At 43.5% G+C, this 62039-nt stretch overlaps 2 protein-coding genes, 1 long non-coding RNA gene, 1 pseudogene and 5 gene segments (V, D, J or C); 8 read left to right on the forward strand and 1 right to left on the reverse strand.

Moving 5' to 3' along the window:
- Positions 1-2989: 2989 nt before the first annotated feature.
- LOC115543508 (immunoglobulin kappa constant-like) lies at positions 2990-4086 on the forward strand (the record flags this gene model as incomplete). The annotated part of the segment is given in 2 exon segments: positions 2990-3023; positions 3561-4086. Coding segments are annotated over 2 exon segments (354 nt in total), but the record flags the coding sequence as incomplete, so codon positions are not given.
- A 4428-nt stretch (positions 4087-8514) lies between these two features.
- LOC115543479 (immunoglobulin kappa light chain) lies at positions 8515-10792 on the forward strand. The gene is made up of 4 exons (XM_030355868.1): positions 8515-8698; positions 8892-9192; positions 9539-9573; positions 10263-10792. Exons 1-4 carry the CDS (start codon positions 8527-8529, stop codon positions 10586-10588), a joined length of 834 nt encoding a protein of 277 aa, XP_030211728.1. The 5' UTR covers positions 8515-8526; the 3' UTR covers positions 10589-10792.
- Positions 10793-13394: 2602 nt separating this feature from the next.
- On the forward strand, positions 13395-14462 carry LOC115543503 (immunoglobulin kappa constant-like; the record flags this gene model as incomplete). The annotated part of the segment is given in 2 exon segments: positions 13395-13425; positions 13937-14462. Coding segments are annotated over 2 exon segments (357 nt in total), but the record flags the coding sequence as incomplete, so codon positions are not given.
- Positions 14463-19816: 5354 nt separating this feature from the next.
- Positions 19817-20922, forward strand: LOC115543492 (immunoglobulin kappa constant-like; annotated as a pseudogene).
- Positions 20923-34937: 14015 nt separating this feature from the next.
- Positions 34938-35782, forward strand: LOC115543509 (immunoglobulin kappa constant-like; the record flags this gene model as incomplete). The annotated part of the segment is given in 2 exon segments: positions 34938-34971; positions 35508-35782. Coding segments are annotated over 2 exon segments (309 nt in total), but the record flags the coding sequence as incomplete, so codon positions are not given.
- Positions 35783-40465: 4683 nt separating this feature from the next.
- LOC115543478 (immunoglobulin kappa light chain) lies at positions 40466-42744 on the forward strand. Its single transcript, XM_030355867.1, has 4 exons — positions 40466-40650; positions 40844-41139; positions 41474-41525; positions 42215-42744. The coding sequence occupies exons 1-4, from the start codon at positions 40479-40481 to the stop codon at positions 42538-42540; spliced, it is 846 nt and encodes a 281-aa protein (XP_030211727.1). The 5' UTR covers positions 40466-40478; the 3' UTR covers positions 42541-42744.
- Positions 42745-45344: 2600 nt separating this feature from the next.
- On the forward strand, positions 45345-46415 carry LOC115543490 (immunoglobulin kappa constant-like; the record flags this gene model as incomplete). The annotated part of the segment is given in 2 exon segments: positions 45345-45378; positions 45890-46415. Coding segments are annotated over 2 exon segments (360 nt in total), but the record flags the coding sequence as incomplete, so codon positions are not given.
- Positions 46416-54868: 8453 nt separating this feature from the next.
- On the reverse strand, positions 54869-55190 carry LOC115543513 (uncharacterized). Its single transcript, XR_003976708.1, has 2 exons — positions 55149-55190; positions 54869-55049 (listed from the first exon to the last, which is right to left on the reverse strand). It is a non-coding gene; the product is annotated as an uncharacterized LOC115543513 (long non-coding RNA).
- Positions 55191-55908: 718 nt separating this feature from the next.
- LOC115543499 (immunoglobulin kappa constant-like) lies at positions 55909-56988 on the forward strand (the record flags this gene model as incomplete). The annotated part of the segment is given in 2 exon segments: positions 55909-55939; positions 56458-56988. Coding segments are annotated over 2 exon segments (357 nt in total), but the record flags the coding sequence as incomplete, so codon positions are not given.
- Between the last annotated feature and the right edge of the window lie 5051 nt (positions 56989-62039).

Consider the following 62039-nt stretch of genomic DNA (forward strand, 5'->3'; position numbering starts at 1 on the left):
TTGTTTTTGTTTTATTTTTGTCCTGTGGATGGCAGCAATGTGCCGCAAAGGCATACAGTCTGCCGGAAATTAAAGGAAGAAGAAGAAGAACAAATCTACACACTTGAATCTTCCATAATATCTAAACGGAATTTCGATATCATTTAAACTTTCTTCAGAGTCACAGTTTTAGTTTCATACTTTTACGATATATGCCTCGTTATTAAAGAACAGCAGTACATAACTGTGATAAAATGGGAAACCACACTTTGTTGATCAACTTAAATGGTATGATAGGTAGGTAGGACAAGTAAGGGGAGATTACAATGGAGAGAAAATGTCAAAAGAAGATACAATAAAATAATTTTCTTTGGCCAGCTCAACAAGAGTATTTTTTTTTTCTTAAACCAACGGTAGTAATATTGAGGTTGATGTGCTGGTGAGTGAGCTAGTCGCTGTCAGGTGGTGTGGCCAGGCGTCCAGTCATGATCACAGCAACTAAACCAAAGACGCAGTATGTGAGCAGTGAACTGTCGCGACTCAAATGATGTCCATTTTTAGCTGAGGTGCACCTGTGTCTCTTGAGTGGCAGAAAGTCAGTGGAAATATAGGGCTGAGGTATTCAAAGGAGTCTCTGGAGGTTCCAGTGAAAGCAGTACGTGTGCATGTCTCCATAATAGCTCAATGGCGCCATCTTGTGTCCAACCAACGCCATTGCAATAAAGACTGATTCCATGAACTCCACTATCTTCAGCTTTTATTAAATAAATGGCTGGCTTGACTTGATTCATAATAATAAGAAGAAGAAGAAAGTCCTTTCATAAGGACGCAAGCTGCTTTAACTGTAGGTGACAAAGAACAAAACAACGTGAAAGATTATATTTTGAAACAATCAAAAAGCTTGTGAAAACGCAGATGGATCCAGCGTTGAGGATCTCGAGTTCCACAGAGTGGGGGCAGCCACCCTAAAGGCTCTGTCCATAGCTGAAGTCCCCAGTCCCATAGCGTTCCATTGTCTAGGGGCAGCAGCAGAAAAGGCCCGATCACCCATGGTGCACAGCTTCGTATGTCGGGTTTGGAGGGTGTGAGTGGATCCTGAACGGAGTGTAAGTGAGGTTCTCGGGGGGGTGAGGAGTTCCTGAAGGTAGAGGGGGACAAGTCCGTGAAGGCACTGGTGGGTGAGGAGGGAGACCTTGTACTCAATACTGAGTGGGACAGGGAGCCAGTGCAGTGATTTCAGGATGGGGGTGATGTGGTCATGCTTGCGCACCATCATCAGGACCCTGGCAGCACTGTTTTGAATGTATTGGAGCCTCTGGATGCTCTTGCCAGGGATCCCAATGAGGAGTGCATTGCAGTAGTCCAACCTGGAGGAGACAAAGGCATGGACGAGCTTCTCTGCATCAGCCAGGGTGAGTGATTGGCGGAGTTTGGCGATGTTCCTGAGGTGGTATAATGCTGTCTTACAGAGGTGTTTGATGTGGGTGTCAAAATTAAGTTGTGGGTCCATTTTAACACCGAGGTTGGTGACGGATGTGGAAAGGGGGATGTTTTGGCCAGAGAAGGTGTGGTAGACAATATGTGGTAGTTGAGGTAGTAGTGGTATATTATACGTGGTAGTTGAGATAGTAGTTGTATGTAATACGTAGTAGTTAAGGTAGTAGTTGTATGTTTAATAATGCTGAGGAATCTAATGCTGGCTCTTGGTTGAGGCCCCTGGTTAGAGCCAGCTCTGGGCTCAGCGCTCTGTGTCAGAGTCTCTTCCCCCTCAGCAGCTGCAGCAGGTTCCTGCTGTAACAGCTCAGTGTCTACGCAGTGTGACTGAGGGAGGTTTTTGTACGGCTCTCAATCACTGTGTGAACACCCAGACACTGTTAGGATAGTGGGCACTCTGACAGTGATAAACTGCTGCATCTTCACGCTGGGCGGCGCTGATGGTCAGAGAGAAGTCAGTGCTGCTTCCACTGCCACTAAACCGAGCTGGTGTTGGTGATACAAGGGTACTTATATAGCTTATGATGAGCTTGGGGGCTTCTCCAGGTTTCTGTTGGTACCAATATATACCCTGTTGTACATCACTCCATCTGTAAACAGCTGGTTGTGTTTTACAGGTCAGAGTGACTGTGGATCCTGGAGTAAAGGACACTACTGGTGTCTGAGTCACAGTCACCTGACTGCTGGTTCCTATAGAAAACAAACCAACCAAACATTGAGTTATCCAATAGAAAACACAAACAAACAGAGAAGGATGGTCCACATTTTGACTGAGTGGAATGAACCAACCTGTTAAGGATCCACAGACCACTGTCCAGAAAAGGAGGGTGAGGTGATTCATGGTTGCCACGGTTTCTGGGGTGTTGAGTGACAGCTCCGAGTCCTGCAGTGTTGAACTCAGAGGACTTTAAACCCTCTCAGAACCCCAGTTTCAGCTGAGCATGCAAAGCTTCCTCTATATGGAAATGACCTGTTTCCACTCATCAGACTGGGGGTGAGAGTGACTGCAGACGTTCTGGGAGGACCGCTGTGTCTCTTCTAGATTCACACTATTGGAATACAAATTCAGATTTACTGGAAACTATTGGAATTTAAAATGCACAACACTATCTTGTTGAGGTCGATCTTGGTTTGTATGACATCCTTTGAATCTCTAATTTAGATTTATTATTACCTAAAACCAGAATAATAGATAAAAACATATTGTTCTGTTTATAATAAATGCATGAATATAACATTGGCTTGAAGGTTTTTTATTAAGTCAAATTAATAGACTTAATCAAAACAATAAACCGTTTGAAAGTGAGCCTTTAAAAATGAATGATGAATATATTTAATTAAATTACTATACATTCATACAATTAATATATATTAATTACAATATTTCCAATGAATCAAATATCGACTAATTCATCCGTTTTAGTAAAAAGCAAGTGTTAGTGTGTCAGTGAGATGAGTCTTTAATGTGCGGGAGGTTTTTGTACAACCTCTTAATGAGTTTGTATCACTGTGGGTCACTTTTGGTGGAGGCACCAAACTCATCGTTGACTGTAAGTACAAGGACACTTTTTTCTTTGCCTGGCATATTTGACTTTCTTTAAATTTAATTAGGCGTGATAATCTTCACATTCTTTACTTTTCGATAGTTTAAATTTCATGTAGTTTTTTCGGAAGATAAGCTGAGGAGGAAGTGTAAATATATTGTCGTACAGAGTTCTGTCTTTCAAATTACACTAAATATGTAACATATGTTCTGCAATATAAGGCATTTTATTAAAGACTTCATTATTGCTGTGGCATTATTCATTCATTTTTTATTGGCAAATTAGTCATAGTTAAGTTTGAAGAAATTCAAACTTGTTTAAAGTTGATTAATGATAAACCAATAAAATGCTAAATTTTGAAGTTCAATCATTTTAAATATAAACATGTTGTTACCGTTTTAATGAAGAGATTTTAAACACAATGGTTTCCTTCCTCTTTAATGTCACCAACTGCTGGTGAACAGAAAGCTGTCCCTTCCCTCTGTGCTCCTATGAGGCTGATGTTAACTGAGCCTGTTGTCCACTCCTCTCTCTCTCTTCCAGTGGGAGTGGTGCAGCCCACGCTGAGCGTCCTCCCTCCCTCCAGAGTGGAGCTGGAGCAGGGCAGTGCTATACTAGTGTGTGTGGCCAGTGGGGGCTTCCCCTCAGACTGGAAGCTTGGCTGGAAGGTGGGGGGCAGCAGCAGGTCTGGGGGGGTGTCAGATAGCCTGGGGATCCTGGGGAAAGATGGCCACTACAGCTGGAGCAGCACCTTGACCCTCCCTGCAGACCAGTGGAGGAAGGCGGGCTCAGTGAGCTGTGAGGCCAGTAAGAATGGCCAGACGCAGCCTGTCACTCAAACCCTGAGAGAGTGTTCAGAGTAGAGAGGCTCCAGCATGGAGGTACTGGAGGATACAGATCTCCTCTGACACGTCTGCTTTATGTGTTTCTGTCTCAGGTGGCAATGCAGCTTTAGATGATTTACATTAATATAACTCGTCTTTGATTCATTAACGTTATGCTTTCCGATTTTTACCCGTTGCTTGTGTTGGTCACATGTTGAACATTAAATAAAGATGTAAAGAACACATTTTTTCTTGTCATCATTTACTATCGTTTATCTTCTGTATTTTCGAATTAATGTGGCTTAAAGGACAATTCTGGTATTTTGATCATTGGGCCCCCTTTCTGGTTTGTTTAGGATGAAATAGAGTGGGTGACACCGAAATTTGAACTATTAGTCCTTTCTCGGGTATTTGGCTCATTTTGAATCGCTCCTGCCTGCTTCACAATGGTTGTCTGTGTGCATACACAAACCTGTCAACCCAGCAACCCTAAACGTTCGTTTTCAAAAATGTGCAAGTAACCGAGTGGTTAGTGGCATTCGTGAAGTTTAAAAAAGAATTATCGGCGCAATACATGGTTTCTGTCGTGTTTTATTGCACATTTATCGCCAGTTGATATCAGTTGGAAGACTCATTACTGCACGATGATATTACTCCGCCGAACCGGAAAGGTGGGCTGTTTACGTTGGTTTGAAGTCTTGTACCGTGGGCACCTCAGATTAGGGAAAATCACATAGAAAATCACTGAAAATGGATTATGAAAGGTGGCTTCTGGAGGACGCACTCGATTTTGAGTTAGACGGCAGAGGATATCGTTTTACCCAGAATTCACCCAGGAGGAGCTACGTGAGATGGAGGCGAGGGCTACGGAGGCGCCTGAAGCTCCGGATGAAGCGGTCCCCAGGATCACGGGCGGGTGGCGTGCCTGTGGGAAGTGCAGGCAGATGCCGACGGAAGTCGAAAGTAGGTGCTGCACGGAGTGGGACCTTGTGCGGAAGTTTATATGCGGTTGTGAGGTATCTGAAAAAATAGTTCCATTTAGCAACTAACACGGATGGAAACCATATATTGCGCCGATATTTTTTTTTAAACTTCACGAATGCCACTAACCACTCGGTTACTTGCACATTTTTTAAAACGAACGTTCAGGGTTGCTGGGTTGACGGGTTGGTGTATGCACACAGACAACCATTGTGAAGCAGGCAGGAGCGATTCAAAATGAGCCAAATACCCGAGAAAGGACTAATAGTTAAAATTTCGGTGTCACCCACTCTATTTCATCCTAAACAAACCAGAAAGGGGGCTTAATGTTCAAAATACCAGAATTGTCCTTTAATGTGCATATAAAACCTCTGCCATCTACATCAAACAAATTTCCCCACGTGGGGAGGCAATGATGTATATCTCTGAATGAACAAAGTGTTGGTTGTGTGGATGTTGTAAAGTGTGTTCAGTGTATTCAGTGGACCAGTGTCAGTCATAGAGCCACTGCTGCTGAAATGACCCATGTGTGTCAGACTGACTTTCTGTCGATTCATATAATAGTAGTTCAGAGAGATGTCCAGGTTTCTGCAGATACCAACTCAGCCACATGTAAAATTACGGCTCGAAAAACATTCAGTATCCCTCACCAAGACATAAGAACCCTAGAATGCTGAGTGAGGGAAACAGTAACATATTCATAATGTCTGTCTGAGTAAAAGACCAAACCGACATGGCTAAAATATGTGTTTCTTTAAACGTATTCTGTGAGCGGTGAACCGTAGCTATTCAAATGATGTCCAGTTTTAGCAGATGTGCACCTGTGTCTCTCGAGTGACAGAAAGTCAGTGGAAATGTAGGGCTGAAACTTTCAGAAGAGTCTCTGGAGATTCCAGGGAAAGCAGCATGTGTGCATGTCTCCATACCAGCTCAATGGCGCCTTCTGGTGTCAAACCAACGCTATGCAATAAAGACTGATTACATGAACTAAATTATCTTCAGGTTTTATGAAATATATAGCAGACTATATTCTATTCATAACAATACAAATAAAGTCGTTCCTTTCATCAGGACCCAAGCTGCTTTAAGTGTTGGGGACACAGAACAAGAAAATATGAAATATTATATTTTCAAGAAAAGATCATGTTCCAAAGTCCAGGCCCAGTAAGTGGGTCTTCAGGCAGCTTGTGAAAACGCAGATGGATCCAGCGTTGAGGATCTCCCGGGGAGCGAGTTCCACAGAGTGGGGGCAGCCACCCTAAAGGCTCTGTCCATAGCTGAAGTCCCTAACCCGGGGTGGGGGGTTGGGGGGGTAAAGCAGTCCGTGGTCTGAGGAACGGAGATTCTGGGAGGGGGAGTAGGGTCTGAGGAGCTGTGAGAGGAGCGGGGGCTAGAGGGACTGAGGAGGAGGAGGAGGAGGTGCTACAGGACCTTAATGGGAGCCGGTGGAGGTGGATGGGGGGGGGGGGGGGGGGGGATTGGTACACTGGAGCCGATCCAGGGCTCTGTGGGGACCCCCCAGTGGGACTTCATGATCCCCGTCCAGAGGGGAGGTGATGAAGGCGTGGATGAGGGTCTCTACCGCGGGGGCAGTGGGATTTGAGTTGTATGCAAAGTATTGTAGTTTAGGAAGTTCTTGTATGTAATATCTTGTAGTTGAGGTAGTAGTTGTGTGTGATACGTGGTAGTTGAGTTAGTAGTTGTATGTCATGTGTGGTAGTTTAGGTAGTAGTGGTATATTATACGTGGTAGTTGAGATAGTAGTTGTATGTAATACGTAGTAGTTAAGGTAGTACTTCTATGTTTAATAATGCTGAGGAATCTAATGCTGGTTCTTGGTTGAGGCCCCTGGTTAGAGCCAGCTCTGTGCTCAGCGCTCTGTGTCAGAGTCTCTTCCCCCTCAGCAGCTGCAGCAGGTTCCTGCTGTAACAGCTCAGTGTCTACGCAGTGTGACTGAGGGAGGTTTTTGTACGGCTCTCAATCACTGTGTGAACACCCGGACCCTGTTAGGAAAGTGGAAACTCTGACAGTGATAAACTGCTGCATCTTCACGCTGGGCGCCGTTGATGGTCAGAGAGAAATCAGTGCTTCTTCCACTGCCACTAAACCGAGCTGGTGTTGGTGATACAAGTTGGTTTATTAATTTTATGATGAGCTTGGGGGCTTCTCCAGGTTTCTGTTGGTACCAGTATAGTTCATCACCATCGTAAACCGCTGGGTTTGTTTTACAGGTCAGAGTGGCTGTGGATCCTGGAGTAAAGGACACTACTGGTGTCTGAGTCACAGTCACCTGACTGCTGGTTCCTGTAGAAAACAAACAAACCAAACATTGAGTTATCCAATAGAAAACACAAGCAAACAGAGAAGGGTGGTCCACATTTAGACTGAGTGGAATGAACCAACCTGTTAAGGATCCACAGACCACTGTCCAGAAAAGGAGGGTGAGGTGATTCATGGTTGCCACGGTTTCTGGGGTGTTGAGTGACAGCTCAGAGTCCTGCAGTGTTGAACTCAGAGGACTTTAAACCCTCTCAGAACCCCAGTTTCAGCTGAGCATGCAAAGCTTCCTCTATATGGAAATGACCTGTTTCCACTCATCAGACTGGGGGTGAGAGTGACTGCAGACGTTCTGGGAGGACCGCTGTATCTCTTCTACGTTCACACTTTTGGATTACTAATTTAGATTTACTGGAAACTATTGGAATTTATAATGTATGATACATACAATTTTTTATTCAATCTTGGTTTGTATTAAATCCTATAACTTTCTATTTTTTTCTAATCCCCTGCAATAAAGCAACATAGTGCGAAGCTCCACTTGATCCTTTAAAAAACAATGCACATTAATATCACAGTTATGAAGGCCTTGTGGTTGGTTGTGGTCTTAGTGAAGCAGCCTAACCCAACCCTAACCCTAACCCTAACCCTTACTATCACATATTACATATAATTACTACCTCAACTACCATGTATTACATACAACTACTACCTCAACTAACACGTATTACGTACACCTACTACCTCGACTACAACATAAAAATACTACCTCAACAACTACATTGCTTTAGCTACCACAATCAATTCTACTACTTCCTGCACCACAATATATTGCAAACAACTATCACCTAATATACAACATATTACACGCATCTACTACTTCAACTACCTAGCTTACATAACTAATGCCTCAAATTCACATTGCTTACGTACAATTACTCAAGACTTAAGACGTGTGGTTTCTTATCATTCTGTGTTATCACTGCTTTATAGACCTACAGAGTGGTAGGTTAGGTGGTCACTTGGGCAGACACTAGAAATGCACCTTATAGAACCTCACCTTTTATACAGTCTAGTACTCATTAGACTGAATTCTTGTTACAATGACTTCTCATCAAATAAAAGGATTTTAGTAATATACCACTCATCCCTTGAGATGAGTGGCTTGACATGAATATTAATGTTAAACAGTTGGAAGGAATTGATATAATCTTTTCATGAACGATCTCTGTTTCAAACTCTATGAATACGGTGAGAACCGCAGGATTTTATTTTTGCATATACATTTATTAATTTCACATTTCAATATGTTCTTATGAGTACACCATTTAGCAGAACATGAAGCGTTTCTAAATATATTCACTAACAAGATTTACATTTTTCTTTCAAAAGTGATGAACTCACTCAACCGCATGTCTCTCACTTTCATGTCTCTCAAAGTAGATGCTCGTCCGCCCATAGGCACCCTGTTTTGCATGACTTGGAGTATCTCTGAGGGCCAAGAGTTAAATATGCTCGCTGCCAGCCATCACAAACACACCCAGAGCAAGATGAGGTCGTCCACAGCCTTGCTAGCAGTGTTGGCGTTCCTTACTCATGGTGAGACTTATGGCTCCGTCACTCTGATCATGTTCTTATGACTTCACTCTGATCCCTCCTGGTTTGGGCTCTATTCGGTGTTTATCCTGCTGTATTTCCTCCCCTCTCTGCTCCTGATGTGCTCTAGGCTAACGTTACACTGAACACTGTCTTAAGTCGGTTCAAAAGGCTCATCCTCCACTTCTTATTTCAGAGTCGTCTGCCAGTAAATTTCTGACACAACCTGACAAATCCAAGACCGTCGGCCTGGAGGGGACTGTGTCTATCAGTGCCACGGGGAGCTCAGATATTGATAATACTCTCTACTGGTACATCCAGAAACCTGGAGAAGCTCCCAAACTGCTGACATCCAATGCAGTCACCCGCTATTCAGGGACCCCAGCTCGGTTCAGCGGCAGCATGTCTGGGACTAGCTACACTCTCACCATCTCTGGTGTCCAGAGGGAGGATGCAGCAGTTTATCACTGTCTGGGTTACCACGGTGGCGGTGTGTTCACACAGTGATTGAGAGCCGTACAAAAACCTCCCTCAGTCACACTGCGTAGACACTGAGCTGTTACAGCAGGAACCTGCTGCAGCTGCTGAGGGGGAAGAGACTCTGACACAGAGCGCAGAGCTGGCTCTAACCAGGGGTCTCTACCCTTGGTTGTAATAAACATATTTAATTAAATCAATGTCCTTGAAATCAATTAATAGATTTTAATAATATTTCTAGTGAATCAATTATCAACTCATTCATGGGTTTTAGTGAAAAACAAGTGTTTGTGCGTCGGTAAGATGAGTCTTTAATGTGCGGGAGGTTTTTGTACAGCCTCTTAATGAGTTTGTATCACTGTGGTACACTTTTGGTGGAGGCACCAAACTCATCATTGACTGTAAGTACAAGGAGACCTTTCTTGACATTTTGAAATTTTACATGAAATATTGAGCAATGTTCTAGAATAAATTAGCAATGATGATTTTAAAATGTTTTAATTTATTTATACTTTTCAGGTATTATTTTTTCTATAAATAAGTTGAGTACACAGTTGGAATATACTGTTTTAAAGAGTTTTGTATTTTGGCTTAAATTAACAAAATTTGTTAAATACATATGTTCGATTGCATTATGCGTTTTCAAAAATATTATTTTCATTATTTTTGACTATTGCTGCAACATATTTTATTTCTTAAAAAAATAAGTATTTTGTAAAATGGACAAAGTAGTTTAATTGAAGTTCAGTGGAACTTCTAAATGATCAGTAAATATTAGAAACATATTAAAATGTATTTATGTGCTTTGAGTAACTAATCCTGCTTTTCTCTCATATTTTGCATGTGCAATTAGCCACGCATGAAATGATTTAAAGAAAGAGAAATTAAGATTGATTCATTCCAACAAAAATAAACATATATATCTTTTTGTGTAAACTGGATTCCTAATGTAGTGAGATTAAACACAATGGTTCCCTTCCTCTTTAATGTCACCAACTGCTGGTGAACAGGAAGCTGTCCCTTCCCTCTGTGCTCCTATGAGGGCTGATGTTAACTGAGCCTGTTGTCCACTCCTCTCTCTCTCTTCCAGTGGGAGTGGTGCAGCCCACGCTGAGCGTCCTCCCTCCCTCCAGAGTGGAGCTGGAGCAGGGCAGTGCTACACTGCTGTGTGTGGCCAGTGGGGGCTTCCCCTCAGACTGGAAGCTTGGCTGGAAGGTCGGGGGCAGCAGCAGGTCTGGGGGGGTGTCAGATAGCCTGGGGGTCCTGGGGAAAGACGGCCACTACAGCTGGAGCAGCACCTTGACCCTCCCTGCAGACCAGTGGAGGAAGGCGGGCTCAGTGAGCTGTGAGGCCAGTAAGAATGGCCAGACGCAGCCTGTCACTCAAACCCTGAATCCTGGAGAGTGTTCAGAGTAGAGAGGCTCCAGCATGGAGGTACTGGAGGATACAGATCTCCTCTGACACGTCTGCTTTATGTCTCTCTGTCTCAGGTGGCACTGTAGCTTTAGATGATTTACATTAATATAAATCGTCTTTGATTCATTAACGTTATGCTTTCCGATTTTTACCCGTTGCTTGTGTTGGTCACATGTTGAACATTTAATAAAGATGTAAAGAACACATTTTTTCTTGTCATCATTTACTATCGTTTATCTTCTGTATTTTCGAATTAATGTGGCTTAATGAGCATATAAAACCTCTGCCATCTACATCAAACAAATTTCCCCACGGGGGGAGGCAATGATGTATATCTCTGAATGAGCAAAGTGTTGGTTGTGTGGATGTCGTTGTAAAGTGTGTTCAGTGTATTCAGTGGACCAGTGTCAGTCATAGAGCCACTGCTGCTGAAATGACCCGTGTGTGTCAGACTGAATTTCTGTCGATTCATATAATAGTAGTTCAGAGAGATGTCCAGGTTTCTGCAGATACCAACTCAGACACATGTAAAATTACGGCTCGAAAAACATTCAGTATCCCTCACCAAGACATAAGAACCCTAGAATGCTGAGTGAGGGAAACAGTAACATATTCATAATGTCTGTCTGAGTAAAAGACCAAACCGACATGGCTAAAATATGTGTTTCTTTAAACGTATTCTGTGAGCGGTGAACCGTAGCTATTCAAATGATGTCCAGTTTTAGCAGATGTGCACCTGTGTCTCTCGAGTGACAGAAAGTCAGTGGAAATGTAGGGCTGAAACTTTCAGAAGAGTCTCTGGAGATTCCAGGGAAAGCAGCATGTGTGCATGTCTCCATACAAGCTCACTGGCGCCCTCTAGTGTCAAACCAACGGTATGCAATAAAGACTGATTACATGAACTAAATTATCTTCAGGTTTTATGAAATATATAGCAGACTATATTCTATTCATAATAATACAAATAAAGTCGTTCCTTTCATCAGGACCCAAGCTGCTTTAAGTGTTGGGGACACAGAACAAGAAAATATGAAATATTATATTTTCAAACAATCAAACAATAAATAAATGAATCAATAAGAATAGATCATTTTCCAAAGTCCAGGCCCAGTAAGTGGGTCTTCAGGCAGCTTGTGAAAACGCAGATGGATCCAGCGTTGAGGATCTCCCGGTGAGCGAGTTACACAGAGTGGGGGCAGCCACCCTAAAGGCTCTGTCCATAGCTGAAGTCCCCAACCAGGACTCTGTCTTCTTACTGCTGAGTTGGAGGAGGTATGCAGACATGCAGAGTGACGGGGGGGGGTTGTATGGAGGTTGAGGTTGTAGTTGTATTCAATATGTTGACGTTTGAGGTGTATACAAAGTATTGAAGTTGAGGTAGTAGTTGTATGTATAATATTGTAGTTGAGGTAGTATTCGTGTGTGATACGTGGTAGTTGAGGTAGTACTTGTATGTTCAATAATGCTGAGGAATCTAATGCTGGCTCTTGGTTGAGGCCCCTGGTTAGAGCCAGCTCTGTGCTCAGCGCTCTGTGTCAGAGTCTCTTCCCCTTCAGCAGCTGCAGCAGGTTCCTGCTGTAACAGCTCAGTGTCTACGCAGTGTGACTGAGGGAGGTTTTTGTACGGCTCTCAATCACTGTGTGAACACATAGGGATCAATGTAGCTCTGACAGTGATAAACTGCTGCATCTTCACGCTGGGCGCCGTTGATGGTCAGAGAGAAGTCAGTGCTGCTTCCACTGCCACTAAACCGAGCTGGTGTTGGTGATACAAGTTGGTTTACATATTTCATGATGAGCTTGTGTTCTTCTCCAGGTTTCTGTTGGTACCAGAATAAGTAGTTATTGCCATGAACAGCTTTGTTTGTTTTACAGGTCAGAGTGACTGTGGACCCTGGAGTAAAGGACACTACTGGTGTCTGAGTCACAGTCACCTGACTGCTGGTTCCTGTAGAAAACAAACAAACCAAACATTGAGTTATCCAATAGAAAACACAAGCAAACAGAGAAGGGTGGTCCACATTTTGACTGAGTGGAATGAACCAACCTGTTAAGGATCCACAGACCACTGTCCAGAAAAGGAGGGTGAGGTGATTCATGGTTGCCACGGTTTCTGGGGTGTTGAGTGACAGCTCTGAGTCCTGCAGTGTTGAACTCAGAGGACTTTAAACCCTCTCAGAACCCCAGTTTCAGCTGAGCATGCAAAGCTTCCTCTATATGGAAATGACCTGTTTCCACTCATCAGACTGGGGGTGAGAGTGACTGCAAACATTCTGGGAGGACCGCTGTATCTCTTCTACACACACCATTGGAATACAAATTCAGATTTAATGGAAACTATTGGAATTTAAAATGCATAACATTTTATCTGGTTGATGCCAATCCTGGTTTGTATGAAATCCTTTAACTTTCTATTTGTTTGAAATAAATTGTCGTTACATTATTACCTGAACCCAGAATAATAGATACAAACATATTGTTCTGTACATAATAAATGCATGAATATAACATTGGCTTGAAGGTTTTTTATGAAGTCAAATTAATAGACATGTTTTAAAACAATAAACCTTTTGTAAAAGAGCCTTTAAAAATGTTCTGACAATAAATGAATGATGAATGTATTTCATTAAATTACTATACATTCATAAAATTACTATATATTAATTATAATATTTCCAATTAATCAAATATTGACTAATTCATCCATTTTAGTGAAAAGCCAGTGTTTGTGTGTCAGTAAGATGAGTCTTTAGTGTGCGGGAGGTTTTGTACAGCCTCTTAATGAGTTTGTATCACTGTGGTACACTTTTGGTGGAGGCACCAAACTCATCGTTGACTGTAAGTACAAGGACACTTGTCTTTGCCTGGCATATTTAACTTTCTCTAAATGTAATGGTGATAATCTTATCTTTTGGAATTTTCTATATTTTTAATTTCTTGTCGTTTTTTTAAAGATAAGCTGAGGACAAAGTGTAAATATATTGTGGTACAGAGTTCTGACTTTTAAAATACACTGCATATGTTAGATATGTTCTACAATATGATGTATTTCATGAAAGACCTCATTATTGCTGTGGCATTATTCATTTATTGAATTGGCAAATCAGTCATATTTAAGTTTGAAGAAATTCACACTTGTCGATTAATGTTAACCCAATTAAATGCTACATTTTGAAGTTCAATCATTTTAAATATAAACATGTTTTAATGAAGAGATTTTAAACACAAATGTTCCCTTCCTCTTTAATGTCACCAACTGCAGGTGAACAGGAAGCTGTCCCTTCCCTCTGTGCTCCTATGAGGCTGATGTTAACTGAGCCTGTTGTCCACTCCTCTCTCTCTCTTCCAGTGGGAGTGGTGCAGCCCACGCTGAGCGTCCTCCCTCCCTCCAGAGTGGAGCTGGAGCAGGGCAGTGCTACACTGCTGTGTGTGGCCAGTGGGGGCTTCCCCTCAGACTGGAAGCTTGGCTGGAAGGTGGGGTGCAGCAGCAGGTCTGGGGGGGTGTCAGATAGCCTGGTGGTCCTGGGGAAAGACGGCCACTACAGCTGGACCAGCACCTTGACCCTCCCTGCAGACCAGTGGAGGAAGGCGGGCTCAGTGAGCTGTGAGGCCAGTAAGAATGGCCAGACGCAGCCTGTCACTCAAACCCTGAATCCTGGAGAGTGTTCAGAGTAGAGAGGCTCCAGCATGGAGGTACTGGAGGATACAGATCTCCTCTGACACGTCTGCTCTATGTCTCTATCTGAGGTGACACTGCAGCTTTTGATGATTTACATTAATATAACTCGTGTTTGATTAATTGACATTATGCTCTCTGGCTTTTACCCCTTGATTTGTCACATGTTGAATCAAATAAAAATGAAAAAAATACAATATTTCTTGTTATATTTTCCAATCATGTCAAATCTGTTTCTCTTTCTACCAATGAGTATATCAAACATATGTCATCTTTATTAGACAAGTTTCATCACCATTGTGAATGAAGGCTTAAAGCTATGGTGTGTATCTCTGAATGAGCAAAGTGTTGGTTGTGTGGATGTTGTTGTAAAGTGTGTTCAGTGTATTCAGTGGACCAGTGTCAGTCATAGAGCCACTGCTGATGAAATGATGTGTGTCAGACTGACTTTATGTCACTTCATAAAATAGAAGTTCAGGGGGACGTCCAGGGTTCTGCAGGTACCAACTTAGAAACATGTAAAAGTACATCTCAAAAGACATTCAGTACCTCCCACCAAGGCATAGGAACCCTACCAGTGAGTGGTGGAAACAGTAACATATTTATAATGTCTGTCTATGAGTCAAAGACCAAACCGACATTGCTAAAAGATGTGTTTCATTAAACGTTTTCTGTGAGCACTGAGCAGTGAACTGTAGCTATTCAAATGATGTCCAGTTTTAGCTGATGTGCACCTGTGTCTCTCGAGTGACGGAAAGTCAGTGGAAATGTAGGGCTGAGGTTTTCAGAAGAGTCTCTGGAGACTCCAGCGAAAGCGTGTGTGCATGTCTCCATACAAGCTCAATGGCGCCCTCTTGTGTCTAACCAACGCCGTTTCAACAAAGAGTGATTCTATGAACTCATCTCTGTTCACCTCCATCTTTAATAGTAGCTTAGAGCCTCAGTAGTAGTTAGCATGTCGTTGGGTTAGCCTGGTAGCAGACGGAGGCTGGTGTTTCGCGGTTGTTCCTCATGGCTTCCTTAGCTGGAGGATGAGGGCTGTGAGGGTGGACCGAGGCTTGGCCATCTCCAGGAAAGGAGGCTGCAGAACAACAGCGTTGGTTACCGTCACAGAGAAAACAGACTCTTGTGTTTCCACCAGTGAACCGTAGCAAAGACATGTCTGGGAGATTTTGTAGTTCTAGCTTTTAAGCCATGTGAATCAATGGTTTAGTTGGACACACACACACACCAGTGGCGGCTGGTGGTTTTTAAAGTGAGGGAGGAAGGACTGCGCGCTTGGTTGCCATTGGCCTGCTTGCACTGTTGGTGTATGGTGGCATAATAATGTGAGACTCAAGTTGTTTCAGGGTGTTTGGTGAACTACAAAATAGCAGGGAGGGAGTTATGTGAACAAAATGTATACAAAGCCACCAGTGGCATCACTGTAATTTGAGAAGGAAAGGATGCAAAGCATATTAGTCAAATCAGGCCTACTATTGATTTGTAAAAGTAAATAAAAAAATCTGGGCCTATTATTGGGCCTATTTTTGCCCTCACTGACTGAAGTTATTTAGCTATGTTTATTTTCAGTTACAATTGCTTGTAATGCTACCAGTAAGTCATGCGTACCTAGCAAACCATGTAGCACTCACAACACTGACGTTGCCATTATTTCTGATGACCTTGATTTTGGGAAGTGGTCTACCTCTTTCTGAATGAATGGAATGGTTTTTGTAATAAGACGTTAACAATGTCCTCCGTTTCCAATGTTTCCATTGTGCATTTAGGATCTCGCTATCGCAGATTTCACTTGCTCTGCGTCTCTCAGACTGAGCACCGCGGCAATGCAGACCGGGTTTGTTATCGACAGCGTTGCCAGATTGGGCAGATTTCCCGCCCAATGATAATTTTTCCAGCCTAACATGGTTAAAAGTAGCCCAATTGGGTGGGAAATCGGACCAATCTGGCAACACTGCTCAACATCCAGGGATCCTGCTTATTGGTTCATAGCGCAGACGGATAGATTTTTGCGCGAATCAGACCCCTTAAGGTCCCACCCACTCAGAGGAGGATTTTCCTCCTCTCTCCCATTGAAACCCATGTTATCCACCGGCCGCCAGTACTTTCGAGAAAATGAATGGGAGTGGACGGCGGCGAAGGGAGGACGTTCCTCCCTGAAGTAATTGTCAATAGGCGATAGGGGGTGCTAATGTCCCTTTACCTAGGGAAACGAACATTATATATTCAAAGGCAATAAAGTAGTCATATTTAAGGGCATTAATTCATTACAATAGTCGGGGCAATCTACATTTTTTATTCTCAACAATTTTAGGGAGGATCTTCCTCCCTCTCCTCAATGGAGAAGCCTCCACTGACACACACACACACACACACACACACACACACACACACACACACACACACACACACACACACACACACACACACACACACACACACACACACACACACACACACACACACACAGAAACACAAATACAAACACAAACCCTGAATCCTGGAGAGTGTTCAGAGTAGAGAGGCTCCAGCATGGAGGTACTGGAGGATACAGATCTCCTCTGACACGTCTGCTTTATGTCTCTCTGTCTCAGGTGGCCCCGCAGCTTTGGATGATTTACATTAATATAACATGTCTTGGATTCATTATATTATGCTTTCAGATTTTTACCCGTTGCTTGTGCTGGTCACATGTTGAACATTTAATAAAGATTTCAAGAATAAATTATTTCTTGTCATCATTTACTATTGTTTATCTCTGTGTTTTCGAATTAATGTGGCTTCTAATGAGCATGTAATACCTCTGCCATCTTCATCAAACAAATTTCAACACCATTATGAATGAAGGCTTAAAGCTATAGTGTGTATCTCTGAATGAGCAAAGTGTTGGTTGTGTGGATTTCCTTGGAAAGTGTGTTCAGTGTATTCAGTGGACCAGTGTCAGTCATAGAGCCACTGCTGATGAAATGACCCATGTGTGTCAGACTGACTTTTCTGTCATTTCATATAATAATAGTTCAGAGAGATGTCCAGGTTTCTAGCATGCTGAGTGGGGGAAACAGTAGCATATTCATAATGTCTGGATATGAGTCAAAGAACAAAACGACGTCGAAAAGATGTGTTTCATTTAACGTATTCTGTGAGCAGTGAACTGTAGCTATTCAAATGATATCCATTTTTAGCTGATGTGCACCTGTGTCTGTTAAGTGGCAGAAAGTCAATGGAATTGAAGGGCTGAGGTTTTCAAAGGAGTCTCTGGAGATTCCAGTGAAAGCAGTATGCGTGCATTTCTCCATACTAGCTCAATGTCGCTCTCTAGTGTCCGACCAACGGCATTACAATAAAGGCTGATTCCATGAACTCCACAATCTTCAGGTTTTATTTAATAAATAGCTGGCTTCAATCCATTCATAATACTTATAATAAGAAAGTTGTTCCTTTCATCAGGACGCAAGCTGCTTTAAATGTGGGTGACAAAGAACAAAACAACGTCAAATATTATATTTTGAAACAATCAAAACAATAAATAAACAAATAAATAAGAAAAGATCATGTTCCAAAGTCCAGGCCCAGTAAGTGGGTCTTCAGGCAGCTTGTGAAAACGCAGATGGATCCAGTGTTGAGGATCTCCCGGGGAGCGAGTTCCACAGAGTGGGGGCAGCCACCCTAAAGGCTCTGTCCATAGCTGAAGTCCCTAACCCGGGGTGGGGGGGTGGGGGGGTAAAGCAGTCTGTGGTCTGAGGAACGGAGATTCAGGGAGGGGGAGTAGGGTCTGAGGAGCTGTGAGAGGAGCGGGGGCTAGAGGGACTGGGGGGGTGAGGAGGAGGAGGAGGAGGAGGAGGAGGAGGTGGAGGAGGAGGAGGAGGAGGAGGAGGAGGAGGGGGGTGAGGGGGGTGAGGAGGAGGAGGAGGTGGAGGAGGAGGAGGAGGGAGGAGGAGGGGGGGGAGGAGGAGGAGGAGGCGCTGCAGGACCTGACTGGGGGCCGGTGGAGGTGGATGGGGGGGGGGGGGGGGGGGGGGGGGGGAGGGTGGCAAGCAATTGGCAGGTATGCAGAGTGACTGGGGGGGTGATGTATTAAGTTGAAGTTCAGGTTGTAGTTGTATTCAATATGTTGAAAGTTTAGTTGTATGCAAAATATTGTATTTTATGAAGTACTTGTACGTAATATCTTGTAGTTGAGGTAGAAGTTTTATGTCATACGTGGTAGTTGAGGTAGTACTTGTATGTTTAATAATGCTGAGGAATCTAATGCTGGCTCTTGGTTGAGGCCCCTGGTTAGAGCCAGCTCTGTGCTCAGCGCTCTGTGTCAGAGGTCTCTTCCCCCTCAGCAGCTGCAGCAGGTTCCTGCTGTAACAGCTCAGTGTCTACGCAGTGTGACTGAGGGAGGTTTTGGTACGGCTCTCAATCACTGCGTGAACACATAGGGATTAATGTAACTCTGACAGTGATAAACTGCTGCATCTTCACGCTGGGCGCCGTTGATGGTCAGAGAGAAGTCAGTGCTGCTTCCACTGCCACTAAACCGAGCTGGTGTTGGTGATACAAGTTGGTTTATTAATTTTATGATGAGCTTGGGGGCTTCTCCAGGTTTCTGTGGGTACCAGTGTAGTTCATCACCACCGTAAACCGCTGTGTTTGTTTTACAGGTCAGAGTGACTGTGGATCCTGGAGTAAAGGACACTACTGGTGTCTGAGTCACAGTCACCTGACTGCTGGTTCCTGTAGAAAACAAACAAACCAAACATTGAGTTATCCAATAGAAAACACAAGCAAACAGAGAAGGGTGGTCCACATTTTGACTGAGTGGAATGAACCAACCTGTTAAGGATCCACAGACCACTGTCCAGAAAAGGAGGGTGAGGTGATTCATGGTTGCCACGGTTTCTGGGGTGTTGAGTGACAGCTCCGAGTCCTGCAGTGTTGAACTCAGAGGACTTTAACCCTCTCAGAACCCCCAGTTTCAGCTGAGCATGCAAAGCTTCCTCGATATGGAAATGACCTGTTTCCACTCATCAGACTGGGGGGTGAGAGTGACTGCAGACATTCTGGGAGGACCGCTGTATCTCTTCTACATTCACACTTTTGGAATCCAAATTCAGATTTACTGGAAACTATTGGAATTTTTAATGTATAACATTTTATCTGGTTGAGGTCGATCTGGTTTGTATGACATCCTTTGACTCTCTAATTTAGATTTATTATTACATAAAACCATAATAGATATAAAGACATTGTTCTGTTTAAAATAAATGCATAATTATAACATTGGCTTGAATGTTTTTTATTCAGTCAAATTATTAGACATGTGTTAAAACAATAAACCTTTTGTAATTTTGCGTTAAAAATGTTATGAAAATAAATGTAAATAAATATATTTCATTAAATCTATTTAAACAATTAATGTATATTGATTATAATAATACAGTGAAATAAATATCGACTAATTCATCCATTCTAGTGAGAAGCCATTATTGTGTGTTAGTGAGATGAGTCTTTAATGTGCGGGAGGTTTTTGTACAGCCTCTTAATGAGTTTGTATCACTGTGGTGGACTTTTGGTGGAGGCACCAAACTCATCGTTGACTGTAAGTACAAGGACACTTTTCTTTGCATGGCATATTTAACTTTCTTTAAATTATTATAAGCGTGATAATCTTAATACTTTATACTTTTCTATTGTTTTAAATTCTTTTTCGGATGATAAGATGAGTAAAAAGTGTAAATATATCGTCGTACAGGGTGCTGTCTTTTAAATTACACTTAATTTGTTGCATATGTTCTACAATATAATGTATTTTATGAAAAACCTCATTATTGCTATGTCATTGTTCATTTATTTAATTGTCAAATGAGTCACCTTTAAGTTTGAAGAAATTCAAACTGGGGTAAAGTCGATTAATGTTAACCCAATAAAATGCTAAATTTTGAAGTTCAATCATTTTAAATATAAACATGTTACAGTTTTTAATGAAGAGATTTTAAACCAAATGGTTTCCTTCCTCTTTAATGTCACCAACTGCTGGTGAACAGGAAGCTGTCCCTTCCCTCTGTGCTCCTATGAGGCTGATGTTAACTGAGCCTGTTGTCCACTCCTCTCCTCTCTCTTCCAGTGGGAGTGGTGCAGCCCACGCTGAGCGTCCTCCCTCCCTCCCTCCAGAGTGGAGCTGGAGCAGGGCAGTGCTACACTAGTGTGTACGGCCAGTGGGGGCTTCCCCTCAGACTGGAAAGCTTGGCTGGAAGGTGGGGGGCAGCAGCAGGTCTGGGGGGGTGTCAGATAGCCTGGGGGTCCTGGGGAAAGATGGCCACTACAGCTGGAGCAGCACCTTGACCCTCCCTGCAGACAGTGGAGGAAGGCGGGCTCAGTGAGCTGTGAGGCCAGTAAGAATGGCCAGACGCAGCCTGTCACTCAAACCCTGAATCCTGGAGAGTGTTCAGAGTAGAGAGGCTCCAGCATGGAGGTACTGGAGGATACAGATCTCCTCTGACACGTCTGCTTTATGTCTCTCTGTCTCAGGTGGCACCGCTACTTCTGTTGATTTACATTGATATAACACGCATTTGATTCATTAACATGATGCTCTTTAGATTTTACCCCTTGCTTGTGTTGGTCACATGTTGAACATTTAATAAAGATTTAAAGAATAAATTCATTAAATATCATTTATCTTCTGTATTTGAAATTGAATGCTGCTTCTATTGAGCATATAAAACCTCTGCTATCTTCATTAAAACAAATTTCACAACCATTATGAATGAAGGCTTAAAGCTATGGTGTGTATCTCTGAATGAGCAAAGTGTTGGCTGTGTGGATTTCCTTGGAAAGTGTGTTCAGTGTATTCAGTGGACCAGTGTCAGTCATAGAGCCACTGCTGCTGAAATGACCCATGTGTGTCAGACTGACTTTCTGTCGTTTCATATAATAGTAGTTCAGAGAGATGTCCAGGTTTCTGCAGATACCAACTTAGAATCGTTTAGAGGTACGTCTTAAAAGACATTCAGTTTCTCCCAACAAATATAAGAACCCTAGCATGTTGAGTGTGGAAACAGGAGCATGTTCATATTGTCTGTATATGAGTCAAAGAACAAACCGACGTCGAAAAGATGTGTGTTTCATTTAACGTATTCTGTGAGCAGTGAACTGTAGCTATTCAAATGATATCCATTTTTAGCTGATGTGCACCTTGTGTCTTTTGAGCGGCAGAAAGTCAGTGGAATTGTAGGGCGGAGGTTTTCAAAGGAGTCTCTGGAGATTCCAGTGAAAGCAGTATGTGATAATTTCTCCATACTAGCTCAATGTCGCTCTCTAGTGTCCGACCAACGCCATTACAATAAGGCTGATGTCCATGAACTCCCCTATCTTCAGGTATTATTTAATAAACAGCTGGCTTCAATCGATTCATAATACTGATAGTAACTTATAAGAAATTCGTTTCATCAGGACGCAAGATGCTTTAAATGCAGGTGACAAAGAACAAACAACGTTAAAGATTATTTTTTGAAACAATCAAAACAATAAATAAACGAATAAATAAGAAAAGATCATGTTCCAAAGTCCAGGCCCAGTAAGTGGGTCTTCAGGCAGCTTGTGAAAACGCAGATGGATCCAGTGTTGAGGATCTCCCGGGGAGGCGAGTTCCACAGAGTGGGGCAGCCACCTAAAGGCTCTGTCCATAGCTGAAGTCCCTAACCCGGGGTGGGGGGGTGGGCAGTCCGTGGTCTGAGGGACGGAGGATTCTGGGAGGGGGAGTAGGGTCTGAGGAGCTGTGAGAGGAGCGGGGGCTAGAGGGACTGGGGGGTGAGGAGGAGGAGGAGGAGGAGGAGGAGGAGGAGGAGGAGGTGGTGCGACAAGACCTTAATGGGAGCCGGTGGAGGTGGATGAGGGGGGGGGGGGGGGGTTTGGTACACTGGAGCCGATCCAGGGCTCTGGGGGACCCCCCAGTGAGGGACGGCCCCAGTCTGGACATGTTTCTGAGGGGGTCCAATGCCTATCTGTTGAAGGGACTCCATGTGGGGAACCAGTGATAGGGATGAGTCTGGGACCCCCCTAGTTGGGGACTGGAGAGAAGGGGCAGACGGAGCAGCCGTCCATGGAAGGACCAGATCCCCGACCTTCTGGGGCCTGGGGGGCCCCAACCAGGACTCTGTCTTCTTACTGCTGAGGTGGAGGAGGTTGGCAGACATGAAGAGTGACAGGGGGGGGGGGGGGGGACTGTAATATGTTGAAGTTGAGGTTGTATGTTAGGTGGAAGTTGAACAGATAGTTGTGTGTAATACGTGGTAGTTGATGTGGTTATTGTATGTAATATTTGGTAGTTGAGGCAGTAGTTGTGTATTAATAATGCTGAGGAATCTAATGCTGGCTCTTGGTTTGAGGCCCCTGGTTAGAGCCAGCCTCTGTGCTCAGCGCTCTGTGGTCAGAGTCTCTTCCCCCCTCAGCAGCTGCAGCAGGTTCCTGCTGTAACAGCTCAGTGGCTACGCAGTGTGACTGAGGGAGGTTTTTTGTACGGCTCTACAATCACTGTGTGAACACATTGCCACCTACGGTAACTCTGACAGTGATAAACTGCTGCATCTTCACGCTGGGCGCCGGTGATGGTCAGAGAGAAGTCAGTGCTGCTTCCACTGCCACTAAACCGAGCTGGTGTTGGTGATACAAGTTGGTTTGCATATTTATGAAGAGCTTGGGGGCTTCTCCAGGTTTCTGTTGATACCAGAACATACCCTCATCTCCATCACTCAATCTGTGAACCGCTGGGTTTGTTTTACAGGTCAGAGTGACTGTGGATCCTGGATTAAAGGACACTACTGGTGTCTGAGTCACAGTCACCTGACTGCGGGTTCCTGTAGGAAACAAACAAACAAACATTGAGTTATCCAATAGAAAACACAAGCAAACAGAGAAGGGTGGTCCACATTTTGACTGAGTGGAATGAACCAACCTGTTAAGGATCCACAGACCACTGTCCAGAAAAGGAGGGTGAGGTGATTCATGGTTGCCACGGTTCTGGGGTGTTGATTGACAGCTCCGAGTCCTGCCAGTGTTTGAACTCAGAGGACTTTAAACCCTCTCAGAACCCAGTTTCAGCTGAGCATGCAAAGCTGCCTCTATATGGAAATGACCTGTTTCCACTCATCAGACTGGGGTGAGAGTGACTGCAGACGTTCTGGGAGGGACCGCTGTATCTCTTCTATATTCACATTTTTGGAATACAAATTCAGATTTAATGGAAACTATTGGAATTTTAAATAAATAACATTTTATCTGGTTGAAGCCGATGTTGGTTTGTATGAAATCCTTTAACTTTCCATTTGTTTGAAAGAAATTGTCGTTACATTATACCTGAACCGAGAATAATAGATGAAAACATATGTTCTGTATATGATAAATGCATGGATATAACATTGGCTTGAAGGTTTTTTTATTAAGTAAAATTAATAGACTTGTTTTAAAACCATAAACCGTTTTGTAAGTGAGCCTTTAAAAATGTTATGAAAATAATTGAATGATGAATATATTTCATTAAATTACTATATGCATTCATACGATTACTATAATTTTAATTATGTTTCCAGTGAATCAAATGTCGACTTAATCGTCCATTCTAGTGAGAAGCCAGTGTTTGTGTGTCAGTGAGATGAGTCTTTAATGTGTCGGGAGGTTTTTGTACAGCCTCTTAATGAGTTTGTATCACTGTGGTACTCTTTTGGTGGAGGCACCAACTCATCGTTGACTGTAAGTACAAGGACACTTTTTCTTTGCCTGGCATATTTAACTTTCTCTAAATATAATTAAGCACGATAATCGTTATCTTTTGGAACTTTCTATATTTTTAATTTCTTGTCTTTTTTTTTTAAAATAAGCTGAGGACAAAGTGTAAATATATTGTGGTACAGAGTTCTGTCTTTTAAATCACACTGCATATGTTACATAGGTTCTACAATATAATATTCATGAAAGACCTCATTATTGCTGTGGCATTATTCATTTATTGAATTGGCAAATCAGTCACATTTAAGTTTGAAGAAATTCACATTTTTCGGATAATGTTAACCCAATAGAATGCTAAATTTTGAAGTTCAATTATTTTAAATATGAACATGTTATCGTTTTAATGAAGAGATTTTAAACACAATGGTTTCCTTCCTCTTTAATATCACCAACTGCTGGTGAACAGGAAGCTGTCCCTTCCCTCTGTGCTCCTATGAGGCTGATGTTAACTGAGCCTGTTGTCCACTCCTCTCTCTCTCTTCCAGTGGGAGTGGTGCAGCCCACGCTGAGCGTCCTCCCTCCCTCCAGAGTGGAGCTGGAGCAGGGCAGTGCTACACTAGTGTGTGTGGCCAGTGGGGGCTTCCCCTCAGACTGGAAGCTTGGCTGGAAGGTCGGGGGCAGCAGCAGGTCTGGGGGGGTGTCAGATAGCCTGGGGGTCCTGGGGAAAGATGGCACTACAGCTGGAGCAGCACCTGACCCTCCCTGCAGACCAGTGGAGGAAGGCGGCGCTCAGTGAGCTGTGAGGCCAGTAAGAATGGCCAGACGCAGCCTGTCACTCAAACCCTGAATCCTGACCAGTGTTCAGAGTAGAGAGGCTCCAGCATGGAGGTACTGGAGGATACAGATCTCCTCTGACACGTCTGCTTTATGTCTCTCTGTCTCAGGTGGCACTGCAGCTTTTGATGATTTACATTAATAATAACATGTCTGATTCATTAACGTTATTGCTTCAGATATTTACCCATTGCTTGTGTGGTCACATGTTGACACATTTAATAAAGATATAAGAATAAATTCTTCCTTGTCATCATTTACTATCGTTTATCTCCTGTATTTTCGCATTAATGTGGCTTCAATGAGCATATAAAACCTCTGCCATCTTCATCAACAAATTCCCCACGGGGGGAGGCTATGATGTATATCTCTGAATGAGCAAAGTGTTGGTTGTGTGGATGTTGTAAAGTGTGTTCACTGTATTCAGTGGAGCAGTGTCAGTCATAGAGCCACTGCTGCTGAAATGACCCACGTGTCAGACTGACTTTCTGTCATTTCATATAATAGTAGTTCCGAGAGATGTAAATTCAGTATCCTCCCAAGACATAGGAACCCTAGCAGGCTGAGTGGGGAAAACAGTAACATATTCATAATGTCTGTCTATGAGTCAAAGACCAAACCGACAAACGCTAAAATATGTTTTACTTTAAACGTATTCTGTGAGCAGTGAGCTTGAGCTATTCAAATGATGTCCAGTTTAGTTAAGCAGATGTGCACCTGTGTCTCTTTAGAGACAGAAAGTCAGAGTAAATGTAGGGCTGAGACTTTCAGAAGAGTTCTCTGGCGATTCCACTGAAACCAGTGTGTAGTGCATGTCTCCATACCTGCCCAATGGCGCCTCTCTAGTGTCCAACCAACGCAATTGCAATAAAGGCTGATTCAGATTCAGATTCAATACTTCATTGCCCTCCAACTCTGTACAAGTTGCTAGGGATTTTTTTTATGAGCTCCATGACAGTACATAGAATAGAATGGATACCATGTGACACGGCATTCCTCAACAGACCTATTTGTCCGATATGCAAACTGAAAGGGGTCTAGACAGACAGCTTTGGACAGATGATCACGTATGATTTTTCAAGATTTTCATTATGACAGATGTAAGAGCTACCGGTCTATAATCATTTACACCAGTGATGCTGGCTTCTTGGGCACAGGAATAATAACAGCTGACTTAAAACATGTGGGGACTCTGCATTCCCTAACCAGTTAAAAATGTCCTGTGAGTGCTGGGGTCAGTTCATCAGCACAACGTTTGATGGTAGTGGAGGATACGAGGTCAGGGCCTGCAGCTTTCCTGCCATTCAGCTTTTTTAGTAGTCGCCTAACCTCATCCTCCTGTAAGACAGAAGGCGTTGCTCGTGTTTTGATGCCCGTTGGTTGTATAAGGGCATCGTCCCGATCTTTATCAAAGCGGCAATAAAATTCATTGAGACTGTCAGGCAGCTTAGGGTCGTCACTGGCGCAGTGCAAGAGTAGTTCATGGAAACGCTGATTCCATGGACTCCACTCTGTTCACCTCTTTAACAATCATTAAAATATTCCCGTTGACCTTATGACCCTTAGTTCATAGATAAATCACATCAACCCACTTTTTAAATCTCCTTATTGAATGTGAGCTCTCTGACTGGACAGCATTTATTATTGTTCTGCGTATGGTTTGGTAACCTCGGTCAGAGTCTGGTGAACTGTTGGGTATGCTAACCCGGTTTATTATTTATATATTTGTTCGTGTCTTGTCGGGGGGAGTTGGCTTTGGCTGGGTATTCATCCCCCCCCTCCCTCCTCTCTCTGGTGTTGGGGGGGTGGAGTGTGTGTGGTCGATGGCTGGTTGAAGCAGCCTCACCTGGCCTGAGTCAGGCTGATTGGACTCTGGGGCTGAGACAGGCTCACACCTGTGGAGAATCAGTAATCAAAGCACACAGGGTAAACCAGCCGTCCCACCCCACACACACACACACACACCACAGTTGTAACTAAATCAATTTTCAACCGTTTATCTTCGTTCAAACCATTTAACAAATCCCCACTTGTATCTTCCATAATATCTAAACAGAATTTCGATATCATTTAAACTTTCTTCAGAGTCACAGTTTTTAGTTTCATACCGCTTCGTTTTCAGCTGTTTTTATTGAAGATGTCTTCCCATTCTGATACACCTACTTCATATGACATGAGAAGACACACACACACACTACACACATGCACATATAGTCATTAATTCCCGCTTTGCACCTCCATGCCACGCAATACAAAATACAGTTCATATTGGATTCTGAGCATTTGACAATGTAGTGTCATTTGTTTATTTTCATATATATTTGTGCTACCAAGCATGATTTACAAGGAAGGACATATATTTTAATTTCTTCTGTAATTCATCTGTATTCATATTCACATAAACTCATACTACAACATTTTAATGCAAACCAGTGTCGGGGAGCCTCTGTCCATCCTGACCGTACCACCTGGTCAGGCTGCCCCCCTGTCAAGAGGGCAGGGAGGGAGGGAGGAACGGACAGAGGGTCCCCCCACACCTCTTGGTATGACAGCTGCCCAAGGCCACAAACCAAGCCTACGTCTGACTGCAGGACGACGGGCATCAAGCTACACTGCTGCCATGGTCTCTCCTGACTCCGATGAACCTCACCACCACCACCACCACCACCAGCTACCAGTAAGTTGCCTTGTTTTGTGTTTCTCATTTGCCAGTTGAGGGGAACATATTTAATTTAGCATTACTGTTTGGTGCCCCTTCACTGCTTAGACACAGGATCTCTATAACCAGCTCTGCATTACGAGGTGCCGAGGTGCATGTGGGTCACCTGCTTGCCGCTATACAGATACGCCAACACAAGACACTTGTTCACCAGAGTCAGGAAGAAATGATCCCCTGCTGCTTTGGTTGTGCTGTCCCAGGTACCACCCTCCCCATCGGACTGATCAGACACACTGCAGCCCCTCAGCAATCACGTGGATTGCTATAAAGCTGCAGGGATGAAAGCAGACGCGGCCAGTAAGAAAGTAAAAGGCACGGGGGGACGCTAACAGCCCAGTGGGGACTAGTGCTCACCAGCGGCCAGGAGAAGGGAATGCAATGCGGATAGAGTAAAAACAGTCACTCCTTGCTTTCATGGTATATGTGGTGTGGGCAGCAAGAAATATAACCAAAAGGTCTGACGCTATTAAAATTGTGGTGGAGGCTGGCCGAAAGGTTTCTTGAGGTGGTAGAAATGGGCCCAGAGGAGTTGCATACATTCATGAGGCAGAAGCTTGAGGGGCAGGAGGGAGGGAGGGAGAGAGAAGGGAGGGGCAAAGGCAGGAGTGAGGGAAATGGTAAAGGAGGGGAAATGGACATGACTGAATATGAGGATACTTAATCTATTGATGTTTTATTTGATGCAATGGAACGCAAGGAGCCTGATCGCAAATGGCCAAGAGTTTAAAAGATTTGTGGATGTTTTTAATGGAGAGTATAAACCAGCTTTACTGTGTATTCAGGAAACTTGGCTCAAACCTTGTTTGGACTTTGTCGTGCCAGGGTATGAAAGTATTAGACAGGACCGAAGTGGGAAAGCAGGAGGAGGGTGTGCAACGTTTGTAAGGTTTGATGTGAAGTACCAGAGGGTGCAAATTAAGTCTTCTCTAGAGTGTGTGGTGGTAAAGGTGTGGGAAAATAACAAGTGGGTAAATATAGTTAACTTTTATAATCCCTGCTTGCCAGTCGACATAATCGATTTGGAGGAGATTATGGAACAGATAAGGCACCGATTATTTGGCTAGGTGACTTTAATGCACATAATCCTTTGTGGGGAAGCAGAATGAAAGATACAAATGGGAGCACAGTGGAGGATTTTATGGACAAACATGGGTTAGTATGTATGAATGATGGCAGGCCAACTAGGTTTGAAATTAAGACAGGGGTAGGTTCATGCACAGATTTAGCACTAGCATCCAGTGAACACGCAAGAGTAGGAGAATGGGACACTATGGACAGGTGCTCAATGGGTAGTGATCACTTTCCAATACTTTTGAAGTTTGGGAAAACTTTGCTAACTGATGATCAGACTAGACCAACATATTTTAACTATGGAAAGGCAGACTGGGAGAAGTTCTCTAGTAAATGTGATAGTGGCCTCGATACTGTGAATGGAGAGGATCGATAGATGAGAGGAACAATAGTTTATGTGCAATGATATTAAGTAGTGCATATGAGTGCATCCCTTTAAAGAAAACCCCTAAAACTAGAGTAAGTGTGCCATGGTGGAATAGGGCTTGTGATAAAGCAGTTAGGGATAGAAACTGTGCATATAGACTATTGAGAAAGTGCCCAACAGAGAATAATGCAAGAGAGTACAAAGGCTGAGGGCTAAGCAAGAAGAGTAATTCAGGTTACAAAAAAGAGTGTTGGAGAGGTTATTGTGGAGAATTGGGCGTGGATACATCAGTTGGAGACATATGGGCAGCAGTTCATCGTATGTCAGGACGTGGTCAGGAAAAGGAGGATGCCAGTATTGGAGGAAAAGGGAGTTATAGCAAAGAGTGATATAGAGAAAGCAGAAATGTGTGAGAGTAAGTTTAAGGATGTACATAGGGGAGCAAACATTGGGGAGGAAGGTATTTGAAAGAGGAATGAGACGCTAAGACAACATATTTTTAAACTTGGGGTGAATGACGATAATGCTGATTGTGTTAATTTGTACTTTTCAATTGAAGAGCTGCGCAGAGCCATAAATAAAGGGGGGAAACAGCACCAGGGAAGGACGGCATAAGCTATGAGATATTTAAAAGAATAGGTGATTTGGTGGTGGAAGAAATGTTAGCACTTATGAATACTGTTTGGAAGGAAGGAAGGCTTCCATTAGCCTGGAATCAGGCAGTGGTGGTCCCAATGTTAAAGCCAGGAAGGAGGCAGAGCATCCAGGGTCATATAGACCCATTGCACTAACAGCAGTGATGTGTAAAATAATGGAAAGAATGGTGACGGATAGGTTAGCATACAAACTGGAGAAGGAGGGGTGGGTCACACTAATGCAAAGTGGGTTTCGCAGAGGAAGAAGTACCATGGATTCTGTGATCTCGCTGGATTCGGATGTAAAGAAAGCCATGCTTAATAAAGAGGGAGCAGTTGCAGTGTTTTTGGATATCGAAAAGGCTTGTGGACTTGTTGTGGAAGGAGGGGCTCATCATTAATGCCGTACGACGCAGGGATTCGAGGGCGTATGCTGAACTGGGTACAGGACTTTTTAAAGAACAGGGTAATTCAGGTAAGGGTAGGGGAGGCGATGTCGAATGGCACATGCGTGAGAATGGAACACCACAAGGAAGTGGAATAAGTCTGGTTTTATTTAATGTAATGGTGAACGACAATTTTAAAGACATTGGATCAGGGTTTGGTTTGTCATTGTTTGCAGACGACGGAGCAGTGTGGAAAAGAGGCAGGAACATCAAACACATAACAGAGAAAATACAGGAGGCATTAAATAAAGAATGGACTGGGGAAGCAGTTGGGGTTTTAATATATCAACGGAAAAAACTAAATATGTTGTATTTGGCAATAAGAAAACTGTGTGTCAAGGTTTATTAATGCATGGGCAAGCAGTAGAGAGGTTAAAAGAGTTTAAATTATTGGGAGTATTGTGCGATGAAAGATTGACCTTTAAAAAACATGTAGATAGCATTGTGAGCAAGTGTGAGAAAGTTCTAAATGTCATGCGGTCCCCCATCAGGAAGTTTGTGGGGTGCTGGCCAGGATACACAGATAATGATTTACAGGGCAATGGTCAGATGGAGGATAGATTATGGGTGTTTGTGTTATGGGACGGCAGCAAAAACAATTCTCAAGAGACTTGATGTAGTGCAGGCAAAGGCACAGAGAGTTGTCTGTGGGGCCTTCCGTTCCACCCCAATCGCAGCTTTGCTTGTAGAGATGGGGGAGACCCCATTGGGTATCAGAAGGTCTAAGCTGGCAATGCAGTATATCTGTAAATTAAGGGGACATCAAGGAGAGAATGTGGGGCATCTGGCTTTGGAAGGTGCATGGGAGTGGGGAGGAGCAAGAGTGAAAAGAGAGTGTTTCATTTTTAAAGTTAATGAGGAGATGGGGAGGATGGAGTTTGGGGAGGAGGGGGTGGCCCCTATAGTTCACTGGCCAGCAATACCACCATGGATTCTACCGGTGCCAGAGATAGATCTGAGTGTTTTGGCGTATGAGAGAACTGCAACATTTGGGGACATTGTAAGGGAAAGGTTAAATAACACTTGGGGGCAGTACATTCAAATTTACACGGATGGGGCCCAAGAACTGGGAAGTCTGGGTTTGCTTTTTGCGTCCCAGATTTGGATGTGAGCAGGTATAAGCGACTGTCTGAGGGGGTTTCAGTTTATACCACAGAGCTACTTGCTATAATCTGGGCTATGCAGTGGGTGGAGGAGGTGAGGCCAGGCCCAGTGGTGATATGTTCTGACTCTGCATCAGTGCTGATGACCTTGAAGGAGGGAGGGCTTGGAGCCAGGTCGGACCTCGTGGTGGAGCTTCTTACCCTGATGCACAGGATTGAGCAGGCGGGAGAGTTAGTGGGGTTCTTGTGGGTCCCAGCCCATGTGGGGATAGAGGGGAATGAGCTAGCTGATGGAGCAGCGAAAAGGGCTTTAAGAAGGGAAAAGGTGGACGTAAAAGTGAGGCTGGGGTTAACTGAGTGTAGGTCAATCATAAAGAGGAACATCATGGCTGTGTGGCAGGAGGAGTGGGATCGGGAAAAGAAGGGGAGGCATTATTACAGCTTGCAGAAGTCAGTCACAAGGAGCCAGTGTTTTCTGGGGAAAGAAAGGAGGCATACAGGCATGATGACCAGACTGAGGTTGGGGCATTGTGGACTAGCGTGGGACTTACACAAAATTGGGAAACATGAGGATGGACTGTGTGGGGAGTGTGGCAACAACCAAACAGTGGAACATGTCCTGATGGAGTGTGCAGGACTCGCACTGGAGAGGGAGCGGCTGAATGCAGCGGTGGGCGCAACACCCGTTACTCTGAGGAGCCTTCTGTGTCCCATCGAGGACCAGCGTGGGATTGTAAAAGCTGTGCTGGAATTTATGGCGGCCACTCGACAGATAAAAAGGGACTGATTGCGGTTTGGAATTTTGTTTTTGTTTTATTTTTGTCCTGTGGATGGCAGCAATGTGCCGCAAAGGCATACAGTCTGCCGGAAATTAAAGGAAGAAGAAGAAGAACAAATCTACACACTTGAATCTTCCATAATATCTAAACGGAATTTCGATATCATTTAAACTTTCTTCAGAGTCACAGTTTTAGTTTCATACTTTTACGATATATGCCTCGTTATTAAAGAACAGCAGTACATAACTGTGATAAAATGGGAAACCACACTTTGTTGATCAACTTAAATGGTATGATAGGTAGGTAGGACAAGTAAGGGGAGATTACAATGGAGAGAAAATGTCAAAAGAAGATACAATAAAATAATTTTCTTTGGCCAGCTCAACAAGAGTATTTTTTTTTTCTTAAACCAACGGTAGTAATATTGAGGTTGATGTGCTGGTGAGTGAGCTAGTCGCTGTCAGGTGGTGTGGCCAGGCGTCCAGTCATGATCACAGCAACTAAACCAAAGACGCAGTATGTGAGCAGTGAACTGTCGCGACTCAAATGATGTCCATTTTTAGCTGAGGTGCACCTGTGTCTCTTGAGTGGCAGAAAGTCAGTGGAAATATAGGGCTGAGGTATTCAAAGGAGTCTCTGGAGGTTCCAGTGAAAGCAGTACGTGTGCATGTCTCCATAATAGCTCAATGGCGCCATCTTGTGTCCAACCAACGCCATTGCAATAAAGACTGATTCCATGAACTCCACTATCTTCAGCTTTTATTAAATAAATGGCTGGCTTGACTTGATTCATAATAATAAGAAGAAGAAGAAAGTCCTTTCATAAGGACGCAAGCTGCTTTAACTGTAGGTGACAAAGAACAAAACAACGTGAAAGATTATATTTTGAAACAATCAAAAAGCTTGTGAAAACGCAGATGGATCCAGCGTTGAGGATCTCGAGTTCCACAGAGTGGGGGCAGCCACCCTAAAGGCTCTGTCCATAGCTGAAGTCCCCAGTCCCATAGCGTTCCATTGTCTAGGGGCAGCAGCAGAAAAGGCCCGATCACCCATGGTGCACAGCTTCGTATGTCGGGTTTGGAGGGTGTGAGTGGATCCTGAACGGAGTGTAAGTGAGGTTCTCGGGGGGGTGAGGAGTTCCTGAAGGTAGAGGGGGACAAGTCCGTGAAGGCACTGGTGGGTGAGGAGGGAGACCTTGTACTCAATACTGAGTGGGACAGGGAGCCAGTGCAGTGATTTCAGGATGGGGGTGATGTGGTCATGCTTGCGCACCATCATCAGGACCCTGGCAGCACTGTTTTGAATGTATTGGAGCCTCTGGATGCTCTTGCCAGGGATCCCAATGAGGAGTGCATTGCAGTAGTCCAACCTGGAGGAGACAAAGGCATGGACGAGCTTCTCTGCATCAGCCAGGGTGAGTGATTGGCGGAGTTTGGCGATGTTCCTGAGGTGGTATAATGCTGTCTTACAGAGGTGTTTGATGTGGGTGTCAAAATTAAGTTGTGGGTCCATTTTAACACCGAGGTTGGTGACGGATGTGGAAAGGGGGATGTTTTGGCCAGAGAAGGTGTGGTAGACAATATGTGGTAGTTGAGGTAGTAGTGGTATATTATACGTGGTAGTTGAGATAGTAGTTGTATGTAATACGTAGTAGTTAAGGTAGTAGTTGTATGTTTAATAATGCTGAGGAATCTAATGCTGGCTCTTGGTTGAGGCCCCTGGTTAGAGCCAGCTCTGGGCTCAGCGCTCTGTGTCAGAGTCTCTTCCCCCTCAGCAGCTGCAGCAGGTTCCTGCTGTAACAGCTCAGTGTCTACGCAGTGTGACTGAGGGAGGTTTTTGTACGGCTCTCAATCACTGTGTGAACACCCAGACACTGTTAGGATAGTGGGCACTCTGACAGTGATAAACTGCTGCATCTTCACGCTGGGCGGCGCTGATGGTCAGAGAGAAGTCAGTGCTGCTTCCACTGCCACTAAACCGAGCTGGTGTTGGTGATACAAGGGTACTTATATAGCTTATGATGAGCTTGGGGGCTTCTCCAGGTTTCTGTTGGTACCAATATATACCCTGTTGTACATCACTCCATCTGTAAACAGCTGGTTGTGTTTTACAGGTCAGAGTGACTGTGGATCCTGGAGTAAAGGACACTACTGGTGTCTGAGTCACAGTCACCTGACTGCTGGTTCCTATAGAAAACAAACCAACCAAACATTGAGTTATCCAATAGAAAACACAAACAAACAGAGAAGGATGGTCCACATTTTGACTGAGTGGAATGAACCAACCTGTTAAGGATCCACAGACCACTGTCCAGAAAAGGAGGGTGAGGTGATTCATGGTTGCCACGGTTTCTGGGGTGTTGAGTGACAGCTCCGAGTCCTGCAGTGTTGAACTCAGAGGACTTTAAACCCTCTCAGAACCCCAGTTTCAGCTGAGCATGCAAAGCTTCCTCTATATGGAAATGACCTGTTTCCACTCATCAGACTGGGGGTGAGAGTGACTGCAGACGTTCTGGGAGGACCGCTGTGTCTCTTCTAGATTCACACTATTGGAATACAAATTCAGATTTACTGGAAACTATTGGAATTTAAAATGCACAACACTATCTTGTTGAGGTCGATCTTGGTTTGTATGACATCCTTTGAATCTCTAATTTAGATTTATTATTACCTAAAACCAGAATAATAGATAAAAACATATTGTTCTGTTTATAATAAATGCATGAATATAACATTGGCTTGAAGGTTTTTTATTAAGTCAAATTAATAGACTTAATCAAAACAATAAACCGTTTGAAAGTGAGCCTTTAAAAATGAATGATGAATATATTTAATTAAATTACTATACATTCATACAATTAATATATATTAATTACAATATTTCCAATGAATCAAATATCGACTAATTCATCCGTTTTAGTAAAAAGCAAGTGTTAGTGTGTCAGTGAGATGAGTCTTTAATGTGCGGGAGGTTTTTGTACAACCTCTTAATGAGTTTGTATCACTGTGGGTCACTTTTGGTGGAGGCACCAAACTCATCGTTGACTGTAAGTACAAGGACACTTTTTTCTTTGCCTGGCATATTTGACTTTCTTTAAATTTAATTAGGCGTGATAATCTTCACATTCTTTACTTTTCGATAGTTTAAATTTCATGTAGTTTTTTCGGAAGATAAGCTGAGGAGGAAGTGTAAATATATTGTCGTACAGAGTTCTGTCTTTCAAATTACACTAAATATGTAACATATGTTCTGCAATATAAGGCATTTTATTAAAGACTTCATTATTGCTGTGGCATTATTCATTCATTTTTTATTGGCAAATTAGTCATAGTTAAGTTTGAAGAAATTCAAACTTGTTTAAAGTTGATTAATGATAAACCAATAAAATGCTAAATTTGAAGTTCAATCATTTTAAATATAAACATGTTGTTACCGTTTTAATGAAGAGATTTTAAACACAATGGTTTCCTTCCTCTTTAATGTCACCAACTGCTGGTGAACAGAAAGCTGTCCCTTCCCTCTGTGCTCCTATGAGGCTGATGTTAACTGAGCCTGTTGTCCACTCCTCTCTCTCTCTTCCAGTGGGAGTGGTGCAGCCCACGCTGAGCGTCCTCCCTCCCTCCAGAGTGGAGCTGGAGCAGGGCAGTGCTATACTAGTGTGTGTGGCCAGTGGGGGCTTCCCCTCAGACTGGAAGCTTGGCTGGAAGGTGGGGGGCAGCAGCAGGTCTGGGGGGGTGTCAGATAGCCTGGGGATCCTGGGGAAAGATGGCCACTACAGCTGGAGCAGCACCTTGACCCTCCCTGCAGACCAGTGGAGGAAGGCGGGCTCAGTGAGCTGTGAGGCCAGTAAGAATGGCCAGACGCAGCCTGTCACTCAAACCCTGAGAGAGTGTTCAGAGTAGAGAGGCTCCAGCATGGAGGTACTGGAGGATACAGATCTCCTCTGACACGTCTGCTTTATGTGTTTCTGTCTCAGGTTGGCAATGCAGCTTTAGATGATTTACATTAATATAACTCGTCTTTGATTCATTAACGTTATGCTTTCCGATTTTTACCCGTTGCTTGTGTTGGTCACATGTTGAACATTAAATAAAGATGTAAAGAACACATTTTTTCTTGTCATCATTTACTATCGTTTATCTTCTGTATTTTCGAATTAATGTGGCTTAAAGGACAATTCTGGTATTTTGATCATTGGGCCCCCTTTCTGGTTTGTTTAGGATGAAATAGAGTGGGTGACACCGAAATTTGAACTATTAGTCCTTTCTCGGGTATTTGGCTCATTTTGAATCGCTCCTGCCTGCTTCACAATGGTTGTCTGTGTGCATACACAAACCTGTCAACCCAGCAACCCTAAACGTTCGTTTTCAAAAATGTGCAAGTAACCGAGTGGTTAGTGGCATTCGTGAAGTTTAAAAAAGAATTATCGGCGCAATACATGGTTTCTGTCGTGTTTTATTGCACATTTATCGCCAGTTGATATCAGTTGGAAGACTCATTACTGCACGATGATATTACTCCGCCGAACCGGAAAGGTGGGCTGTTTACGTTGGTTTGAAGTCTTGTACCGTGGGCACCTCAGATTAGGGAAAATCACATAGAAAATCACTGAAAATGGATTATGAAAGGTGGCTTCTGGAGGACGCACTCGATTTTGAGTTAGACGGCAGAGGATATCGTTTTACCCAGAATTCACCCAGGAGGAGCTACGTGAGATGGAGGCGAGGGCTACGGAGGCGCCTGAAGCTCCGGATGAAGCGGTCCCCAGGATCACGGGCGGGTGGCGTGCCTGTGGGAAGTGCAGGCAGATGCCGACGGAAGTCGAAAGTAGGTGCTGCACGGAGTGGGACCTTGTGCGGAAGTTTATATGCGGTTGTGAGGTATCTGAAAAAATAGTTCCATTTAGCAACTAACACGGATGGAAACCATATATTGCGCCGATATTTTTTTTTTAAACTTCACGAATGCCACTAACCACTCGGTTACTTGCACATTTTTTAAAACGAACGTTCAGGGTTGCTGGGTTGACGGGTTGGTGTATGCACACAGACAACCATTGTGAAGCAGGCAGGAGCGATTCAAAATGAGCCAAATACCCGAGAAAGGACTAATAGTTAAAATTTCGGTGTCACCCACTCTATTTCATCCTAAACAAACCAGAAAGGGGGCTTAATGTTCAAAATACCAGAATTGTCCTTTAATGTGCATATAAAACCTCTGCCATCTACATCAAACAAATTTCCCCACGTGGGGAGGCAATGATGTATATCTCTGAATGAACAAAGTGTTGGTTGTGTGGATGTTGTAAAGTGTGTTCAGTGTATTCAGTGGACCAGTGTCAGTCATAGAGCCACTGCTGCTGAAATGACCCATGTGTGTCAGACTGACTTTTCTGTCGATTCATATAATAGTAGTTCAGAGAGATGTCCAGGTTTCTGCAGATACCAACTCAGCCACATGTAAAATTACGGCTCGAAAAACATTCAGTATCCCTCACCAAGACATAAGAACCCTAGAATGCTGAGTGAGGGAAACAGTAACATATTCATAATGTCTGTCTGAGTAAAAGACCAAACCGACATGGCTAAAATATGTGTTTCTTTAAACGTATTCTGTGAGCGGTGAACCGTTAGCTATTCAAATGATGTCCAGTTTTAGCAGATGTGCACCTGTGTCTCTCGAGTGACAGAAAGTCAGTGGAAATGTAGGGCTGAAACTTTCAGAAGAGTCTCTGGAGATTCCAGGGAAAGCAGCATGTGTGCATGTCTCCATACCAGCTCAATGGCGCCTTCTGGTGTCAAACCAACGCTATGCAATAAAGACTGATTACATGAACTAAATTATCTTCAGGTTTTATGAAATATATAGCAGACTATATTCTATTCATAACAATACAAATAAAGTCGTTCCTTTCATCAGGACCCAAGCTGCTTTAAGTGTTGGGGACACAGAACAAGAAAATATGAAATATTATATTTTCAAGAAAAGATCATGTTCCAAAGTCCAGGCCCAGTAAGTGGGTCTTCAGGCAGCTTGTGAAAACGCAGATGGATCCAGCGTTGAGGATCTCCCGGGGAGCGAGTTCCACAGAGTGGGGGCAGCCACCCTAAAGGCTCTGTCCATAGCTGAAGTCCCTAACCCGGGGTGGGGGGTTGGGGGGGTAAAGCAGTCCGTGGTCTGAGGAACGGAGATTCTGGGAGGGGGAGTAGGGTCTGAGGAGCTGTGAGAGGAGCGGGGGCTAGAGGGACTGAGGAGGAGGAGGAGGAGGTGCTACAGGACCTTAATGGGAGCCGGTGGAGGTGGATGGGGGGGGGGGGGGGGGGGATTGGTACACTGGAGCCGCTCCAGGGCTCTGTGGGGACCCCCCCAGTGGGACTTCATGATCCCCGTCCAGAGGGGAGGTGATGAAGGCGTGGATGAGGGTCTCTACCGCGGGGGCAGTGGGATTTGAGTTGTATGCAAAGTATTGTAGTTTAGGAAGTTCTTGTATGTAATATCTTGTAGTTGAGGTAGTAGTTGTGTGTGATACGTGGTAGTTGAGTTAGTAGTTGTATGTCATGTGTGGTAGTTTAGGTAGTAGTGGTATATTATACGTGGTAGTTGAGATAGTAGTTGTATGTAATACGTAGTAGTTAAGGTAGTACTTCTATGTTTAATAATGCTGAGGAATCTAATGCTGGTTCTTGGTTGAGGCCCCTGGTTAGAGCCAGCTCTGTGCTCAGCGCTCTGTGTCAGAGTCTCTTCCCCCTCAGCAGCTGCAGCAGGTTCCTGCTGTAACAGCTCAGTGTCTACGCAGTGTGACTGAGGGAGGTTTTTGTACGGCTCTCAATCACTGTGTGAACACCCGGACCCTGTTAGGAAAGTGGAAACTCTGACAGTGATAAACTGCTGCATCTTCACGCTGGGCGCCGTTGATGGTCAGAGAGAAATCAGTGCTTCTTCCACTGCCACTAAACCGAGCTGGTGTTGGTGATACAAGTTGGTTTATTAATTTTATGATGAGCTTGGGGGCTTCTCCAGGTTTTCTGTTGGTACCAGTATAGTTCATCACCATCGTAAACCGCTGGGTTTGTTTTACAGGTCAGAGTGGCTGTGGATCCTGGAGTAAAGGACACTACTGGTGTCTGAGTCACAGTCACCTGACTGCTGGTTCCTGTAGAAAACAAACAAACCAAACATTGAGTTATCCAATAGAAAACACAAGCAAACAGAGAAGGGTGGTCCACATTTAGACTGAGTGGAATGAACCAACCTGTTAAGGATCCACAGACCACTGTCCAGAAAAGGAGGGTGAGGTGATTCATGGTTGCCACGGTTTCTGGGGTGTTGAGTGACAGCTCAGAGTCCTGCAGTGTTGAACTCAGAGGACTTTAAACCCTCTCAGAACCCCAGTTTCAGCTGAGCATGCAAAGCTTCCTCTATATGGAAATGACCTGTTTCCACTCATCAGACTGGGGGTGAGAGTGACTGCAGACGTTCTGGGAGGACCGCTGTATCTCTTCTACGTTCACACTTTTGGATTACTAATTTAGATTTACTGGAAACTATTGGAATTTATAATGTATGATACATACAATTTTTTATTCAATCTTGGTTTGTATTAAATCCTATAACTTTCTATTTTTTTCTAATCCCCTGCAATAAAGCAACATAGTGCGAAGCTCCACTTGATCCTTTAAAAAACAATGCACATTAATATCACAGTTATGAAGGCCTTGTGGTTGGTTGTGGTCTTAGTGAAGCAGCCTAACCCAACCCTAACCCTAACCCTAACCCTTACTATCACATATTACATATAATTACTACCTCAACTACCATGTATTACATACAACTACTACCTCAACTAACACGTATTACGTACACCTACTACCTCGACTACAACATAAAAATACTACCTCAACAACTACATTGCTTTAGCTACCACAATCAATTCTACTACTTCCTGCACCACAATATATTGCAAACAACTATCACCTAATATACAACATATTACACGCATCTACTACTTCAACTACCTAGCTTACATAACTAATGCCTCAAATTCACATTGCTTACGTACAATTACTCAAGACTTAAGACGTGTGGTTTCTTATCATTCTGTGTTATCACTGCTTTATAGACCTACAGAGTGGTAGGTTAGGTGGTCACTTGGGCAGACACTAGAAATGCACCTTATAGAACCTCACCTTTTATACAGTCTAGTACTCATTAGACTGAATTCTTGTTACAATGACTTCTCATCAAATAAAAGGATTTTAGTAATATACCACTCATCCCTTGAGATGAGTGGCTTGACATGAATATTAATGTTAAACAGTTGGAAGGAATTGATATAATCTTTTCATGAACGATCTCTGTTTCAAACTCTATGAATACGGTGAGAACCGCAGGATTTTATTTTTGCATATACATTTATTAATTTCACATTTCAATATGTTCTTATGAGTACACCATTTAGCAGAACATGAAGCGTTTCTAAATATATTCACTAACAAGATTTACATTTTTCTTTCAAAAGTGATGAACTCACTCAACCGCATGTCTCTCACTTTCATGTCTCTCAAAGTAGATGCTCGTCCGCCCATAGGCACCCTGTTTTGCATGACTTGGAGTATCTCTGAGGGCCAAGAGTTAAATATGCTCGCTGCCAGCCATCACAAACACACCCAGAGCAAGATGAGGTCGTCCACAGCCTTGCTAGCAGTGTTGGCGTTCCTTACTCATGGTGAGACTTATGGCTCCGTCACTCTGATCATGTTCTTATGACTTCACTCTGATCCCTCCTGGTTTGGGCTCTATTCGGTGTTTATCCTGCTGTATTTCCTCCCCTCTCTGCTCCTGATGTGCTCTAGGCTAACGTTACACTGAACACTGTCTTAAGTCGGTTCAAAAGGCTCATCCTCCACTTCTTATTTCAGAGTCGTCTGCCAGTAAATTTCTGACACAACCTGACAAATCCAAGACCGTCGGCCTGGAGGGGACTGTGTCTATCAGTGCCACGGGGAGCTCAGATATTGATAATACTCTCTACTGGTACATCCAGAAACCTGGAGAAGCTCCCAAACTGCTGACATCCAATGCAGTCACCCGCTATTCAGGGACCCCAGCTCGGTTCAGCGGCAGCATGTCTGGGACTAGCTACACTCTCACCATCTCTGGTGTCCAGAGGGAGGATGCAGCAGTTTATCACTGTCTGGGTTACCACGGTGGCGGTGTGTTCACACAGTGATTGAGAGCCGTACAAAAACCTCCCTCAGTCACACTGCGTAGACACTGAGCTGTTACAGCAGGAACCTGCTGCAGCTGCTGAGGGGGAAGAGACTCTGACACAGAGCGCAGAGCTGGCTCTAACCAGGGGTCTCTACCCTTGGTTGTAATAAACATATTTAATTAAATCAATGTCCTTGAAATCAATTAATAGATTTTAATAATATTTCTAGTGAATCAATTATCAACTCATTCATGGGTTTTAGTGAAAAACAAGTGTTTGTGCGTCGGTAAGATGAGTCTTTAATGTGCGGGAGGTTTTTGTACAGCCTCTTAATGAGTTTGTATCACTGTGGTACACTTTTGGTGGAGGCACCAAACTCATCATTGACTGTAAGTACAAGGAGACCTTTCTTGACATTTTGAAATTTTACATGAAATATTGAGCAATGTTCTAGAATAAATTAGCAATGATGATTTTAAAATGTTTTAATTTATTTATACTTTTCAGGTATTATTTTTTCTATAAATAAGTTGAGTACACAGTTGGAATATACTGTTTTAAAGAGTTTTGTATTTTGGCTTAAATTAACAAAATTTGTTAAATACATATGTTCGATTGCATTATGCGTTTTCAAAAATATTATTTTCATTATTTTTGACTATTGCTGCAACATATTTTATTTCTTAAAAAAATAAGTATTTTGTAAAATGGACAAAGTAGTTTAATTGAAGTTCAGTGGAACTTCTAAATGATCAGTAAATATTAGAAACATATTAAAATGTATTTATGTGCTTTGAGTAACTAATCCTGCTTTTCTCTCATATTTTGCATGTGCAATTAGCCACGCATGAAATGATTTAAAGAAAGAGAAATTAAGATTGATTCATTCCAACAAAAATAAACATATATATCTTTTTGTGTAAACTGGATTCCTAATGTAGTGAGATTAAACACAATGGTTCCCTTCCTCTTTAATGTCACCAACTGCTGGTGAACAGGAAGCTGTCCCTTCCCTCTGTGCTCCTATGAGGGCTGATGTTAACTGAGCCTGTTGTCCACTCCTCTCTCTCTCTTCCAGTGGGAGTGGTGCAGCCCACGCTGAGCGTCCTCCCTCCCTCCAGAGTGGAGCTGGAGCAGGGCAGTGCTACACTGCTGTGTGTGGCCAGTGGGGGCTTCCCCTCAGACTGGAAGCTTGGCTGGAAGGTCGGGGGCAGCAGCAGGTCTGGGGGGGTGTCAGATAGCCTGGGGGTCCTGGGGAAAGACGGCCACTACAGCTGGAGCAGCACCTTGACCCTCCCTGCAGACCAGTGGAGGAAGGCGGGCTCAGTGAGCTGTGAGGCCAGTAAGAATGGCCAGACGCAGCCTGTCACTCAAACCCTGAATCCTGGAGAGTGTTCAGAGTAGAGAGGCTCCAGCATGGAGGTACTGGAGGATACAGATCTCCTCTGACACGTCTGCTTTATGTCTCTCTGTCTCAGGTGGCACTGTAGCTTTAGATGATTTACATTAATATAAATCGTCTTTGATTCATTAACGTTATGCTTTCCGATTTTTACCCGTTGCTTGTGTTGGTCACATGTTGAACATTTAATAAAGATGTAAAGAACACATTTTTTCTTGTCATCATTTACTATCGTTTATCTTCTGTATTTTCGAATTAATGTGGCTTAATGAGCATATAAAACCTCTGCCATCTACATCAAACAAATTTCCCCACGGGGGGAGGCAATGATGTATATCTCTGAATGAGCAAAGTGTTGGTTGTGTGGATGTCGTTGTAAAGTGTGTTCAGTGTATTCAGTGGACCAGTGTCAGTCATAGAGCCACTGCTGCTGAAATGACCCGTGTGTGTCAGACTGAATTTCTGTCGATTCATATAATAGTAGTTCAGAGAGATGTCCAGGTTTCTGCAGATACCAACTCAGACACATGTAAAATTACGGCTCGAAAAACATTCAGTATCCCTCACCAAGACATAAGAACCCTAGAATGCTGAGTGAGGGAAACAGTAACATATTCATAATGTCTGTCTGAGTAAAAGACCAAACCGACATGGCTAAAATATGTGTTTCTTTAAACGTATTCTGTGAGCGGTGAACCGTAGCTATTCAAATGATGTCCAGTTTTAGCAGATGTGCACCTGTGTCTCTCGAGTGACAGAAAGTCAGTGGAAATGTAGGGCTGAAACTTTCAGAAGAGTCTCTGGAGATTCCAGGGAAAGCAGCATGTGTGCATGTCTCCATACAAGCTCACTGGCGCCCTCTAGTGTCAAACCAACGGTATGCAATAAAGACTGATTACATGAACTAAATTATCTTCAGGTTTTATGAAATATATAGCAGACTATATTCTATTCATAATAATACAAATAAAGTCGTTCCTTTCATCAGGACCCAAGCTGCTTTAAGTGTTGGGGACACAGAACAAGAAAATATGAAATATTATATTTTCAAACAATCAAACAATAAATAAATGAATCAATAAGAATAGATCATTTTCCAAAGTCCAGGCCCAGTAAGTGGGTCTTCAGGCAGCTTGTGAAAACGCAGATGGATCCAGCGTTGAGGATCTCCCGGTGAGCGAGTTACACAGAGTGGGGGCAGCCACCCTAAAGGCTCTGTCCATAGCTGAAGTCCCCAACCAGGACTCTGTCTTCTTACTGCTGAGTTGGAGGAGGTATGCAGACATGCAGAGTGACGGGGGGGGGTTGTATGGAGGTTGAGGTTGTAGTTGTATTCAATATGTTGACGTTTGAGGTGTATACAAAGTATTGAAGTTGAGGTAGTAGTTGTATGTATAATATTGTAGTTGAGGTAGTATTCGTGTGTGATACGTGGTAGTTGAGGTAGTACTTGTATGTTCAATAATGCTGAGGAATCTAATGCTGGCTCTTGGTTGAGGCCCCTGGTTAGAGCCAGCTCTGTGCTCAGCGCTCTGTGTCAGAGTCTCTTCCCCTTCAGCAGCTGCAGCAGGTTCCTGCTGTAACAGCTCAGTGTCTACGCAGTGTGACTGAGGGAGGTTTTTGTACGGCTCTCAATCACTGTGTGAACACATAGGGATCAATGTAGCTCTGACAGTGATAAACTGCTGCATCTTCACGCTGGGCGCCGTTGATGGTCAGAGAGAAGTCAGTGCTGCTTCCACTGCCACTAAACCGAGCTGGTGTTGGTGATACAAGTTGGTTTACATATTTCATGATGAGCTTGTGTTCTTCTCCAGGTTTCTGTTGGTACCAGAATAAGTAGTTATTGCCATGAACAGCTTTGTTTGTTTTACAGGTCAGAGTGACTGTGGACCCTGGAGTAAAGGACACTACTGGTGTCTGAGTCACAGTCACCTGACTGCTGGTTCCTGTAGAAAACAAACAAACCAAACATTGAGTTATCCAATAGAAAACACAAGCAAACAGAGAAGGGTGGTCCACATTTTGACTGAGTGGAATGAACCAACCTGTTAAGGATCCACAGACCACTGTCCAGAAAAGGAGGGTGAGGTGATTCATGGTTGCCACGGTTTCTGGGGTGTTGAGTGACAGCTCTGAGTCCTGCAGTGTTGAACTCAGAGGACTTTAAACCCTCTCAGAACCCCAGTTTCAGCTGAGCATGCAAAGCTTCCTCTATATGGAAATGACCTGTTTCCACTCATCAGACTGGGGGTGAGAGTGACTGCAAACATTCTGGGAGGACCGCTGTATCTCTTCTACACACACCATTGGAATACAAATTCAGATTTAATGGAAACTATTGGAATTTAAAATGCATAACATTTTATCTGGTTGATGCCAATCCTGGTTTGTATGAAATCCTTTAACTTTCTATTTGTTTGAAATAAATTGTCGTTACATTATTACCTGAACCCAGAATAATAGATACAAACATATTGTTCTGTACATAATAAATGCATGAATATAACATTGGCTTGAAGGTTTTTTATGAAGTCAAATTAATAGACATGTTTTAAAACAATAAACCTTTTGTAAAAGAGCCTTTAAAAATGTTCTGACAATAAATGAATGATGAATGTATTTCATTAAATTACTATACATTCATAAAATTACTATATATTAATTATAATATTTCCAATTAATCAAATATTGACTAATTCATCCATTTTAGTGAAAAGCCAGTGTTTGTGTGTCAGTAAGATGAGTCTTTAGTGTGCGGGAGGTTTTTGTACAGCCTCTTAATGAGTTTGTATCACTGTGGTACACTTTTGGTGGAGGCACCAAACTCATCGTTGACTGTAAGTACAAGGACACTTGTCTTTGCCTGGCATATTTAACTTTCTCTAAATGTAATGGTGATAATCTTATCTTTTGGAATTTTCTATATTTTTAATTTCTTGTCGTTTTTTTAAAGATAAGCTGAGGACAAAGTGTAAATATATTGTGGTACAGAGTTCTGACTTTTAAAATACACTGCATATGTTAGATATGTTCTACAATATGATGTATTTCATGAAAGACCTCATTATTGCTGTGGCATTATTCATTTATTGAATTGGCAAATCAGTCATATTTAAGTTTGAAGAAATTCACACTTGTCGATTAATGTTAACCCAATTAAATGCTACATTTTGAAGTTCAATCATTTTAAATATAAACATGTTTTAATGAAGAGATTTTAAACACAAATGTTCCCTTCCTCTTTAATGTCACCAACTGCAGGTGAACAGGAAGCTGTCCCTTCCCTCTGTGCTCCTATGAGGCTGATGTTAACTGAGCCTGTTGTCCACTCCTCTCTCTCTCTTCCAGTGGGAGTGGTGCAGCCCACGCTGAGCGTCCTCCCTCCCTCCAGAGTGGAGCTGGAGCAGGGCAGTGCTACACTGCTGTGTGTGGCCAGTGGGGGCTTCCCCTCAGACTGGAAGCTTGGCTGGAAGGTGGGGTGCAGCAGCAGGTCTGGGGGGGTGTCAGATAGCCTGGTGGTCCTGGGGAAAGACGGCCACTACAGCTGGACCAGCACCTTGACCCTCCCTGCAGACCAGTGGAGGAAGGCGGGCTCAGTGAGCTGTGAGGCCAGTAAGAATGGCCAGACGCAGCCTGTCACTCAAACCCTGAATCCTGGAGAGTGTTCAGAGTAGAGAGGCTCCAGCATGGAGGTACTGGAGGATACAGATCTCCTCTGACACGTCTGCTCTATGTCTCTATCTGAGGTGACACTGCAGCTTTTGATGATTTACATTAATATAACTCGTGTTTGATTAATTGACATTATGCTCTCTGGCTTTTACCCCTTGATTTGTCACATGTTGAATCAAATAAAAATGAAAAAAATACAATATTTCTTGTTATATTTTCCAATCATGTCAAATCTGTTTCTCTTTCTACCAATGAGTATATCAAACATATGTCATCTTTATTAGACAAGTTTCATCACCATTGTGAATGAAGGCTTAAAGCTATGGTGTGTATCTCTGAATGAGCAAAGTGTTGGTTGTGTGGATGTTGTTGTAAAGTGTGTTCAGTGTATTCAGTGGACCAGTGTCAGTCATAGAGCCACTGCTGATGAAATGATGTGTGTCAGACTGACTTTATGTCACTTCATAAAATAGAAGTTCAGGGGGACGTCCAGGGTTCTGCAGGTACCAACTTAGAAACATGTAAAAGTACATCTCAAAAGACATTCAGTACCTCCCACCAAGGCATAGGAACCCTACCAGTGAGTGGTGGAAACAGTAACATATTTATAATGTCTGTCTATGAGTCAAAGACCAAACCGACATTGCTAAAAGATGTGTTTCATTAAACGTTTTCTGTGAGCACTGAGCAGTGAACTGTAGCTATTCAAATGATGTCCAGTTTTAGCTGATGTGCACCTGTGTCTCTCGAGTGACGGAAAGTCAGTGGAAATGTAGGGCTGAGGTTTTCAGAAGAGTCTCTGGAGACTCCAGCGAAAGCGTGTGTGCATGTCTCCATACAAGCTCAATGGCGCCCTCTTGTGTCTAACCAACGCCGTTTCAACAAAGAGTGATTCTATGAACTCATCTCTGTTCACCTCCATCTTTAATAGTAGCTTAGAGCCTCAGTAGTAGTTAGCATGTCGTTGGGTTAGCCTGGTAGCAGACGGAGGCTGGTGTTTCGCGGTTGTTCCTCATGGCTTCCTTAGCTGGAGGATGAGGGCTGTGAGGGTGGACCGAGGCTTGGCCATCTCCAGGAAAGGAGGCTGCAGAACAACAGCGTTGGTTACCGTCACAGAGAAAACAGACTCTTGTGTTTCCACCAGTGAACCGTAGCAAAGACATGTCTGGGAGATTTTGTAGTTCTAGCTTTTAAGCCATGTGAATCAATGGTTTAGTTGGACACACACACACACCAGTGGCGGCTGGTGGTTTTTAAAGTGAGGGAGGAAGGACTGCGCGCTTGGTTGCCATTGGCCTGCTTGCACTGTTGGTGTATGGTGGCATAATAATGTGAGACTCAAGTTGTTTCAGGGTGTTTTGGTGAACTACAAAATAGCAGGGAGGGAGTTATGTGAACAAAATGTATACAAAGCCACCAGTGGCATCACTGTAATTTGAGAAGGAAAGGATGCAAAGCATATTAGTCAAATCAGGCCTACTATTGATTTGTAAAAGTAAATAAAAAAATCTGGGCCTATTATTGGGCCTATTTTTGCCCTCACTGACTGAAGTTATTTAGCTATGTTTATTTTCAGTTACAATTGCTTGTAATGCTACCAGTAAGTCATGCGTACCTAGCAAACCATGTAGCACTCACAACACTGACGTTGCCATTATTTCTGATGACCTTGATTTTGGGAAGTGGTCTACCTCTTTCTGAATGAATGGAATGGTTTTTGTAATAAGACGTTAACAATGTCCTCCGTTTCCAATGTTTCCATTGTGCATTTAGGATCTCGCTATCGCAGATTTCACTTGCTCTGCGTCTCTCAGACTGAGCACCGCGGCAATGCAGACCGGGTTTGTTATCGACAGCGTTGCCAGATTGGGCAGATTTCCCGCCCAATGATAATTTTTCCAGCCTAACATGGTTAAAAGTAGCCCAATTGGGTGGGAAATCGGACCAATCTGGCAACACTGCTCAACATCCAGGGATCCTGCTTATTGGTTCATAGCGCAGACGGATAGATTTTTGCGCGAATCAGACCCCTTAAGGTCCCACCCACTCAGAGGAGGATTTTCCTCCTCTCTCCCATTGAAACCCATGTTATCCACCGGCCGCCAGTACTTTCGAGAAAATGAATGGGAGTGGACGGCGGCGAAGGGAGGACGTTCCTCCCTGAAGTAATTGTCAATAGGCGATAGGGGGTGCTAATGTCCCTTTACCTAGGGAAACGAACATTATATATTCAAAGGCAATAAAGTAGTCATATTTAAGGGCATTAATTCATTACAATAGTCGGGGCAATCTACATTTTTTATTCTCAACAATTTTAGGGAGGATCTTCCTCCCTCTCCTCAATGGAGAAGCCTCCACTGACACACACACACACACACACACACACACACACACACACACACACACACACACACACACACACACACACACACACACACACACACACACACACACACACACACACACACACACACAGAAACACAAATACAAACACAAACCCTGAATCCTGGAGAGTGTTCAGAGTAGAGAGGCTCCAGCATGGAGGTACTGGAGGATACAGATCTCCTCTGACACGTCTGCTTTATGTCTCTCTGTCTCAGGTGGCCCCGCAGCTTTGGATGATTTACATTAATATAACATGTCTTGGATTCATTATATTATGCTTTCAGATTTTTACCCGTTGCTTGTGCTGGTCACATGTTGAACATTTAATAAAGATTTCAAGAATAAATTATTTCTTGTCATCATTTACTATTGTTTATCTCTGTGTTTTCGAATTAATGTGGCTTCTAATGAGCATGTAATACCTCTGCCATCTTCATCAAACAAATTTCAACACCATTATGAATGAAGGCTTAAAGCTATAGTGTGTATCTCTGAATGAGCAAAGTGTTGGTTGTGTGGATTTCCTTGGAAAGTGTGTTCAGTGTATTCAGTGGACCAGTGTCAGTCATAGAGCCACTGCTGATGAAATGACCCATGTGTGTCAGACTGACTTTCTGTCATTTCATATAATAATAGTTCAGAGAGATGTCCAGGTTTCTAGCATGCTGAGTGGGGGAAACAGTAGCATATTCATAATGTCTGGATATGAGTCAAAGAACAAAACGACGTCGAAAAGATGTGTTTCATTTAACGTATTCTGTGAGCAGTGAACTGTAGCTATTCAAATGATATCCATTTTTAGCTGATGTGCACCTGTGTCTGTTAAGTGGCAGAAAGTCAATGGAATTGAAGGGCTGAGGTTTTCAAAGGAGTCTCTGGAGATTCCAGTGAAAGCAGTATGCGTGCATTTCTCCATACTAGCTCAATGTCGCTCTCTAGTGTCCGACCAACGGCATTACAATAAAGGCTGATTCCATGAACTCCACAATCTTCAGGTTTTATTTAATAAATAGCTGGCTTCAATCCATTCATAATACTTATAATAAGAAAGTTGTTCCTTTCATCAGGACGCAAGCTGCTTTAAATGTGGGTGACAAAGAACAAAACAACGTCAAATATTATATTTTGAAACAATCAAAACAATAAATAAACAAATAAATAAGAAAAGATCATGTTCCAAAGTCCAGGCCCAGTAAGTGGGTCTTCAGGCAGCTTGTGAAAACGCAGATGGATCCAGTGTTGAGGATCTCCCGGGGAGCGAGTTCCACAGAGTGGGGGCAGCCACCCTAAAGGCTCTGTCCATAGCTGAAGTCCCTAACCCGGGGTGGGGGGGTGGGGGGGTAAAGCAGTCTGTGGTCTGAGGAACGGAGATTCAGGGAGGGGGAGTAGGGTCTGAGGAGCTGTGAGAGGAGCGGGGGCTAGAGGGACTGGGGGGTGAGGAGGAGGAGGAGGAGGAGGAGGAGGAGGTGGAGGAGGAGGAGGAGGAGGAGGAGGAGGAGGGGGGTGAGGGGGGTGAGGAGGAGGAGGAGGTGGAGGAGGAGGAGGAGGAGGAGGAGGGGGGTGAGGAGGAGGAGGAGGCGCTGCAGGACCTGACTGGGGGCCGGTGGAGGTGGATGGGGGGGGGGGGGGGGGGGGGAGGGTGGCAAGCAATTGGCAGGTATGCAGAGTGACTGGGGGGGGTGATGTATTAAGTTGAAGTTCAGGTTGTAGTTGTATTCAATATGTTGAAAGTTTAGTTGTATGCAAAATATTGTATTTTATGAAGTACTTGTACGTAATATCTTGTAGTTGAGGTAGAAGTTTTATGTCATACGTGGTAGTTGAGGTAGTACTTGTATGTTTAATAATGCTGAGGAATCTAATGCTGGCTCTTGGTTGAGGCCCCTGGTTAGAGCCAGCTCTGTGCTCAGCGCTCTGTGTCAGAGTCTCTTCCCCCTCAGCAGCTGCAGCAGGTTCCTGCTGTAACAGCTCAGTGTCTACGCAGTGTGACTGAGGGAGGTTTTGGTACGGCTCTCAATCACTGCGTGAACACATAGGGATTAATGTAACTCTGACAGTGATAAACTGCTGCATCTTCACGCTGGGCGCCGTTGATGGTCAGAGAGAAGTCAGTGCTGCTTCCACTGCCACTAAACCGAGCTGGTGTTGGTGATACAAGTTGGTTTATTAATTTTATGATGAGCTTGGGGGCTTCTCCAGGTTTCTGTTGGTACCAGTGTAGTTCATCACCACCGTAAACCGCTGTGTTTGTTTTACAGGTCAGAGTGACTGTGGATCCTGGAGTAAAGGACACTACTGGTGTCTGAGTCACAGTCACCTGACTGCTGGTTCCTGTAGAAAACAAACAAACCAAACATTGAGTTATCCAATAGAAAACACAAGCAAACAGAGAAGGGTGGTCCACATTTTGACTGAGTGGAATGAACCAACCTGTTAAGGATCCACAGACCACTGTCCAGAAAAGGAGGGTGAGGTGATTCATGGTTGCCACGGTTTCTGGGGTGTTGAGTGACAGCTCCGAGTCCTGCAGTGTTGAACTCAGAGGACTTTAAACCCTCTCAGAACCCCAGTTTCAGCTGAGCATGCAAAGCTTCCTCGATATGGAAATGACCTGTTTCCACTCATCAGACTGGGGGTGAGAGTGACTGCAGACATTCTGGGAGGACCGCTGTATCTCTTCTACATTCACACTTTTGGAATCCAAATTCAGATTTACTGGAAACTATTGGAATTTTTAATGTATAACATTTTATCTGGTTGAGGTCGATCTTGGTTTGTATGACATCCTTTGACTCTCTAATTTAGATTTATTATTACATAAAACCATAATAGATATAAAGACATTGTTCTGTTTAAAATAAATGCATAATTATAACATTGGCTTGAATGTTTTTTATTCAGTCAAATTATTAGACATGTGTTAAAACAATAAACCTTTTGTAATTTTGCGTTTAAAAATGTTATGAAAATAAATGTAAATAAATATATTTCATTAAATCTATTTAAACAATTAATGTATATTGATTATAATAATACAGTGAAATAAATATCGACTAATTCATCCATTCTAGTGAGAAGCCATTATTTGTGTGTTAGTGAGATGAGTCTTTAATGTGCGGGAGGTTTTTGTACAGCCTCTTAATGAGTTTGTATCACTGTGGTGGACTTTTGGTGGAGGCACCAAACTCATCGTTGACTGTAAGTACAAGGACACTTTTCTTTGCATGGCATATTTAACTTTCTTTAAATTATTATAAGCGTGATAATCTTAATACTTTATACTTTTCTATTGTTTTAAATTCTTTTTCGGATGATAAGATGAGTAAAAAGTGTAAATATATCGTCGTACAGGGTGCTGTCTTTTAAATTACACTTAATTTGTTGCATATGTTCTACAATATAATGTATTTTATGAAAAACCTCATTATTGCTATGTCATTGTTCATTTATTTAATTGTCAAATGAGTCACCTTTAAGTTTGAAGAAATTCAAACTGGGGTAAAGTCGATTAATGTTAACCCAATAAAATGCTAAATTTTGAAGTTCAATCATTTTAAATATAAACATGTTACAGTTTTAATGAAGAGATTTTAAACCAAATGGTTTCCTTCCTCTTTAATGTCACCAACTGCTGGTGAACAGGAAGCTGTCCCTTCCCTCTGTGCTCCTATGAGGCTGATGTTAACTGAGCCTGTTGTCCACTCCTCTCTCTCTCTTCCAGTGGGAGTGGTGCAGCCCACGCTGAGCGTCCTCCCTCCCTCCCTCCAGAGTGGAGCTGGAGCAGGGCAGTGCTACACTAGTGTGTACGGCCAGTGGGGGCTTCCCCTCAGACTGGAAGCTTGGCTGGAAGGTGGGGGGCAGCAGCAGGTCTGGGGGGGTGTCAGATAGCCTGGGGGTCCTGGGGAAAGATGGCCACTACAGCTGGAGCAGCACCTTGACCCTCCCTGCAGACCAGTGGAGGAAGGCGGGCTCAGTGAGCTGTGAGGCCAGTAAGAATGGCCAGACGCAGCCTGTCACTCAAACCCTGAATCCTGGAGAGTGTTCAGAGTAGAGAGGCTCCAGCATGGAGGTACTGGAGGATACAGATCTCCTCTGACACGTCTGCTTTATGTCTCTCTGTCTCAGGTGGCACCGCTACTTCTGTTGATTTACATTGATATAACACGCATTTGATTCATTAACATGATGCTCTTTAGATTTTACCCCTTGCTTGTGTTGGTCACATGTTGAACATTTAATAAAGATTTAAAGAATAAATTCATTAAATATCATTTATCTTCTGTATTTGAAATTGAATGCTGCTTCTATTGAGCATATAAAACCTCTGCTATCTTCATTAAACAAATTTCACAACCATTATGAATGAAGGCTTAAAGCTATGGTGTGTATCTCTGAATGAGCAAAGTGTTGGCTGTGTGGATTTCCTTGGAAAGTGTGTTCAGTGTATTCAGTGGACCAGTGTCAGTCATAGAGCCACTGCTGCTGAAATGACCCATGTGTGTCAGACTGACTTTCTGTCGTTTCATATAATAGTAGTTCAGAGAGATGTCCAGGTTTCTGCAGATACCAACTTAGAATCGTTTAGAGGTACGTCTTAAAAGACATTCAGTTTCTCCCAACAAAATATAAGAACCCTAGCATGTTGAGTGGTGGAAACAGGAGCATGTTCATATTGTCTGTATATGAGTCAAAGAACAAACCGACGTCGAAAAGATGTGTGTTTCATTTAACGTATTCTGTGAGCAGTGAACTGTAGCTATTCAAATGATATCCATTTTTAGCTGATGTGCACCTGTGTCTTTTGAGCGGCAGAAAGTCAGTGGAATTGTAGGGCGGAGGTTTTCAAAGGAGTCTCTGGAGATTCCAGTGAAAGCAGTATGTGATAATTTCTCCATACTAGCTCAATGTCGCTCTCTAGTGTCCGACCAACGCCATTACAATAAAGGCTGATTCCATGAACTCCCCTATCTTCAGGTATTATTTAATAAACAGCTGGCTTCAATCGATTCATAATACTGATAGTAACTTATAAGAAATTCGTTTCATCAGGACGCAAGATGCTTTAAATGCAGGTGACAAAGAACAAAACAACGTTAAAGATTATTTTTTGAAACAATCAAAACAATAAATAAACGAATAAATAAGAAAAGATCATGTTCCAAAGTCCAGGCCCAGTAAGTGGGTCTTCAGGCAGCTTGTGAAAACGCAGATGGATCCAGTGTTGAGGATCTCCCGGGGAGCGAGTTCCACAGAGTGGGGGCAGCCACCCTAAAGGCTCTGTCCATAGCTGAAGTCCCTAACCCGGGGTGGGGGGGTGGGCAGTCCGTGGTCTGAGGGACGGAGATTCTGGGAGGGGGAGTAGGGTCTGAGGAGCTGTGAGAGGAGCGGGGGCTAGAGGGACTGGGGGGTGAGGAGGAGGAGGAGGAGGAGGAGGAGGAGGAGGAGGAGGTGGTGCGACAAGACCTTAATGGGAGCCGGTGGAGGTGGATGAGGGGGGGGGGGGGGGGGGATTGGTACACTGGAGCCGATCCAGGGCTCTGTGGGGACCCCCCAGTGAGGGACGGCCCCAGTCTGGACATGTTTCTGAGGGGGTCCAATGCCTATCTGTTGAAGGACTCCATGTGGGGAACCAGTGATAGGGATGAGTCTGGGACCCCCCCTAGTTGGGGACTGGAGAGAAGGGGCAGACGGAGCAGCCGTCCATGGAAGGACCAGATCCCCGACCTTCTGGGGCCTGGGGGGCCCCAACCAGGACTCTGTCTTCTTACTGCTGAGGTGGAGGAGGTTGGCAGACATGAAGAGTGACAGGGGGGGGGGGGGGGGGATGTAATATGTTGAAGTTGAGGTTGTATGTTAGGTGGAAGTTGAACAGATAGTTGTGTGTAATACGTGGTAGTTGATGTGGTTATTGTATGTAATATTTGGTAGTTGAGGCAGTAGTTGTGTATTTAATAATGCTGAGGAATCTAATGCTGGCTCTTGGTTGAGGCCCCTGGTTAGAGCCAGCTCTGTGCTCAGCGCTCTGTGTCAGAGTCTCTTCCCCCTCAGCAGCTGCAGCAGGTTCCTGCTGTAACAGCTCAGTGGCTACGCAGTGTGACTGAGGGAGGTTTTTGTACGGCTCTCAATCACTGTGTGAACACATTGCCACTACGGTAACTCTGACAGTGATAAACTGCTGCATCTTCACGCTGGGCGCCGGTGATGGTCAGAGAGAAGTCAGTGCTGCTTCCACTGCCACTAAACCGAGCTGGTGTTGGTGATACAAGTTGGTTTGCATATTTTATGAAGAGCTTGGGGGCTTCTCCAGGTTTCTGTTGATACCAGAACATACCCTCATCTCCATCACTCCATCTGTGAACCGCTGGGTTTGTTTTACAGGTCAGAGTGACTGTGGATCCTGGATTAAAGGACACTACTGGTGTCTGAGTCACAGTCACCTGACTGCTGGTTCCTGTAGGAAACAAACAAACCAAACATTGAGTTATCCAATAGAAAACACAAGCAAACAGAGAAGGGTGGTCCACATTTTGACTGAGTGGAATGAACCAACCTGTTAAGGATCCACAGACCACTGTCCAGAAAAGGAGGGTGAGGTGATTCATGGTTGCCACGGTTTCTGGGGTGTTGATTGACAGCTCCGAGTCCTGCAGTGTTGAACTCAGAGGACTTTAAACCCTCTCAGAACCCCAGTTTCAGCTGAGCATGCAAAGCTGCCTCTATATGGAAATGACCTGTTTCCACTCATCAGACTGGGGGTGAGAGTGACTGCAGACGTTCTGGGAGGACCGCTGTATCTCTTCTATATTCACATTTTTGGAATACAAATTCAGATTTAATGGAAACTATTGGAATTTTAAATAAATAACATTTTATCTGGTTGAAGCCGATGTTGGTTTGTATGAAATCCTTTAACTTTCCATTTGTTTGAAAGAAATTGTCGTTACATTATTACCTGAACCGAGAATAATAGATGAAAACATATTGTTCTGTATATGATAAATGCATGGATATAACATTGGCTTGAAGGTTTTTTATTAAGTAAAATTAATAGACTTGTTTTAAAACCATAAACCGTTTGTAAGTGAGCCTTTAAAAATGTTATGAAAATAATTGAATGATGAATATATTTCATTAAATTACTATGCATTCATACGATTAATATATTTTAATTATGTTTCCAGTGAATCAAATGTCGACTTAATCGTCCATTCTAGTGAGAAGCCAGTGTTTGTGTGTCAGTGAGATGAGTCTTTAATGTGCGGGAGGTTTTTGTACAGCCTCTTAATGAGTTTGTATCACTGTGGTACTCTTTTGGTGGAGGCACCAAACTCATCGTTGACTGTAAGTACAAGGACACTTTTCTTTGCCTGGCATATTTAACTTTCTTTAAATATAATTAAGCACGATAATCGTATCTTTTGGAACTTTCTATATTTTTAATTTCTTGTCATTTTTTTTTAAAATAAGCTGAGGACAAAGTGTAAATATATTGTGGTACAGAGTTCTGTCTTTTAAATCACACTGCATATGTTACATATGTTCTACAATATATTTCATGAAAGACCTCATTATTGCTGTGGCATTATTCATTTATTGAATTGGCAAATCAGTCACATTTAAGTTTGAAGAAATTCACATTTTTCGGATAATGTTAACCCAATAGAATGCTAAATTTTGAAGTTCAATTATTTTAAATATGAACATGTTATCGTTTTAATGAAGAGATTTTAAACACAATGGTTTCCTTCCTCTTTAATATCACCAACTGCTGGTGAACAGGAAGCTGTCCCTTCCCTCTGTGCTCCTATGAGGGCTGATGTTAACTGAGCCTGTTGTCCACTCCTCTCTCTCTCTTCCAGTGGGAGTGGTGCAGCCCACGCTGAGCGTCCTCCCTCCCTCCAGAGTGGAGCTGGAGCAGGGCAGTGCTACACTAGTGTGTGTGGCCAGTGGGGGCTTCCCCTCAGACTGGAAGCTTGGCTGGAAGGTCGGGGGCAGCAGCAGGTCTGGGGGGGTGTCAGATAGCCTGGGGGTCCTGGGGAAAGATGGCCACTACAGCTGGAGCAGCACCTTGACCCTCCCTGCAGACCAGTGGAGGAAGGCGCGCTCAGTGAGCTGTGAGGCCAGTAAGAATGGCCAGACGCAGCCTGTCACTCAAACCCTGAATCCTGACCAGTGTTCAGAGTAGAGAGGCTCCAGCATGGAGGTACTGGAGGATACAGATCTCCTCTGACACGTCTGCTTTATGTCTCTCTGTCTCAGGTGGCACTGCAGCTTTTGATGATTTACATTAATAATAACATGTCTGATTCATTAACGTTATGCTTTCAGATATTTACCCATTGCTTGTGTTGGTCACATGTTGAACATTTAATAAAGATATAAAGAATAAATTCTTCCTTGTCATCATTTACTATCGTTTATCTCCTGTATTTTCGCATTAATGTGGCTTCAAATGAGCATATAAAACCTCTGCCATCTTCATCAAACAAATTCCCCACGGGGGGAGGCTATGATGTATATCTCTGAATGAGCAAAGTGTTGGTTGTGTGGATGTTGTAAAGTGTGTTCACTGTATTCAGTGGAGCAGTGTCAGTCATAGAGCCACTGCTGCTGAAATGACCCACGTGTCAGACTGACTTTCTGTCATTTCATATAATAGTAGTTCCGAGAGATGTAAATTCAGTATCCCTCCCCAAGACATAGGAACCCTAGCAGGCTGAGTGGGGAAAACAGTAACATATTCATAATGTCTGTCTATGAGTCAAAGACCAAACCGACAAACGCTAAAATATGTTTTACTTTAAACGTATTCTGTGAGCAGTGAGCTGTAGCTATTCAAATGATGTCCAGTTTAGTTAAGCAGATGTGCACCTGTGTCTCTTTAGAGACAGAAAGTCAGAGTAAATGTAGGGCTGAGACTTTCAGAAGAGTCTCTGGAGATTCCACTGAAACCAGTGTGTGTGCATGTCTCCATACCTGCCCAATGGCGCTCTCTAGTGTCCAACCAACGCAATTGCAATAAAGGCTGATTCAGATTCAGATTCAATACTTCATTGCCCTCCAACTCTGTACAAGTTGCTAGGGATTTTTTTTATTGAGCTCATGACAGTACATAGAATAGAATGGATACCATGTGACACGGCATTCCTCAACAGACCTATTTGTCCGATATGCAAACTGAAAGGGGTCTAGACAGACAGCTTTGGACAGATGATCACGTATGATTTTTTCAAAGATTTTCATTATGACAGATGTAAGAGCTACCGGTCTATAATCATTTACACCAGTGATGCTGGGCTTCTTGGGCACAGGAATAATAACAGCTGACTTAAAACATGTGGGGACTCTGCATTCCCTCCAGTTAAAAATGTCTGTGAGTGCTGGGGTCAGTTCATCAGCACAACGTTTGATGGTAGTGGAGGATACGAGGTCAGGGCCTGCAGCTTTCCTGCCATTCAGCTTTTTTAGTAGTCGCCTAACCTCATCCTCCTGTAAGACAGAAGGCGTTGCTCGTGTTTTGATGCCCGTTGGTTGTATAAGGGCATCGTCCCGATCTTTATCAAAGCGGCAATAAAATTCATTGAGACTGTCAGGCAGCTTAGGGTCGTCACTGGCGCAGTGCAAGAGTAGTTCATGGAAACGCTGATTCCATGGACTCCACTCTGTTCACCTCTTTAACAATCATTAAAATATTCCCTTGACCTTATGACCCTTAGTTCATAGATAAATCACATCAACCCACTTTTAAATCTCCTTATTGAATGTGAGCTCTCTGACTGGACAGCATTTATTATTGTTCTGCGTATGGTTTGGTAACCTCGGTCAGAGTCTGGTGAACTGTTGGGTATGCTAACCCGGTTTATTATTTATATATTTGTTCGTGTCTTGCGGGGGGAGTTGGCTTTGGCTGGGTATTCATCCCCCCCCCCCTCCCTCTCTCTCTGGTGTTGGGGGGGTGGAGTGTGTGTGGTCGATGGCTGGTTGAAGCAGCCTCACCTGGCCTGAGTCAGGCTGATTGGACTCTGGGGCTGAGACAGGCTCACACCTGTGGAGAATCAGTAATCAAAGCACACAGGGTAAACCAGCCGTCCCACCCACACACACACACACACACCACAGTTGTAACTAAATCAATTTTCAACCGTTTATCTTCGTTCAAACCATTTAACAAATCCACACTTGTATCTTCCATAATATCTAAACAGAATTTCGATATCATTTAAACTTTCTTCAGAGTCACAGTTTTAGTTTCATACCGCTTCGTTTTCAGCTGTTTTTATTGAAGATGTCTTCCCATTCTGATACACCTACTTCATATGACATGAGAAGACACACACACACACAAACACACCTGCACATATAGTCATTAATTCCCGCTTTGCACCTCCATGCCACGCAATACAAAATACAGTTCATATTGGATTCTGAGCATTTGACAATGTAGTGTCATTTGTTTATTTCATATATATTTGTGTACCAAGCATGATTTACAAGGAAAGGACATATATTTTAATTTCTTCTGTAATCATCTGTATTCATATTCACATAAACTCATACTACAACATTTTAATGCAAACCAGTGTCGGGGAGCCTCTGTCCATCCTGACCGTACCACCTGGTCAGGCTGCCCCCCTGTCAAGAGGGGCAGGGAGGGAGGGAGGAACGGACAGAGGGTCCCCCCACACCTCTTGGTATGACAGCTGCCCAAGGCCACAAACCAAGCCTACGTCTGACTGCAGGACGACGGGCATCAAGCTACACTGCTGCCATGGTCTCTCCTGACTCCGGTGAACCCCACCACCACCACCACCACCACCACCAGCTACCAGATAGTTGCCTTGTTTTGTGTTTCTCATTTGCCAGTTGAGGGGAACATATTTAATTTAGCATTACTGTTTGGTGCCCCTTCACTGCTTAGACACAGGATCTCTATAACCAGCTCTGCATTACGAGGTGCCGAGGTGCATGTGGGTCACCTGCTTGCCGCTATACAGATACGCCAACACAAGACACTTGTTCACCAGAGTCAGGAAGAAATGATCCCCTGCTGCTTGGTGTGCTGTCCCAGGTACCACCCTCCCCATCGGACTGATCAGACACACCTGCAGCCCCTCAGCAATCACGTGGATTGCTATAAAGCTGCAGGGATGAAAGCAGACGCGGCCAGTAAGAAAAGTAAAAGGCACGGGGGGACGCTAACAGCCCAGTGGGGACTAGCGCTCACCAGCGGCCAGGAGAAGGGGATGCAATGCGGATAGAGGAAAAACAGTCACTCCTTGCTTTCATGGTAGATGTGGTGTGGGCAGCAAGAAATATAACCAAAAGGTCTGACGCTATTAAAATTGTGGTGGAGGTGGCCGAAAGGTTTCTTGAGGAGGTAGAAATGGGCCCAGAGGAGTTGCATACATTCATGAGGCAGAAGCTTGAGGGGCAGGAGGGAGGGAGGGAGAGAGAAGGGAGGGGCAAAGGCAGGAGTGAGGGAAATGGTAAAGGAGGGGAAATGGACATGACTGAATATGAGGATACTTAATCTATTGATGTTTTATTTGATGCAATGGAACGCAAGGAGCCTGATCGCAAATGGCCAAGAGTTTAAAAGATTTGTGGATGTTTTTAATGGAGAGTATAAACCAGCTTTACTGTGTATTCAGGAAACTTGGCTCAAACCTTGTTTGGACTTTGTCGTGCCAGGGTATGAAAGTATTAGACAGGACCGAAGTGGGAAAGCAGGAGGAGGGTGTGCAACGTTTGTAAGGTTTGATGTGAAGTACCAGAGGGTGCAAATTAAGTCTTCTCTAGAGTGTGTGGTGGTAAAGGTGTGGGAAAATAACAAGTGGGTAAATATAGTTAACTTTTATAATCCCTGCTTGCCAGTCGACATAATCGATTTGGAGGAGATTATGGAACAGATAAGGGCACCGATTATTTGGCTAGGTGACTTTAATGCACATAATCCTTTGTGGGGAAGCAGAATGAAAGATACAAATGGGAGCACAGTGGAGGATTTTATGGACAAACATGGGTTAGTATGTATGAATGATGGCAGGCCAACTAGGTTTGAAATTAAGACAGGGGTAGGTTCATGCACAGATTTAGCACTAGCATCCAGTGAACACGCAAGAGTAGGAGAATGGGACACTATGGACAGGTGCTCAATGGGTAGTGATCACTTTCCAATACTTTTGAAGTTTGGGAAAACTTTGCTAACTGATGATCAGACTAGACCAACATATTTTAACTATGGAAAGGCAGACTGGGAGAAGTTCTCTAGTAAATGTGATAGTGGCCTCGATACTGTGAATGGAGAGGGATCGATAGATGAGAGGAACAATAGTTTATGTGCAATGATATTAAGTAGTGCATATGAGTGCATCCCTTTAAAGAAAACCCCTAAAACTAGAGTAAGTGTGCCATGGTGGAATAGGGCTTGTGATAAAGCAGTTAGGGATAGAAACTGTGCATATAGACTATTGAGAAAGTGCCCAACAGAGAATAATGCAAGAGAGTACAAAAGGCTGAGGGCTAAGGCAAGAAGAGTAATTCAGGTTACAAAAAAAGAGTGTTGGAGAGGTTATTGTGGAGAATTGGGCGTGGATACATCAGTTGGAGACATATGGGCAGCAGTTCATCGTATGTCAGGAGTGGTCAGGAAAAGGAGGATGCCAGTATTGGAGGAAAAGGGAGTTATAGCAAAGAGTGATATAGAGAAAGCAGAAATGTGTGAGAGTAAGTTTAAGGATGTACATAGGGGAGCAAACATTGGGGAGGAAGGTATTTGAAAGAGGAATGAGACGCTAAGACAACATATTTTTAAACTTGGGGTGAATGACGATAATGCTGATTGTGTTAATTTGTACTTTTCAATTGAAGAGCTGCGCAGAGCCATAAATAAAGGGGGGGAAACAGCACCAGGGAAGGACGGCATAAGCTATGAGATATTTAAAAGAATAGGTGATTTGGTGGTGGAAGAAATGTTAGCACTTATGAATACTGTTTGGAAGGAAGGAAGGCTTCCATTAGCCTGGAATCAGGCAGTGGTGGTCCCAATGTTAAAGCCAGGGAAGGAGGCAGAGCATCCAGGGTCATATAGACCCATTGCACTAACAGCAGTGATGTGTAAAATAATGGAAAGAATGGTGACGGATAGGTTAGCATACAAACTGGAGAAGGAGGGGTGGGTCACACTAATGCAAAGTGGGTTTCGCAGAGGAAGAAGTACCATGGATTCTGTGATCTCGCTGGATTCGGATGTAAAGAAAGCCATGCTTAATAAAGAGGGAGCAGTTGCAGTGTTTTTGGATATCGAAAAGGCTTGTGACTTGTTGTGGAAGGAGGGGCTCATCATTAAGCCGTACGACGCAGGGATTCGAGGGCGTATGCTGAACTGGGTACAGGACTTTTTAAAGAACAGGGTAATTCAGGTAAGGGTAGGGGAGGCGAT

The sequence above is a fragment of the Gadus morhua genome, chromosome 5 (assembly GCF_902167405.1).
Source record: "Gadus morhua chromosome 5, gadMor3.0, whole genome shotgun sequence".
In the NCBI taxonomy this organism is placed as follows: domain Eukaryota; kingdom Metazoa; phylum Chordata; class Actinopteri; order Gadiformes; family Gadidae; genus Gadus; species Gadus morhua.

Excerpts from the sequence above, each read along its gene's own strand:
- LOC115543479 (XM_030355868.1), top strand. The coding sequence starts at position 8,527 with ATGTCTCTCAAAGTAGATGCTCGTCCGCCCATAGGCACCCTGTTTTGC. Across the intron at positions 8,699-8,891 it reads GTTGGCGTTCCTTACTCATG|AGTCGTCTGCCAGTAAATTT; the intron begins GTGAGACTTATG and ends TTCTTATTTCAG. Across the intron at positions 9,193-9,538 it reads TACCACGGTGGCGGTGTGTT|CACTTTTGGTGGAGGCACCA; the intron begins CACACAGTGATT and ends ATCACTGTGGTA.
- LOC115543478 (XM_030355867.1), top strand. The coding sequence starts at position 40,479 with ATGTCTCTCAAAGTAGATGCTCGTCCGCCCATAGGCACCCTGTTTTGC. Across the intron at positions 41,140-41,473 it reads TGGGTTACCACGGTGGCGGT|TTTGTATCACTGTGGTACAC; the intron begins GTGTTCACACAG and ends CCTCTTAATGAG. Across the intron at positions 41,526-42,214 it reads CACCAAACTCATCATTGACT|TGGGAGTGGTGCAGCCCACG; the intron begins GTAAGTACAAGG and ends TCTCTCTTCCAG.